General features: G+C 31.4%; 8 protein-coding genes across 9 annotated transcripts; 2 read left to right on the plus strand and 6 right to left on the minus strand.

The window, feature by feature from the left end:
• The first annotated feature begins 4,310 nt into the window (after positions 1-4,310).
• Positions 4,311-6,182, plus strand: LOC114163057 (uncharacterized acetyltransferase At3g50280-like). Its single transcript, XM_028047119.1, has 2 exons — positions 4,311-5,055; positions 5,182-6,182. Exons 1-2 carry the CDS (start codon positions 4,428-4,430, stop codon positions 5,973-5,975), a joined length of 1,422 nt encoding a protein of 473 aa, XP_027902920.1. The 5' UTR covers positions 4,311-4,427; the 3' UTR covers positions 5,976-6,182.
• Positions 6,183-14,249: 8,067 nt separating this feature from the next.
• LOC114163421 (uncharacterized acetyltransferase At3g50280-like) lies at positions 14,250-16,186 on the plus strand. The gene is made up of 2 exons (XM_028047739.1): positions 14,250-14,907; positions 15,283-16,186. The coding sequence occupies exons 1-2, from the start codon at positions 14,268-14,270 to the stop codon at positions 16,047-16,049; spliced, it is 1,407 nt and encodes a 468-aa protein (XP_027903540.1). The 5' UTR covers positions 14,250-14,267; the 3' UTR covers positions 16,050-16,186.
• A 2,368-nt stretch (positions 16,187-18,554) lies between these two features.
• On the minus strand, positions 18,555-22,700 carry LOC114179401 (26S proteasome non-ATPase regulatory subunit 7 homolog A). The gene is made up of 10 exons (XM_028065772.1): positions 22,385-22,700; positions 21,324-21,416; positions 21,155-21,236; positions 20,853-20,949; positions 20,609-20,684; positions 20,417-20,475; positions 20,136-20,258; positions 19,808-19,865; positions 19,642-19,727; positions 18,555-18,880 (listed from the first exon to the last, which is right to left on the minus strand). The coding sequence occupies exons 1-10, from the start codon at positions 22,569-22,571 to the stop codon at positions 18,812-18,814; spliced, it is 930 nt and encodes a 309-aa protein (XP_027921573.1). The 5' UTR covers positions 22,572-22,700; the 3' UTR covers positions 18,555-18,811.
• Positions 22,701-23,486: 786 nt separating this feature from the next.
• Positions 23,487-24,541, minus strand: LOC114163079 (WUSCHEL-related homeobox 5-like). 2 transcript variants are annotated; one of them, XM_028047162.1, is made up of 2 exons: positions 23,938-24,541; positions 23,487-23,845 (listed from the first exon to the last, which is right to left on the minus strand). In XM_028047162.1, exons 1-2 carry the CDS (start codon positions 24,266-24,268, stop codon positions 23,643-23,645), a joined length of 534 nt encoding a protein of 177 aa, XP_027902963.1. In that variant the 5' UTR covers positions 24,269-24,541; the 3' UTR covers positions 23,487-23,642. The 2 variants fall into 2 exon arrangements, with proteins under 2 accessions (XP_027902963.1, XP_027902955.1); XM_028047154.1 differs by having other exon boundaries at positions 23,487-23,848.
• A 5,778-nt stretch (positions 24,542-30,319) lies between these two features.
• Positions 30,320-34,107, minus strand: LOC114177233 (eukaryotic translation initiation factor 3 subunit F). Its single transcript, XM_028062540.1, has 6 exons — positions 33,742-34,107; positions 32,504-32,583; positions 31,974-32,203; positions 31,055-31,176; positions 30,871-30,984; positions 30,320-30,715 (listed from the first exon to the last, which is right to left on the minus strand). Exons 1-6 carry the CDS (start codon positions 33,970-33,972, stop codon positions 30,626-30,628), a joined length of 867 nt encoding a protein of 288 aa, XP_027918341.1. The 5' UTR covers positions 33,973-34,107; the 3' UTR covers positions 30,320-30,625.
• A 1,960-nt stretch (positions 34,108-36,067) lies between these two features.
• Positions 36,068-37,559, minus strand: LOC114163635 (probable aquaporin PIP-type 7a). The gene is made up of 4 exons (XM_028047939.1): positions 37,153-37,559; positions 36,771-37,069; positions 36,516-36,656; positions 36,068-36,426 (listed from the first exon to the last, which is right to left on the minus strand). The coding sequence occupies exons 1-4, from the start codon at positions 37,487-37,489 to the stop codon at positions 36,334-36,336; spliced, it is 870 nt and encodes a 289-aa protein (XP_027903740.1). The 5' UTR covers positions 37,490-37,559; the 3' UTR covers positions 36,068-36,333.
• A 7,006-nt stretch (positions 37,560-44,565) lies between these two features.
• Positions 44,566-46,435, minus strand: LOC114184699 (nematode resistance protein-like HSPRO2). The gene has a single exon (XM_028072013.1). The coding sequence runs from the start codon at positions 46,125-46,127 to the stop codon at positions 44,763-44,765; it is 1,365 nt and encodes a 454-aa protein (XP_027927814.1). The 5' UTR covers positions 46,128-46,435; the 3' UTR covers positions 44,566-44,762.
• Positions 46,436-56,978: 10,543 nt separating this feature from the next.
• LOC114163178 (60S acidic ribosomal protein P0) lies at positions 56,979-58,448 on the minus strand. Its single transcript, XM_028047727.1, has 5 exons — positions 58,090-58,448; positions 57,910-57,978; positions 57,703-57,801; positions 57,207-57,599; positions 56,979-57,116 (listed from the first exon to the last, which is right to left on the minus strand). Exons 1-5 carry the CDS (start codon positions 58,345-58,347, stop codon positions 56,979-56,981), a joined length of 957 nt encoding a protein of 318 aa, XP_027903528.1. The 5' UTR covers positions 58,348-58,448.
• Positions 58,449-64,989: the final 6,541 nt, after the last annotated feature.

Here is a 64,989-nt window from a genome sequence, read left to right on the forward strand (position 1 = left end):
ACAATCAGTTTGATCGGCCAGTCTGACCACTACCACAAGCTCGCTCGTTTTAACCTTCAGCCGAGAACAATCTATTCTGAGCTTCTATCTAAATTGACTGTGTTGATCTTCCAACAATTTTAGACGCATGCCCACAACGAGCCATTTCATTATATATATATATATATATATATATATATATATATATATATATATATATATATATATATATATATTATGTATGAATAAATTATTGGATAGAATAATATGAGTGTCACTTTATTACGTAATTAAAAAATGATAAATTTTTTTATAGAAAACGATATTTAAACAAATAAAAAATATAACACAAGTTTTAAAGAAAACGATGAGGCACTTGTATCTTCTATTTGTGTTATTGGTAATTGAATATCATCACTCATTGTCTAAAAAGACAACAGCTTAGTATTCAAATAAAATTGAATCAAAATTTACTAAATTTGAGTTTTATAAATTACAAAATGATTTCTAATAGTAAAATGTGCACAGATAACAAAAGTAATTTTTATTTAATTAAAAATTATTATACATAATATTTTTTAATTTATAATAATTTTGATAATAATATTATAAATAATTAATATTATAAATTACTATACGTCTGTTTATTTTTTTCATTTTATTGCAATTCTTATAATTTTTGTTGTTGCGTCGGAATATATTAGGATTCTCCTTAGCTAGAGAGGTCAAAATGGGTCTCAACCCGTGAGTCAACCCGGCTCACCACGGGTTCGAGCTAGGTTGGGTTGAGAAAAATTCAGTTTTTTTAAAAGTGGGTTGAACTCAATCTGGCTCACTTAACCCATGGGTTAAATGGGTTCAAGCCGCCGGGTTGAGGGTGGATTGACTCACTTAACCCATCAACATTTTTTTACAATATTTTTTTATTTTTTTTACAATGTTTTTTTTAATTTTTTTAATAATTATTTACTATTTCTAATTATATAGGTTCACAATTTCATATTTTTAAATGTTAGAATGTTGCTTAATAATATTTGAATAATTTGAATATTTTATTGAATAACATAACAACAAAAGTAATATTAGTCATGTTTTCTTGGATTATATGGACACTTAATAATTAATCATATATTGGTCGTGAGCATGATGAAAACATTGATTATTGATTTTATCGTGATTATCATCTCATAATTTAAATATTTGAATACTTAAAAATAAATATATAAATATTTTTTTTTTATGTGAGTTGATGAATTAACCCACTTAACTCATTAACCCATAATAAATTAAATCGGATTACAAAATTTATAATTCATCATAAAATAAACTGAGTTAAATTTATTCATTTTCAATCCGACTAAATGACCATCCTCAGCGAAAAAATGTTGCCTTAAACTTAGCGTGGACATGCAGTGGTGCAGACTCTGCGTTATCATTGCAGAAATATAACTGTCTGTGGTTGCCGCAGAAATGTAATAGTGGCTGGCTGCCACCTAGCAAACGCTGGTCACAGTCACAGAAGAGAAAAAAGAGGGTCAATCTGACAAATGCTCACACATCTATGCATTGGTACCTTAAGTTAGTTACTACAAAATTACAACTTTAAATAACAGAATGCTTAAGAACTTGGAAAATATGTAAGAAAACAAAATTAATATAACAGGTCTAGTGAGGTAGAAAATAATTACAAAAGAAATTATAACTATTGTATTGTTTTCAACCCTCATTAATTTTTGCTTTATTTTTTATTAACTTCTATTTACATTTTCATTTTATGTACTTTGTTAACTTATTTTTATATATTTATTTACACATGTTCGTCCTTGGTTTAAAGTTGTATTAAGAGAAAAGACTTTTAATATATTAAATCTTTATAATGTTAATCGGTATTCTTAGAATACTCTTTAAAAAATATTAATACGTATGTATTCTAATATTTTTATATAAAAAAACTGAAATAATTAAATTTATTAAAAGAATATAAATACATATAACATTTTTATAATATGTTTTGAAATTTTAAGTAATAATTTTATGATATAAATAAGCACTTCAATTATTTTATTATTTTTACTTTTTAGATATTTTAACATTATTTTTTATTAGTATTTTTGTTAATTTTAATTATTTATGTTTAATTATATTTTAATTTTTAACAATATTAAAATATAATTATTTAATTATTTTTTAACTTTTATTTTTTTAAATAAAATATTAAACACAACATTCATTAACATTTTTTACTTTAAATTAAATAAAATTATATTAATAATCATTAGGTCAGATATCCTTTAATATCAAAATTAATAATAAATTTTTGTCAAATTTAATGCATATTAATTATTCTTAATTAGTGTTCTAGTTAAAGTAATTAATAAATATTTAATTTTACCAAAATATATTGGTAATCGTGTCACTAAAAGAACTCTGACATCAAGAATCATTAATGTTGTCTAGAAAATTTTTTTTATAAATGTTATATAATTATAATTGATAATTTATTTGATGTGAAAAAATAATTAAAAATAATTAAATAACAAAATAATTTTAATGTTATACCGTTTCTCTTTATTTGTAACAGTTTTCCTTTCATTTTGATGTTGCTACAAATTAAAATATAATTAAACTTTAATAAAAAAAAACTAAATTAACATAGAAAGTTACAAACAAACAAAAAAGTAAACAACCCATTATATCAACTATCAAATAATAAAATGTTAAACATCTAAATTTATTTGAGGTTAAATATGTTTTAGATTTCTTAATTTTCAATGAAAATTGGAATTAGATTCTCTTTGAAATTTTGGATTACTTTTGTCTTAATCTTTAATAATGCGTGAATTTACTTCTTTTAACCAAATTGTGTTAAATTTATTTGTCATTTTAAACTCGTTTCTCAGTTAACACTGAAGCGAAAATGTGTGAAACGGTGTAAACAACTCAAATGCTATCATGAAATGCATATAAAATGTCAAATAAATTTAATACAATTTGGTTAAAAGGACTAAATCCGCACATTTATAAAGTTGAATGACTAAATTGGACAAAAAATTTCAAAGAAGGATTAATTATAATTTTTACTTATAAATTAAGGGATGAAAAACATTTTTAATCCTTTATTGTATTATTTAAATATTTTTTAACATTTTCTTTTGATATACATAAAATAAATTATCAATTATATATGTGCATTTTTGTCTTCCAAACAAAATAAAATTACGTTAATGATTATTAAAGTTAAAATTTATTTATGAGAATCAACTACAACAAAATACTTATAAATTTATATTATTATAAGTAGTAAAGTTAATTATTTCATATTTCAATGTAATGAAATATCATTTATATTATTATAAGTAGTAAAGTTAAATATCATTAATTATACAGTTATACTTAAACTGGTTAGCATTTTACTTAAATATTTGCAAAGATTTTTTTTCATTAAATATTCGATATTGAATGTTGATGATATAAATAATTGCTTGTTGACATTACTGAAACTATTGATGGTATAACAAATTATTTAAAAGGAAATAGACAACTTTTTCTTACCATATCAAAATTGAAATATTAAAAGATAAAAAAAATAAAAATTCACTTGTTGTGAAACTTGTTAAAAAATCATTTTTATTATTTAAATGGCTCTATCCCTATTTATTGTTATTGGTTTGAGGACCTGGACATAAATTTTGCTTTTAGTGGTCATTTATATTAGCTGACGTCTGTTTATGATGTAAAAATAGAATAATTTTATATCTTCTTATTACGGATATTTATTTTAACCCTAAATCCTAAACATTTGAAAATATTAAATAAATGTTTATTTATATTAAACGCTTAATGAAGTTAGTTAATAACTTTAAAGGATCATTTTCAAATTTGTCTTTAATATTAATTGGACATCTTTTTATTTTCGGATTAGTTTAGTAAATTGTAATATTTCAAATACTACACGTACATCTTTTCGAATAAATCAACACACTATAGAAACATATACATGTAAATTTATAAGCACCATGAACAACTGATTATATTAATTATTTTCATTATGCCACATATATGAATAAATTCTAAATAACGTAGCGTATATCAAATAGACACTAATTGTTTCAAACTTAAAATAATGATTGTAGAAAAAAAAAAAAACTGCTGCTACTTCTGGATTATCATATTACTGTATTTTCTTCGCTCTTGATGTATTTATCTTGTTATTTATTACTTTTTTTTTCTTCTTTATCTCTCTCCTCCATAACTTTTTTCCAGATTTTCGAACAAGAGTTAAAAGTGTTTGTTTTATAAGGCGTGGTAACACAAGTTGAACGTATTCTCAAGGTTATGAGCACCGAGACATGTTGGTAGATAATATAAATACGGAGCACCCATCGTTCTCTTTTCCATAGAAACAGAGTTTGGAGGAGAGTTTCGTTTTTGTGTTTGTTACGTAGAAAATGTCTTCTCCTTGTGATTCAGTCACTGTCATCTCAAAATGCAAAGTTGTCCCTCACAAAAACTCTACTCTGGGAGATCTGAAACTCTCTATCTCAGACCTTAACATGCTCTTATGTCACTACATCCAAAAGGGGTGTCTCTTCACCACCCCATCTCTACCGTCACAACCTCTCATCCCTCATCTCACCAAAGCACTATCTCACACCCTCTCCCTTTTTCCTCCCTTTGCAGGTCGCCTCAAAACTGATGTTGACGGCTATGTCTACATCACATGCAACGACGCTGGCGTCGATTTCATCCACGCCACCGCCACTGATGTCTCCGTCGCCGACCTCCTGTCATCCTCCGATGTCCATCCAATCGTCAAACACCTCTTCCCATTCCACCACAAAATTAGTTACACGGCACATTCCTCCCCCATCATGGCCTTTCAGGTCACCGAGCTTGCTGACGGTGTTTTTATAGGTTGTGCTGTCTGTCACGCCGTCACCGACGGTGCTTCCTTCTGGAACTTCTTTAACACTTTCGCAGCAAATTCTCGAGGAGAAACCGCTTGTCTCTCCAGGCTCCCGGATTTTCGTCGGGATTCCATCCTCACCTCTAAGGTCGTGCTTCAACTTCCGAAAGGTGACCATAAAAAAATTCCTCTATTTTAATTAAAAGAATATTCAGTTTTAGAGTCAACCAGGAAAGAGAAAAAAAATCAATAACAACATTAAAAATTATGACTAACTAATTTTCTTGTTTAAGTAGAAATAAAGGCCACCTTCAATGTTGAGGCGCCATTTCGCGAGAAAATCTTCAGTTTCAGCCGTGAATCAGTTCAGAAGCTGAAAGCCTTAGTGAACAAACCTCCGATAATGTTTACGCCGGAGAGCGTTGATGTCGCGGATGAGATGATGGCGAAGCTGAACACGGACACACAACTGAAAACAGCTAAAGAAGGTGCAAGGGTTGAAACGACGGAGATTTCTTCATTCCAATCGTTGTGCGCATTGATGTGGAAATGCGTGACGAGGGCGAGGAATATGAAGAAGTCTAAAGTGACGTCGTTTCGAACTGCCGCTAATATTCGGCAGCGCATGAAGCCCAAGTTGGCTGATTTCTACTTCGGGAATGCGCTTCAGAGCATTACCACGTGTGCAACAGTGGGTGATGTGGTGTTGAAGGACCTTCAATGGTGTGCAGAGCAACTGAGTAGGAGCGTGAAGGCGTTTGATAGCGCTACGGTGCAGCGTAATGTGGAGAATTGGGAGCGTGAGCCGAAGTGCTACGAGTTAGGAAACCATGACGGCGCCACTGTGCAGATGGGAAGCTCGCCAAGATTTCCGATGTATGACAACGATTTTGGATGGGGGAGGCCCATAACAGTGCGGAGCGGCGGAGCAAACAAGTTTGACGGTAAAATGTCGGCGTTTCCTGGACGAAATGGCGGTGGCAGCGTCGACGTGGAGGTGGTTTTGGCCCCTGAAACAATGGCGCAACTCGAGTCCGATCCTGAATTCTTGCTTTACGTGTCTTCTCAGTGCGTAGGGACACGTGTCTGAATGTGATGGAAATAATAACTTTCATCTTCATATTGATGCTGTTCAGATTATGTTTGTGTTCAAGTTTAGTTAATCTCTGCCTTGTTGTTTGGGCTCACATCTTTGCATGGATGTATTGTTTACTGGTCTTTATGATTATTAGTTTGACTTCTTGAAAATCTTTCAATTGTTATGCTCGTTCTATTTTATAAAAAAATATTTAACTAATATGTTAACCATTAATAAATTAATATATTCTAATTAGTAACGTACTCCGTTTCATATAAAAGAAGTAACATAACCAGTTTAAGTTTTATTCTACAAATACCTATAAAATTAAAAAGTTTAACTTTTATTCTACAAATACCTATAAAATTAAATGAATTAATTGCATGATTCTTCGTTATTATAATTTTTTATATTTCATTAAATTTTTCTTACAAATTTATTATAAAAATAAAAAAAATAAAATTCTTTTTATTATTTTTTCTAAAATTTTTAATTAACATGTAATTTTTTTAGATAATTTTTTCATACAAAACTATAAAATTTCTAAATATTTTTTTATACATTTTTATGAAATTTCTTAAAAAATTAGTACTAATTTCTTGCAAATGATTTTTCATAAATATCTCTTACAAAAAATAATTAAAACGAAATTAAGCAATAGGTGTTTTTTTAGTAGTGCTATAAACCCCACATATATATTGAGAAAATATCAGCTTTTAGTTTCTCAATATATCTTTAGTTCTAGTAATTACTTTTTAAGAGAGATTAAAATTGTTAGAAAATAGAAAAAATATTTAATCTCGTAAAAACTAAATAAGAGTAATAGAAATAAATAAAAGACTGAAAGTATAGAGTTAAAATCTGAAACTCATTTTGTACTACAAAATCATTTTAAGTCAAAAATCACAGATCTGGTTGCGATAGAGCTTAAAAACAGTCTTCCGGTATTCTTTTTGCAATTCACGACAATGAAAAGAACTCGTGTCATCACACAATGTGACGGATATCCATTCACTTACTCAATTTTTTATGCTACACATGCACTTTTGTAAAAGATGAAGATTAAATATTAAATGTAGGAACATTGACAAAAGTAACATTTTTTCGGAAATACTAAAATTTAATTTTGTTATGTCTAATTATTCGAGCTTTTCGTATATGTCTTGAACAGAGGACACCTGAAGTGTCTTTGTATACATTTGATAAGACGTTCTAGAGTTGAAGCATTTTATTTAGACAATTTTTTTCAAAAATAAATTAGGATGAAATTTAAATGAATTTTTAACACGCTAAATTTGTTAAGAACGCAGTTTTTACACAACAGTTAATTTTTTAAATAAATATGAAATTAAATTTTTACTCATGAATATTTTTTTTGGTTAAATATGTTTTTGTCTCTTAAGTTTAAGTGAATTTTAGAATTAGTTCCTCGTCGAAACTTTATACCAATTTAGTTATTCATCTTTAGAAATGCGTGAATTTAGTCATTCTTATCAAATTTATTTGACATTTTAAACGCATTTTGTAATAATATTTGAATTAACATTGAAGAAAAAATGTGTCAAACGGTATAAACAATTTAAATACTATGATGAAATGTACTTGAAGCGTCAAATAAACTTAACAAAATTTGATTAAAAAGACTAAATTCACATATTTTTGAAAATAAATAACTAAATTGGTCAAAATTTTTAAAAGTGAACTAATTCTAAATTTTACTGAAAATTGAGAATGAAAAGAAATTTAATCATTTTTGTTTTTTTCTTAATGCTCTCAACTCAATGATGCCTTCAATATTAATGGCGTGAATTGGTATGGCTAAGCATTCCCTGGAATTAAAATGGTATAACGAATAAGATCTTGGTCCATGCTCTGCACCTACATGTATTCCCATTGGGCAATAATGCGGTGCCATTCCTATAACCAATGACCAATGACCAAATAAAAGTTGCACTAATGATTCACGATATCAGTCCCATACGTTAAGTACCATTCATTACCTTAAAAAAAAGCACATGCAGTTTGTTGGAACTGTCTAACACTACAGGTCACGCACACACACAATATGCAGAGAAAAACAGGATAAAAATTTTCTCATTAACTGCAACAGCAATACACAAATTATATAAACTGTCAGGATGACAGTTATTACAATCACACACGAAATATTATAGTTATTGCAACTATAAAAGAAACAAACAACTCTTTGATTAATTTCAACACTCCCTCTTAATCAAAGAGTCCAAACACCTTACACCCAAGAACTCTCTCAATCTTTCAAACCTCGTCTGTTTGAAAGATTTTGTGAAAATATCAGCAACCTGTTCTTCAGTACCACAATGCACCAGTTCAATTCTACCTTTGCTGACTTGATCTCTCAAAAAATGAAATTTGGTCTCAATATGTTTACTTCTGCCATGGAAAACTGGATTCTTGGAAAGACATATTGCAGATTTGTTATCTACAAACAACTGCACAGGTCTTGCACACTTCACCTTAAGTTCATCCAGTAAATTTTCCAACCACAAGCACTGACTAGCAGCCTCTGCAGCTGCTATATATTCAGCCTCACAGGATGACAAAGCCACCACGTTTTGCTTCCTAGAGCACCAAGAGATTGGTGCATTTGCATATCTGAACAAATAACCATAGGTGCTCTTTCTCTCAACCTTATCTCCACACCAATCAGAGTCAGAAAAAGCTTCCAGATTAACTAAAGTGCTTTTATCCCCTTTAGGAAACAGTAGACCATATCCCATTGTACCCTTTAAATACCTTAGTATATGTTTAGCTACAGCCATATGTGGCACTCTCGGATTGTGCATGAATCTGCTAACAAGACCAACTCCATAATTGATATCCGGTCTACTGTTGCATAGGAATCGAAGAGATCCCACAATTTGCTTGAATAGAGTTACATCTACTGGTTTTGCATCTCGTTCCTCAGTCAGCTTCAAGCCTGCCATGACTGGTGTGCATGTAGGGTTACAATCCTCCATGCCAAACCTTTTTAGAATCTCACAAGTGTATCTCTTCTGGTGCAAAAATATCCCTTCACGACAGTGTACAAATTCAAGACCGAGAAAATAATTCAGAGTGCCTAGATCTGTCATTTCAAACTGTGATTTCATGTCTCTCTTGAAATTTTCAATGTCTTCACATAGACTCCAAATTCCACTGTGCACTTGGGCCATTTCTCCATTATCTGCTATCTCAGAATCATTGTAGACTTCATAATCAGAAAGTCTGGATGAAGGAAATCGTGTTCGATGGGATCTTCTAGTGTCATCAGCTACAATATCACCACTAATAAAATCACCAGCAGTATTAGGTTCTAAAGTCACCACTTTGTCTTCCAGAACACAAGGAATGTGTAGGACTGCATCAGTTTCCCAACTCCAAGCTGCTGCCTCGTCCACAACTACGTCCCTGCTTATCACTACCTGTTGTTTCCTTGGGTCATATAACTTGTAGGCTCCTGTTGGGTGATAGCCAATCAAGATAAGAGACTCACTCTTGTCATCTAATTTCTTCCTCCTTTCATCCGGAATGTGCCTGTAACAGATTGACCCAAAGACCTTCAAGTGTTGGACAGATGGCTTGATTCCAGACCATGCTCCCTCTGGTGTCATAGTTTTCATTTTCTTCGTGGGACACCTGTTCAAAAGATAGGCAGCGGTGCTTACTGCCTCACCCCAGTAGCAGTGTGGGAGTTTTTTTGCTTTTAGCATGCATCTAGTCATGTCTAGTAGGGTCCTATTTCTTCTCTCTGCCAGACCATTATGTTGTGGTGTGTAGGGTGCAGTTGTCTCATGTACTATTCCCTTTTCTGTACAAAAGTCACAAAAATCCTTGGAGTTGTATTCACCTCCACCGTCTGTCCTAAGGATCTTTAATTTCTTTTCTGCCTGTCTTTCAACCAGTGAACAAAATTTTACAAAAATTTGGAACACTTCACGTTTTTCTCTTATCACATATAACCAGATCTTCCTTGTGAATTCATCAACAAAGGTGACAAAATATCTGCTACCACTGAACGAAGGTGTATCCAAGGGCCCACATACATCAGAATAAACCACTTCAAGTGGTTGTCGTGATCGGTGTTGAGCAACAGTTTTAAAATTCTTCCTTGGTTGTTTACCTACTAAACATCCCTCACACGGTTTCGTGGGAGAACGTAATGATGGCATACCACACACCATCTGACTGTTGCTTAACTTGTTCAGACTTTTGAAATTAAGGTGGCCAAACCTATAATGCCACAACCAACTCTCCTCCTCAACATTAGTGGCAGCCAAACATTGAATTGCTGTAGCATTGAGGTGCACTTTAAACGTTCTATTTCGGGACAATGGTGCCTTGATCACCAGTCTCTGCTTAGAATCATAAATATCTATATGATTTTGCTGCATGTTCATCACATACCCCTTTTCCAGCAATTGTCCTAAACTAATAAGATTATTCTTCATGTTTGGGACATATAACACGTCACTCATATACGCTGTTTTCCCATCATTCCGAGTAATCACAACCTTGCCAATCCCTTCAGCAATTATAGTGCTGTTGTCTGCAAACCGAACACTATTTTTCACATGTGGATTAAGATCAATTAACCAGTCACGATTCCCAGTCATATGATTGGAGCATCCTGTATCAAGATACCAGGATGTGCAATCTTCATCATTGTCTGTGGTTGCCATTAGCAAGACTGGATCTGAATCAGACCCTTCTTCCTCTTGCACCAAATTTGCCTCTTCAGTCTTCTTCCCTTTCTTGTTATCATTATCTTGCCAACACTCAGAAGAATAGTGACCCCATTTCTCACAATTGTAGCACTGGATTCTCCTCTTGTCTACAATCTTCTTGTTATCTCTTCCTCTTCCTCTATATTGAGTGCCTCCTCTCCTGTCACTGCTAATGTGAGAGGAACGGGAAGTAGAATCATGATTTCTGTCTCCACTTCTGCCTCCTCTCGATCTCCATCGACCTCTTCGAGTCCAACCACCACGACCTCTGGTATTTTGGCCAATTTTGGCCTGTAACGCCTGTTCGACTACTTTCTCATTATTCTTCCTGTCAACAACTCTGTGTTCGTGTGCTTCCAATGAGTTTTGTAATTCTTCAATCGACATTGCCTCTAGATCCTTGGATTCTTCGATGGCCACAATAATGTGATCAAACCTTGGGGTTAGAGTTCGGAGAACCTTCTCTATGATTTGAATGTCCGTTACATTATCATCGCAAACACGCATAGAATTCACAATGGTTTGGATCTTGTTGAAATATTCCGCAATTGAGTCTTGATCAGTCATAGAAAGGAGTTCAAACTGTCTTCGCAACGATTGCAAACGCACCTTCTTAGTTTTCCCTGCGTTGCCATATGCTTGTTTCAACACATCCCAAATCTGCTTTGCTGTGGTGGCCTTGGAGATTTTCTGGAAAATGTTCATGGAAACGCATTGATGTAAGAGAACTCTCGCTTTGCAGTCCAACTTCTTGTTCATTTTGTATGCGTATGTTTGATCGTCCGTTGCATTTTTAGGGAGTTCTTGAAAGCCCTCTTTTACAATCTCCTCAACTTCTTGAAAGCCAAAAATCGCTTCCATTTTCACACACCAATCTTCATATCCCTGCCCATCAAACACAGGCAAGTTCCCTGGTATGATACCTGCAGTGGTCATGGCTGCACACTCTAACAATTATGCGCCCTTCTCTTCTTTCACAACAAGGTTCGTAATAACCGTGCTCTGATACCACTATGTTGGAACTGTCTAACACTACAGGTCACGCACACACACAATATGCAGAGAAAAACAGGATAAAAATTTTCTCATTAACTGCAACAGCAATACACAAATTATATAAACTGTCAGGATGACAGTTATTACAATCACACACGAAATATTATAGTTATTGCAACTATAAAAGAAACAAACAACTCTTTGATTAATTTCAACACAGTTCATCAAATAGAAATGGAAATGGTGCATGCATGCATGACAATTTGGCAATTCGTAATACAATTTGATTGTTGCCATTCTTGAGAATGCAGTTTTGAACTCTGATCAACAAGTTATTCGAACGTATCTGCTTAGATGAATTTGAGCAATAATATGTTGGTCAAGAGAAGTTTATCTACCTGCAAACACGGGCACGGCTCTTCATAATTAAGGGAACTAAGGCTTCCAAATCAATTTTAACACTCACAGACTACTTTTCAGTACGTTGCATTTTAATTTATGCAGAATATTCATGAAAAAAAAACTAAAAATATTGGAATTAATTAAAATAAATTTTCAGATAAAAAGGATTTTATTTCACATATATATATACACTAATCAATTAATTAATTCACTAATAAATTGAATATTAAATTTCAATGTTAAAAAACTTAAAATTAATAATAGAAAATTCAAATTGTTTCTTTTTTTTTTCTTTTTAGTTCTTTTAAAATGGAACCGAAAAAGGAAAATTGATTTTTAGTAGGAGTAGAAAAAGTCAATTCGACTTTCATCGCCAACACTCTCAACAAACAAACGTTTTTTTTTCTTTGAATTTTTTTTTTCATTAAGTCATATTTTAAATTTATTTTGAGGTTCTAGACAAAAACGAAATAATATTTTTATCTAAATCTTATATGTTAGCATTTTTGTATAAACTCTTTAACCTCAGTTAGCCAGATGTAAGGTGAATGAGTAGATTAAGGGACCTAATTTTCAGTCCTACGATCAGAGTAATGTTTTGATTTCATGACATCGTTACTTCATTATTGGTTCTACGATGGAGTTAATGTTTCGATCTCAGGACATCATTAGGATTAATCTATCCTTCATCTTTGGTATCCGTTTTGGAATGTGAATTTTATGATACTTTTGTGCTTCAAAGATATTTCTAAGAGTGGGAGGAATAAAAGATATTTAAATCTTTTTAGACTTCGACTTTTAATTAAGATGCACTAGTGTAGAATTCTCATTTTACCTCGCCTTATATGCCTCGGTTGGCCAGGAACCGAAGCATATAATGGTGCGGTGACATTTTTGTAATTAGAGCCAAGTTTTAGGTCTCGGTTCTCCAAATACCCGAAGCCAAAAAGGGGTATAGGCCCCGGTTCGTCCAAAATCGGTGCCAAATAGTGGTATAGGCCTCGGTCCAGTAAGACCCGAAGCCAAAAAGTGGTTGGACGTTAGCTGTTTGGCCTCGGTCCAAGGAGACCCGGTGCCAAAAGGGAGTCTATGGCTTCGGTTCCCCTAACAACTGAAGTCATAGGGTTTATTTAGGATTCAAATTTCGCGAACCATTCTTCTTCCCCGCCGCTCTCAATTTCTCTCTGAAACTTCATTTCTCTCTTCTCTCTCCCTGTAACTCTAACTCTTCCTCGCTGCACCTCCACTGAAACATAGCATACACAGGATTTGTTCTGGTGGTTGCGTTAACGGTTTTCGGAAGCACAAGGTTGGAGGGAGCGTGGCTTCTATGTAGGTGACTTCGTCGTTGAAGCTTGTGTGAGGGAAGGGCTGTGACAGAGGGAAGATGAAGGTTTCGCGAGTGTAGCGGCAGGAGGAGAGCGTGAGGCCGAGGTGGGTGTGGGCTTAGAAGATCAATGGTGTCATGGATTTGAGAAGTTGTGTGGTCCTACACGTTTTGATTATGGTCTTTGTTGGGTACACAAAGAGGCTCGATTTTGATAAAACATAAGTGTCGAAGTAGGAGTTTCCGACGGTTGAAACCACCATGCATTGAACCTCTTGCACCGTTAAGGGTTTTGTTGGACTAGGATAAGTTGGGTGCCATGAATCTGCTGCAATCCTATTTCAGAAGAAAGGTTTCAGGGTCTCCAAGAACGCGTTGCAGCACTGCGTAGAACAGGCCTCGGTTCAAGCGTGACCCGAGACAGAAAAATGCTTTACGACTTCGATCCACATCTAAGGCCAAAAGTCATCCCTTTTGGCCTCGCCCCAATATGCTTCGTTTCTGGAACCGGAGCAGAATATAAAAAACAACCGGGACCAAAGATCCTTATTGTACTGGTGATGATACATCAAAATAGTATAAACAAATCAAACATAATCATGAAATATATATGAGATGTGAAGAAATTTTAACAAAATTTGTAACTCCCATCGAAATGACTAAGAATAAAATGGGTGTGAATAATTATGATACGTTACCGATAAAACGGTGTAGATATATAAATATATATTAGTTTGGTGGACATGAACCAAGATACCTTTGTGAGCTATATAAAGAGGACATCCAATGTACTATTCCACAGAAACAAGTGGGAGTTTGGAGTTGGGTACAGAAATGTGTTCTTCTGATTCTGCTCTGTGTGAAGAAGTCACTGTCCTCTCAAAATGCTCCATAGTCCCTCACCAAAACTCCACTCTCGGAGACCTCAAACTCTCCATCTCAGACCTTAACATGTTTTTGGCTCACTACATCCAAAAGGGTTGTCTCTTCACCACCCCATCTCTCCCCTCTCACACTCTTATCCCTCACCTCACCAACGCGCTTTCTCGCACGCTCTCAATTTTCCCTCCATTAGCTGGCCGATTCAAAACTCATGCCGACGGCCACGTCTACATCGCATGCAACGACGCCGGCGTCGATTTCATCCACGCCACCGCCAACAATCTCTCTGTCACCGACCTCCTGTCGCCGTCGGATGTCCACCCGGCCTTTAAGAAATTCTTCCCTTTCCACCACAAAATCAGTTACACCGCCCATTCCTCCCCCATCATGGCCATTCAGGTCACTGAACTCACTGACGGTATTTTCATCGGTTGCGCCGTCTGCCATGCTGTTACCGATGGTTCCTCCTTTTGGAACTTCTTCAACATCTTTTCTGCAGTTTCTCGAGAAGGACTCATATCTCCCTCTAGGCTCCCGGAGTTTCACCGGGAATCAATCCTCATGTCGAAAGTCGTTCTCCGAATGCCCCAAGGTAATAATCCACTTCTTCATTTTTTTCCATAATAACAAAAGCTAATTTATTTTAACAAAAAAAAAAAGATTTAAAATCATTTAATTCAAATAATTTAATACGTATATCTTACTATGCAATGTAAGGTGTGAAGCACGCATTGAGTTAATTTTCACCTTATAATTTTTTTTGCTAGAATAAGTTAAATTTAAAGTCAGTTATTAGATTATAAAATATTTGAAAAAATATCGAATACAAAATTTTAGCTATTGAGATTGAAAGAAAATCTTACACTCACTGAAAACCTTGAGTAATTAAACAAAAAATTAACGGAAATGAATTTCAGCATGAATTTGCATCTTAAAATTTACAAATAGAGTTTTTTTGTTTAAGTAGAACTCAAGGTCACCTTCGATGTTGACGCGCCCTTTCGCGAGAGAATCTTCAGTTTCAGCCGTGAATCGATTCAGAAGTTGAAAGGCTCAGTGAACAAGAGTAGGAAAATGTTTGGAGCAGGAAAAGAGGTGGTGGATGTTGAGTTAATGGCGAAGCTGAGCAATGACACAGAATTGAAAAAGGTGACAGAGGGCGAAACGACAGAGATTTCTTCGTTTCAGGCCTTGTGCGCGCTGATGTGGCGTTGCGTGACTAGAGCAAGGAATTTAGAGAAGGGTAAAACGACGACGCTCCGAATGGCAGTTAATGTTCGGCAACGTTCGGAGCCTAAATTGGGGGATTGTTACTTCGGGAATGCGATTCAAAGCATCGTGACGGTTGCAGCAGTTGGTGACGTCGTGTCCATGGACCTTGGCTGGTGTGCGGAACAGGTGCACAAGAGCGTGAAGGCGTTCAGTAGTGATACGGTGCGTCGTAACGTGGAGAATTGGGAGCGTGAGCCAAAGTGCTTCGAGTTAGGGAACCATGACGGTGCCACCGTGCAGATGGGAAGCTCGCCAAGATTTCCGATGTACGACAACGATTTCGGGTGGGGACGACCATTGGCCATGCGAAGTGGTGGAGCTAACAAGTTCGATGGAAAATTGTCGGCGTTTCCCGGGAGATATGGCGGTGGCAGCACCGATTTGGAAGTGGTTTTGGCGCCGGACACGATGGCGCGTCTGGAGTCTGATCCTGAGTTCATGATTTACTTGTGTGGAGAATAGGAACACATGTTTGAATCTTAAATAGCTCTTGACTTTTTTAAATTTAGGTTTTGAATTCTGATTTTGTTGTATGAACCCTTATCTCTACATCATTGTGACCTTCTTTCTTATTCGTCCTGTTATTAATTATTGTTTTCTGTTCCAAAAATTATAGTTTCTCTTTAATTTCTGAGTGGCCCTTTCTTCTTCATTTTTTCTTTTCTGGTAATATATAAAGTGTTGGTTTCATAGTATTTTCCTTCATTTTTTTATTTACTTCCATTGTTTTCAAAAATTTAATTTAATCTTAAATTTATTTTAAATAACTGAATTTTTTTTTTTTGCGATATAAGATCCCTCTGTAAGGATCTGTTTTGTGACGAAGACGATATGGAGCACCAGAAAATCTTGAAGGTGTTTAGAATCCTCATGCCAAAAATTAGACATTTTGAAACAATGTCCACTGTAGAGGCCCTTTAGCCAAACAATCTTTAGCAACCTAAAAATACAATAGGTTTAATTGTAACTTTGGTTATATAATTTACAAAATTCAATATTTTAGTGCCTAAATTTTTTTCAGTGCTATGATTATATCATGTATAAAAAAATTACAGATATAATTAAAAAATAAGGATGAAAGTTGCCTATGTTTTTTAAAAAATAAAATAAATAATATAAACTAAATTTATAAATTTTAAAAATTTAGAAACCAAAATTATAATCTATTTAATATTGCGGTCAACTCTACATGTAATAACGCTTTTATTTAAACTTTAACCTGACCATAAAATTATATTTTATTTTGAAAATAATAAATATTTAGTGGCGTTTTGCTATGTATTGTTATTGCATTTAATGCGTGAATCAATGTCGCTTTTAATGATATTTTCTGGCTGGCGTTCCTTTATGTTTATTCAACTGTTACTTCACATTATTTTATGTGTTGTTTAGTTTTTTTTACATATATAAAGAAATAATAAATTTTAGGAATTTTGTTAATAAATAAATTTACCTTCGTCTTTAAGAATACAATTTTGAATCCATAATTACATAACACTGTAACATCGCATTAAAAGATATGAAATTATTAAACAAGATAATTATTAAACATTGACATGTAACTATTATATTATAATCATATATATATATATATATATATATATTTTTTGTTTGATAAATTTTGACAGGTCTTTTTACTTTTTTTTGTAACTTAAAATTTAATTATTTTTTAATAATTATATAAAAAAATTCGTATATATTTTTTATTTTATTTTTAAAAATATTTTAAGAAATATTAAAAATTTTAAAATACATAATCTTTAAAAAAATTAACATTAAAAAATGAAAAATAATAAACTAAAAAAATGATTAAAATTCAAAAAAATTAAACTTTAAATAAAATTGAAAAAGTTAAAACAGAATATCCGGAAGCCCACAACCTTCATTGGATTTCGATATTCAGAAGAAACATTTATCGAAAGTAGTTTTGGACGTGAAATCTGCGCAACAAAGGGCTAAAGGGCTTTTTTGAATTTAAAAAGTGTTTAAAGGTGTAGAAGAAAATTTTGAGGTGCAGGGAAGAAACCCTTGTAAAGTGTTCAAAGAACTCTTGAATTTTTTCAATTCCTCCTCTTCAAAGTTTTTTTTTTTTAAAGGGAAAGCAACCAAAGTAAGGGAAATTTGTTTGCACGTTAATTTTCTTCATTTATTTATAGATTTGAATGGAATTGTAAGTTGAGCTTGTTATACCATGGATTCCCATTAGTAAATGAAAGGTGTTGGGTAAATTTTGTCTGAGTCAATGATGTATTACTAACATGGATTTCCACCTGTAGATGTTCGGTTGACAGATTTTTAAATTTTCAATGTTTTGTGTAGTAATTATTCAGCAACAATTAAGTTAAAAGCTCAATAACGTCTGCTATATCATATAGGATCATATTATATATATAAAAAAAAAAAGGTAAAATAGTGCATGTAAAAGCATTTTCTTTTAAGAAAAATCGGTGAAACATAACTTGTATGCCGTCATGGTGAACTAGTTCTCTGACAGTAAGAAAATGACTCCCAAATGTTTTACCCAAGGGAAATTACCTTCGAAGACTCCAAGCATTTGTCGAATTTACTATATTTATCCATTTTTCTATATTGTTGATGTAGATCGTCTTATTAGTTAACTTTTCCAACGCCAGAAATTTTTATTCTCGTTATACAAAATGATTATTATTTAAATTCAAGATGGTATGTTTCGAAAAATAGAAACTCTGGGGCAACATGTCAGAAATATAAAACTAGCAAGTAATTTACAATCTAATCTAAATCAAAACAATTTACAATTGCAATGATCACATAGTTACATACTTGCAGGTGATACATGCAATCTTAGCTAACATGGTTCAATCTATTGCCTGGTCGATAAACCATAGCATGGCATGTTATATGATTTCTTCCTAGTCGCAACTCGGAACAATGTACGGGATTCAGCGGATTCCGGTCAATTAAAAATCAGAAAAAATTTACCAGGGCAAAACATTAATTTCTGAAATCTTAATTTGTTTTAATAACGAATTCTTTAACAGTCGTTTCCAAAACTACCAAACAAAGAAAATGAGCAACGTAATGAAGAGTATACTACATGGAACACCGGAACAAGCATAAAAGGATCATTATGCCATGTTAGGTGTAAGTTCTCTAATCCGACAAAAGTAATAAAAAAAAGTGTTAACAATCTCAATCCAAGTATTCAATAACATTGAGTTCCGAATATCACAATCCATCAAAACTTATGCAGCTGCACTCGGCACTGTAACTGACTTTGAGTCTTCTGCCCGTTCGTGTTCTTTGTTAAGCATCTGAAATAACATTTCAATAAATAAAGACATGAAACACAGTAAATCAGTAATGATTTGGGAACCTCTTTCACTTGACAAGATTAACTCATCATTTGTTAACGCAGAGAATCAATGAGTTTCAGTAGTTTGAATCCAAGAATCCAAACTGATTGTTTTTTATTTTTAACCTAATCAAACTCGATGTGATTAGCTTGAGAATTAGATTTATGCACTACAAAAACTCAACAAAATCAATATTGTAAGTCTATTATCATTATGGACGGAATTTTATTGTACAATCGTGTTTTTTTTTTTTTTAACTGTTACGTTATTCAGTCCGTGTAAGCCGATTACAATAAGACGTAATTTACCCCTTTTAATGACAACATTACGCGAGTTTTTTTTTGGACAAATTGTATTCGTTCTATTCCTAAAATAAAATTCTGCACATTTGTATAACGATGGACTCATTGATCCGAACCAACCAGTTCTTGATTGGTTCCGGATCGTCCAATTTAAAAAAGAAAAATTCAAACCGATAAAAATTGATTGGTTCAGATTTCATTTTCCTCAAATCCAATTCAAAGTAACCCATGTACAGCCCTAGGCTCATCAAGTGTCTAGCCTATTAAATACTAAACTTTAATATACAAATGGAGAACTAATTATTTCCAAAACCTGGCAACAATTTATATTCTCATAATATGGTAACAAATTAAGTAATTAATTAATCAGCATGCATAAATGATTCTTGCGGCAAAGTTTAAGGAATTGTATCTAACCTTGTTGTTAATCAAGTTGTGGAGTGCAATTACACTTCTAATGAGAGACGAGAGGTATATTACCAGCATCATATCATTGGTTTTCACTACACAAGACAGATCAACGATTTAAAAGAGATATTCTAGAAAAACATGACATTGAAAAATACAAGGCACAAATCATAACCTGCAAACGCCTTGATAAGATCAGCCACGTTAAGATTTGGTAGCAGGTTAAACACGTCCTGCAAATTGTAATTAGAAATGGGATGGTTAGAAAGAATAGTGTAGCATAAGAAGAAAAAAAAGGGAAAAAGAATGCTTCTATTATTCCAAACAATTATGCCTTCCAGCCATTAATGTCACAATACATGCTTTGTTAGTTTTGTTACAAAAGTTTCCAAATTAAACTAGGAAATTCGGATCAGCAGAAAATACTTGATTAAGATTCTTGAACTAATTGATAACAATGTTAATAATCCAGCATTTACTGAGCCTGAATATGAGAAACAAACCTGCAGATGGTACAGGATCTCATGGTTTAATGGAAGCTTTCCATCAATAACAAGGTCAAGGTAACTCCTTATCTCTTTAAGTCTAGCATCCAAACCCTTCAAGGCTGTAAGTTTTGCACTTACCTAAGTAAAAATTACTTTGTCAATACTCAACATCAATTATTTTTCTTTTAAAAGGACAACAAAAGTATTAGCAGTGAAAAAACAAATAGAATAATCAGGAAAAGAGAACACAAAGTGAAAGGAATTAATAAGGACGTGTCATTAGGAAAAAATAAAACCTCAGTTGCAAGGGTGCTAATGGTTGTATCCTTTACATCTCTAAGTAAATGTTCCACTCCTGCACATGGGTAAGAAGAATAAAAAGAAGAGAGGAATTGGTTACCCAACTGTATGGATAATAAAATTGAAAATTTTCAACAGAATAAAAAAATAAAAATTACAGCAGTTTTATGTTTAATGGCATGGAATACCTATTTCTTCAACTTCATGAGCTGCAATCTCCGATGGCACATGTACAAAGACCTTTTGGCTTTTTTGGGTGGCATTCTGTATTCAGAATAAACTATATGTAACTTTCTTTGACTACTAATTAATTTAGTGATGAGCAAAAACTAGCTCCCTTCCAACCATCATATACAGCAAGAACACTTTTGCAATAATATAAGTAAAAAGTATAAAAATTTCTATCACAGAGATAAAAGACATAACTTCTACCTCTTTAACCTCTTCAACAGCGTAATATGCTTTTGTTGGGATTCCCAATTCCTTGGGTTCAACATCAATGATAACCAAGACAGGATTTGGAACATAACTGCAATCATTATAAGTTTGGTCAATTTGGATAAAGATTAGGATAAGGACAGAATGAATCAAAGAGCTTAAGAGTAACACGTCCCAGTTATATATATATATATATATATATTGTAAAACTAGGAAATATTAACTACTAAAGGAAGTGACGAAAAGACATGGCATTGAAATATTATTATACACAGGTTTTCGGATCAAAAACATACTCATTAAATAAGCCATGAATGTCAAGGTCATTTTCACGCAGCTTTGGACCTGTGCTATACCACCCCACAACATGCTCCTTTGCTGTAAACAAAAATAATCCATGCTCAATTATATTCGAGTATTCAATTGTAATAAAATAAAGGAAATACAAATTCTCCCAACTCATACCATTTATTCTTTTAAACATGGAAAACATTGATTCATGGTAATTGTGGTCCAGAAACCAGATGCTAGGATCTTTGTCATCTTCTTCAAACGGCACTGTCAATAAGAGAACTAAGAAGTGAGCAATGTTGGCAATATTAAGATCACACTTGGGATCCTGAGGAGGATCGCAAGATCGTAAAACATATGATCCTATCAGGGTTAGGACGATTTTACCAAAATGTAAAATCGTACCACTATATAACACAGAAAAACACACGTAAAGAAAATAGGTAAGAAATAGATAATAGCATCAATAAAGAAAACATAAAACTGAAATTTAATAACCATGACATCCAAAGAGACTCATAATATAATTAGTCGCGTAAATATCCACCATTTCCAGACCCATTGCCCAAAAAAAGCCAATGTTCAGTTATTACAAAGCAAACCAAAATACTAAACCGGTAACAGCGTCCAGAAATGAGAAAGTTGTGAAGGGAATCGAAAAGAAAGGGTCAAGGGAGATGGTACAGGACGGCTTATGAAAGCAAGGCAGGCGAGTGAAAGAGAATGTGCTATGAGCGGCTGTTATGGTGCAGAAGAAAGCATAGATGAACATGAACCTGTAAAGGGCTTGGACACATATAAACAAGGGTGGAATAGCAGCTGCGACGCATGAACAACGGAGTCGAAACAAATAGCCTCAAAACTTAAAGAAATTGATCAGCGACATGCTACTGCTCTCAGCTTCGTTTTACTAAGAAAACATGTTTTTTAAGGTCTCTTAAGGTAATTACAATCTTGGGCGCCACGCTAAATAAACCTAGTCAGACATTAAATTTACATTATGTAACTCAAGATAAAGCTCCTAACAGGTTGCGTATAAGTTCAAGAGATTTAAGTCCAGCGAGAGAGGTTTTAGTGTCGAAATTTCTTTAACCAAATTTCAGGATCAAAAAACTCGCGCGATCTCACTAATATATATTACCGCGACAAAATTAGGGCACAAATCCTCGCAACAACTCCAACAACTATTGAGTAAAGGAATGCGGTAATGGAAAAAGAAAAGGACAGATCCGAACCGGCGTAGCTGTTGGTAACGTCAACGGTGCCTTTGAAAGAAGAGCCGAGCAAAACGCCGACGACGCGCTTGCGCGTGTCCTTGGCGACTCTATTGTAGTTGTCGACGATGCTAAGAAGCACGAGCGGGTGAACCACGACCTTCTCGATTGGTCGAGATGAGATTTGCTGCGTCTTTATCACGTCCATTGCAATTCCAGAAACTCGAAGTTCCCTTTATCTTTCTCCTCTACTTCTTCTTCGTCTTCCAACTTCAATTCTTTTCTTCCCCCTCTCCTCTCTTCTGTTCTGCGCCCCACTCACCTCCTTTGCCTTTTCTTCTACTTTTCTTTGCGTGTTGTGTTGGATTGGGCTCTCATCTTCCTATTTTATTCAATCTCCGATTTTTGTACAACGGCCCACTCTTTTCTCTTTAAGCTACATTGGGCCTCAGGCCCAATATTAAATCGAAACTTCCGGCATCCGTTTGTTACGTTGCTAGTATATATATTTTCCAGTAAAAATAATTACTTTTTATTAGTTAAAATTTATTAAAATTATTTTATTTTATTATATTTATTCAAAAATTATTTTTTATTTGAGTAAAGTTTGATACCGATATTAAAGAAAATTACTGAAGGTACCACTGGGATTAAATCTAAGGCTTGTCACTCGTAGCATTAAATATTACCCTTTTTAATAAAAATTGTACACTTTTAAATTTTTTAGATGATATATTGCATGCGAAACAGGGCAATATATATCACGGTCTTCTGAAATTATTGTAGGTCATCTTAAACACTACAGTGTTTTGAATTAGTTTTATATGATAAATCAATGTCATTCCCATCGTGACAACATTTTGTATCATTTATTACACACATTTGAGTGTATAAGATTCATGATATTCAAGATAGGAGCAGACCCGAGGCATGACTCATTTATAACCATATAGTAAAATTATTATTGGTATCCTTTAAGCATTCCAAGGTGACATCTCTCATGAGGATGCGAGTTATTAGAGAATCCCAAGCATTGAAGATATCAAAGGATAATCCAACAGAGTATACTCAAAAAAACAAAAAAAAAAACACCAACATGAACGAACATGCAGAGAAGAATGTCCAAGCATTTCCAATATTTAACTAGGTAAATATTAATATCAAGATACAACTTTTTTTTAACATTTCATAATGCATTTCCTTTATTGTAAACCTAATAACAATTTATCAAAGAAAACCCTCCTCTTTTCTAAGCACCACCCCGAAAAGATTCCCATGTTCACATAAAACTCAAGCGAAGATCTAATGGTGGATGGTTCATTTGTTCCTCCTCCGTGTACGAAAACATTGTATTATCCCTGCAGTCACTTGCATGAACCTTCGTACTCTTTGATTCTGATTCACCAAAAGAGTTCAGGGGGAATAGTTGAAGAGTCTCAGTCACTTTCTCAGCCTCAGAAACGTCATAAAGCTGAGTAAAATCTGCTAAAAGAAACAGATCAAATTACACATTAGATCAACAACCAAGCAAGTTGTGTTGTGTTTGGCGTTTGAAAAAAGATTGTGGCACTTACTTTGCGTGAAAAAATTCATGGAGATGGAGTTTTCAGTACGAATCACATCCTTATCAACCTTGCGACGCTTTTGTCTTTCCCTGGCCTTATGGTTCTGAAACCAATAGAAAACGTTTTTGCTCTCAATCTTACCATAAAAACTGAGCTGGTTAGAGATCTTTTGAATCTGATCAGTGCTTGGGGTGCGGAGTCCAGAACTGAACAGTTGAGTCAGAACCTTAGCCTGCTCAGTTGTGGGATTCCAACGCCCACACTTGGTGCCAGTGGCACTAACTCTATTACCACCAACATTTTCACCTCTAAAACAAAAATCTGACATGCCCTCTTCCATATAATTTCACTACCAGAAGCCTCTCAAAGATTCTGTGCCTCTGAACACAAAACTTTACCTCTGAGCTTCTGAACCATAAAGATCTCAGTCCGTGTGCATTTATAATACCATGACTCAATAATCTAGAGCCAAAATCTGACCTTTTCCTCTTGGTTTTTTGTATTGCTTCTGGGGCATTACAGATCAAACATTATGTTTTATAACTCATATTGTCTTATTGAATTTAGGAAATATGAGACTAATGAACAACACTGAGCAACATATGTACTTTGGTTTAGCCTAGTTTTTTGTGCTAATAAAGAAGTGGAAAAGATAAAGACATGCGCAAAAGCAGCCACTATTCAACGTTTTGGTCCGGGGCAGAAAACATGTATGTTTCATTTGTGGTGATTAAACTATTACGTAGTTTGTGCTATGGAAACATAATTAAATGTTTTCCATTTCTCGTGCTAATCTGCTTAGACACAATACTGAGTTTTTTCGTTAAAGAGAACAATTGTTGCTAAGTTTGTACTATTATAATATATGTATAAAGTGGTCGTTATGTGTCTTTGTGTAATTTTCAATGCTTTATGTTTCACCAATTATACTCATGAGATTAATCCAATTCCATGAAGACGTGTGAGTTAAGCCAAAATTTGATTTTAAAAGAAGTGGTTGTCTGCTAAAGTTCATAAAGAATGGTCTAAAGTAGTTTGATATCTAAGTGTGAAGGAGGGGCAAAGGGAAGTGAAAGTCAAAGTTGCATATTGTTTGATCTCTTTTGGACTATTGTGATCAGAGTAAAGACTGACACAGATACGAGTTAGGTTGACTAGTTTTCATGGAAAACTTCTTTTTAAGATGTGAAAACATTCACTAGAGACAACAGAGTCACCCAATTGATTGATTTTAGAGGAACAATTCAAGACCTACAAAAAGGAGAGTAACTTGGCTTTTCTTATGTCACTTTCTCTTGTCTTTTGTACTTGTCTTTCAAACAGGGACTCAAACTTCTTTTCCTTCTTCGTTTGGTCCAATTTAATCGGCTATTATGTATAATAGCTTTTAAGCCTAGGAAATAGGGATACATACATGTGTGATGAAAATTGAAATATTCTTGAGATTTATGCAGTAGTAATACGTGTCCTTCTATGACATTGCATTGCAAAAAAAAAAAAACACACTAAGCACCGGTAAAAATGATGTGAATTTATCCATACAAGTGTTATTCCACATCACAGATAGAGCAATAAAAATGCATTTTAATATCAAAGAAGGTATATACGGAAAAGACAAAACATTAAATAAGCTATTAACAAATTCTAATTATATAAAATATAAAGCAGAGTACGATGAAATAGCAGTAGTAACATGCATTACTACAGTTTGGTAGTGAAGAAGGAGTGAGGGCACTTCCTACAATTCCCGAGAATGTGTGTTCAATTCACGAGTAACATTTTGTCTGTTCATAGTTGGCAACAAGGGCTTTGGCTACTCTAACTTGTAGGATTTTTGGACTCAAGTTGTTAACCCGTCCTCGAATGTTAGGCACTAGTTATTTGTCATACACAAAAATACCTCATCGAGCAGCTAAGAAGTCTTTCCCAGAGTCAACCACACGGCATTTAAGAAGGTTAAGTGTTTCAAGTGCTTCGTTCCAATACAATCAAATCTCATTGAGTAAAATTCTATTATTTTTTGGATGAAATAAAGTGATAAAAAGGAAAATTACACAAAAAGTAATTAATCAGTTTTTCTGACAAATAAGTCATCATTGTAATTATTAAATACTTCATTATAATAAAATGGTTAGTAAACTTCTAAATGCCTCTGTTCACAATTTCTTGAAGAAAATGTTAAACAAAATTTATAGTTGATCCATGTATTTTTAAATAATTATGATAATGGTCTATAATAAAAGACAAGATTTAACATTTATCCACCTACGCATAATATACGTACTTTGTTTGTGGCCGATGAATAAAATATAGTTTCGTAAACCGAAGATTAATATATTGTGTAAATGAGAACTATTAACCCAATTATATAAAAGTTCACGTAGATAATTTAGATAGCATGAGGAATAAAATTAATTTTCAGTTAAACTTGATGAACGAAAAATATGGTTAACCGTTCAAATAAAAATCGTATTTATTTAGAAAATCAAGGACCAAATAGACCACCAATACTCATTTCAATTATTAAATTGGTTGTTTATATGAATATTTGATCCTATTACTCCCACGTTGAGACTAAAATACTGTCTCTTATGGAAGTCTAAAGGCGAAGGGTTTAGAATAAAAATTAGTAGCGTGAAATGTGAATGCTGGACGTCTTTTGTATCAGCCGTGTCTTTTATACTTTCTTGTCTCCACTTTTCTCAATGCTTTTCTACAATCACTATCCTACCAATTAACACAAAACACTGCCTCTTTCACATTTCTTTATTCAATTTAAATAAAAATGTAATTTCATTATATATATATATATATATATATATATATATATATATATATGAAAAATCAATGTCTTTAGAGTCATACGGCATCAAACGGTGTTAGGAAAAGCGCACATTCTATCAAAACGTGCGTGTGAACAGTGACCCCGATTAATGTTCATATTCTTAGCAACACTGCAAATCAATAAAGTTAGGTTAAATTTGAAAAAAAAAAGAATATGAAAGTAGACAAACTAATAGGGATAGGACAAAATGATGTCACAACTTGTTTTAAACGAAAGAGATGTTTGGAAGAAAATGGAGTCGGTTCCAATGAGTAACAACAATTTGCAATTATGTATGTGAACAGTGTAGAGGCTCTTAATTTATTGATGGGAAGAAATCCAATGAGTGTTGAGTATGTAGTCGTACAAATCCCGGAAGAGAAACTATATGCCCTCAATACCGTAGTCGTTTGCTTGCATTTTCCCGACCAAATAGGCCCTCAAATTCTAACCTAGGATTCTCCGATCTATGTATCTGTAAATGACAGTGACGCCGAGAAAATTTTTATTTGGTGCAGAGATAGGGACTTATCTAGTTTTTTTGGGAATAAAAATAGGAGTGAGGGAAAACTAGTTAATACTGATTGAAAATCAGCATTTCCCAAGCAAATTGATTTACACCGAAGCGATACCAATCCAGGTAGAATGATTGACTTTGTAATCCTTAACAGATCATTAATTTACTAAGGATGAAAGGAAAGGAAATGCTAAATTAACAATGCACACACTTAATTACTGTAATGGCGATATATTGCCTTCGTCCAAACTTTAAACATCACATTTTTGGGTCGAAAATAAACTCGTGCCCGTGGGTATCACCCGAACCCGTCCCCGTTTTGACGGGGAATCCCCGCTTTGACTGAGTATGGGTATGGGTATGGATAATACCCGAAATTTTCAACTGGGGATGGGATATATATATACCCGCCCAAATACCCGTCCCCGCTTAAATTACTAAACTATTTATAATTTATTAAATAATCTAAAAAATATATATAAATAAATAATATATTTACACATAAAATAAAATATAATATAATATAATATAATATAATATAATATAATATAGTATATATACATATAAATAAAATATACTTTTATATATATATATATATATTTACACATATACATGTAATATAATATAATATAATATAATATAATATACATATAATATATATACATAATAATATAATATAATATATATAATATATACGTATAAAACAAATTAATCATTTAACTAGTAAGATCTTTTATAAACAAATTTATAACATTACAAATTTATAAAAATTTAAAAAAAAAAAAAATATATATATATATATATATATATATATATAAAAGCATAAAATATCTACGCATATACATATAATATATATACATAATAATATAATATATATTATTATATTTATATTATTATATAATATAATATATACTTAAAATAAATACATATCTATAAATATATATATATATATATATATATATATATATATATAAACATAAGATATCCACACATATAATATATAATATAATATAATATAATATATATAAATAATTATATATATATATATATATATATATATATATATATATATATATATATATATATATATATAAACATAAACATAAGATATCCACACATATAATATATATATACATAGTAATATAATATATAATATAATATAATATATAATATAATATAATATAATATAATATATATATATATATATATATATATATATATATAACATATTTCTCATTCTCTTTGTTTTTTGTTATATAACATATTGGCAATTGCTTCAGTTTTAGATCCAAGGTACAAGATGGACATGTTAGAATATTATTTTTATAAATTGTATGGTAATGATTTTGATCTGAAACTTAGTAGGATTCGTCAAATGTGCTATAATTTGGTTTTGGAATATCAATCAAAAAAGAATGAAACTTCTTCTTATAGAGCTACATCATTGGAGTTGGGAAAGGATGTTGATAATTATGCGAATGAATTTTTAGAGTTTATGGCAAAAAAGAAAAAATCTAGAACTACAGTTATGAAAACAGAGTTGGATTATTACTTGGAAGAAGATAATTTTCCGGTTACACAAGAATTTGATATCCTATCATGGTGGAAAACAAATGGGTTAAAGTTTCCAACCCTTTAAGCAATTGCAATGGATGTTTTAGCTATTCCAATAACAACTGTAGCTTCTGAATCTGCTTTTAGTACTGGTGGTCAGATATTAACTTCTCACCGTAGTCGACTTCATCATATTACTATAGAGGCTTTGATGTGTACAAGAAGTTGGATATGGAACTCAAACCATCTAGGTAAGTTACTCAAATTTATTAATATTTTTTGTTAGTATTTTTTGTGAATTCTCATCTAATATTCTACATTTGGTGTTTGTAGGTGTTAAAAAATTAAAAGGAAAAGATGTTCTCATGAGTGAAAATGAATCTGATGAAGAAGGTACATTATATTCTAGTAATTAAAATTTTCAATTTCAATTATTATATCATATCTAATTTTTCATTTTTTTTCTATGTGTAGGTGGATCGAATGCAAATGAAACCACTGATCATTTGTAAAATTAATAAATATTTTGGTTATTATAAAATTTTAGTAATGTGTAATTTTTTAGCTTTTATATAATTATTTGAATTTTATTTAGTTGTTATTTGATACTTTAATTTGAGATTTATACTATTATAATATTTTTCTTAATATTTGACATCATGAAAATCAAAAAGAGTATGTTATTTTAATATTGAATATTTTGATAGTATCATGATTCCGTTGGTGTGATTTTTAAATTTTTTTTATAAAAAATATTTAATTGATATATGGAACAATAAAAAAATGGGTATGGGTATGAGTATAAGAAAATACCCGTTACCCGGTGGGGATGGGTCAAAAGTTGTATACCCGTTGGGTTTGAGGATGGGGATGAATTTTTATTATGGGGATGGGATCATGATACCCGTACCCGCCCCGTTGCCATCCCTACACAGTAGCTATTAAAAAACAAATAATAAAAAAATAGAAATAAAAGAGAAAATCATTTAAACTGCATGCTGTCGGCAAAAAAGTATAAAATAATTACATTTCAAAGGAAAATGCATCTATGGCTTCTTCCCCCTAATTGAAATAGAGCAATCTGTCCTTTAAAATATAATAAGAATATAATATAGCAATGTAAAAGTTTTAACATTATAAATACCAGGATCATTATATGACTTATAGGAATAACAAATTTATAATATAAAAATAGTCTTTAATTAAATTACTAATAGTAGGCATAATATGATTATTGTAAAATTTGAGCAGTCAAATTCAAATTACTAGGTATAGATAAATTATTTTTAAAAATAAGACAACTTTTCAAAAACACAGCAGGCTATTTGCTTGACAATTAACGTCGATTTAAAATTACATCGAAATGTTCCAACTGCCGCCATTCAGGCAATAACTAGTTAATTGAGTATTACTTGTATCATTTGACACAAAAAAGCTCTATGAAATCTCCATTTTTCAATCTAATAAAAAACCAAAAATTAAAACAAAAACTGTTATTTAACTTGTAAACGAAAGATATCATTTTGTCGAGCTTTATCCAATCGCACGAAGAAATAAATTGGCAATAGAGGGAAGCCATTCACTCATATTACATTAAATTAACAAGAGAAAGCTACACAGCATACCTGCTATTCCAAGACAACTTAACTATGCTAGAGGAGCACAAAATATTAAAAAATCATAAAAAGCAAAGTAAAGGTGAAGTATAAAACGCTGCTGACATTCTAAGTTTCTGGAAATATGACATAATGATAAGAAAACTATCGGGAAAATTTATCTTCCATGTCAAAGAGGCGAAAGAATCACAGAATCTGGGCAGCTGTGTTCAACTTCTCGGCCAAGCTAAGCTGCGTTCTGGTGATGCTAGATAAATATAGCAAAAGCAAGTGATCCTGAAACGGATGAAACACTCGTGTCAGCACAACAAAGCTATGAAGGGCAAGTTCATTATCCAAACAAAATAACAAATGTTCAATTGCGTAACACAGTTTTCATAAGAACTAAAATATGAAATCCTAAGTAAACCACTAAAACATCAAAATCTTACCTGCAAGCTATCATTCACAAGCTTATCAAAAACTCGAGGAGAAACTTTAGGAAGAGAACCTACAGCATCTGATATAAATCTCCCGATTTTGTTGTCTGGTGCAACTCGCCCTTCCTGTGATGAAAAATTATTTAATACGATCTAATTAGGACAAGAGGAGAGATTAAAGATGTCAATACCATACCACAACATCGTCAACATATTTGTAGATATCATCAATCAAGACTAGGAGATGTTGCATTGATGCTTCCATCCCTTCTAAATCTGAAGGAATTTTGTCAACTGCAGTTGCCTTGAGCATATCAACTGGAATTACCAGAACAAACACAAAATCAGCTATAATCATTCAAAATAAAGAAATTGCCAATATTAGAGAATAGACATCAGAAAAACCAATCATAACAATAAAATCTTAACGACCTTTCTTCTATACGATGAATATAAACATTTGAACAGCCTAATCCATCATAACAATGAACTTTCATCCAAGTGAACGACCAAAAACACATGACATTTAAAAGGGGGCATTAAAGGACCCACAATCCATACCCTAAAAGGCTAAACCAGAGAAAACAGTTCGTAAATTTTTCATTCTTAAAGACATCCCAGGTGGAAAGAGATCTCAGTTTCAAGACTCGATGAAGTACAACGAAATTTCCTCCAGTGAAACTAGAGGTGTTCAAATTAAAGGAGGATACCTAGACTAAACAATGACTCTAGACTTAAAGTATGCCAAAAAAAATTACTTCATCAAAAGCTAAACAATGAAGATGAAGCAAGTCAGAGAGTATGTGCATATTAGATTACATCCTTTTTGCAGAATGCAATGCGTGACTTTATTACATAATTACAAGCTAAAACAGTTTCAAAATACTACATATCAAGCAATATTTTTCTAATAGAACTCGCAGAAAACATGTTACTGATTAAGAGAAAAAAATTTAAATTTTTTGTTTCAAATGCATCCATGGAAGTAAGCACGTAAACTTCATTAAATATATTAATACATAAATAAGAAAGAAGAGCAAACTGTGAGAGGGGGAGAAGAATGGAAAAAGGAAAGAGAGAGGGTGATTGAAAAGACAGGTCCAAGAATTACTTACATCCAATTCGCTCAGCTTCAACCATACGAAGATCTAATGGGATTTCTTGAAACTGAGCAGCAATTTGACGTTCTCCAAGGGATAAATTATTAGACACATATGCTTTAATGGTACCACCTCCATTTGTAAATCCAGTATCAACAGTCAAATGGATGGGATTTTGTACTTCTCGAGAATAAAACTCGTGGATTAATGCACTACCACCAGTTACTCCAAGACCAGTAGAATACCTGAATAAATAGCCAAAGTTTAGCATATCTTTCTCTCTTCAAGAAGAAAGATAAATGGACACAGGAACCCATCACTAAATCTCCCCAGAGGAAACATTTATTTTTTCCACTAGAATGCAACAAAACCAACTTTATTTACAAGGTAAATACAAAGGAAAAAAATTGCAGATGCCCTCTACCCAAAGTAAACATCATTTAACCTAGGCAATATGGATTTCAAAGTACTCTTGGCCACCACTTCATTCAGAATACTAATATGATAACCAAAAACAATTAAGTTTTACACATAATAGGAATTACCATCCAACTATGATTTCTTTTGGATTCACTTTTTGGTGGGATATTAACATATTGTGATGGTACTCTATATCCAGAGCAACCTGTTGATAAAAGAAGTAAAATAATCAGAACATATTTGAGTAAGAATAAAAAGACCCCCTGCATCCAGAAGAGAGACAACTAAAAAGACAACAGCAAAAGCTCAATAACAGAAACAATGGTAAATTTTAACTATGCAACTCTTTTATAGGCTTTAAATATTAGTGTCAGCTATACAGGAACCAAATACCATAATTTTAACGTAATATTAAAAAGGCCAACCTTTCACTTTCTTGAAGAAATCCATGCAGTACACTCAATATTCTTGACTCAGAACTAATAACCTCAACATCCTTGTCATGGATAAAAAATAAACCGATACGCAATAAATCAAACAAATACATCTTCTACTGTAAGAGGCTCTCAGCCAAATTTCACCTAGCCATAGGATAAGCATGCTATTATTTTAATAGGCTGAAACCAACTTTCTTTCAATAAAAAAATGGACATCCTCTCACTTCCTTCCCGTTAGAGTTTCAGAATGCGAACAAGACTACTAAATAATGTAAGACAAGAAAACTCAATTACTGGTTCAATTTATAACTTACTGCATGAGCCTTAAACTATGTTTGAATATCTATCAATAATGAATAAATTGGAAGGGAACAGAGAGCAGTTAAAAGTTGCAAGTAGTATGCAACGATAACAATAACAGAAATCACCAATAAAAGCTTGGGTCCTTCTCGGAATGCATAAACTTTCTACCATAACTCCGTGGGTCAATATTTTCTTGGCATTGGCCAATTCATAGAAGTTCTTATCTGACTTCGCCAAAAGTTTATTTTAATTTGGGAATAAGGTGACTTTCTCTTACAGCTTTCTTTTCCCAAACCTATAAATACTTATTGAGAAGTTTATACACATAATGCCTAAATATTAAAGAAACAGCAATGAGAAAACATATAACCCATGGTCTATCCAATGCGAGAAACATATTGGAGCATACATGAACCTAAATGCAAATCCAAATCAAAACATAAACTACACTAAATATATAAATAAAACTAAAAAAATACAAATGTAACACCGAGTTTCTTAGATCCAGATGCGGAACTAAATTCCTCATGTATAGAAGGCAACATAGCATGAGCAGGTACCAAATTTATATCCTAATTATTGATGATAATATAAATAATGATAAAAAAAAATAAGCAAAGGACCTGCTCAATAGACTCGTTGTGAGGAACAGCATAGGAATTGCGAATATCTACGGTTCCATCGGGAAGGACGGATCCGAGTAGGGTTCCGATGACGCGGTCGGCTTGGTCAGGACGCCGAACATAGCAATCGCAGATGTTGAAGATAACGAGAGGGTGAACCTTCGCGGTGAAACTTTGAGAAGATGAAGATGATGAAGAAAATTGTAACACTGTGCGATCGCTCGACGCCATGTTCGGGGATTCGACTCTGCACCTTCACTACTCACTGCACCGAACAAGGCGTGCGAACACAACACAACACAAGCACCCTAATCTGGAGCTAGGGTTTTACAAATGGGCTCGTCAATATTCAGGTTTTGGTCAATAGGCTGGTCAATAATCACAATTCCCTCTTTTTTTTTTCCTTATATTTTAGTTCAGAAAAGTAAGCCCAAAAGGCCCAATAAAGACAAGCCACTTACTTACACTATGTTCTTTTTGAATAAAAATAAAAAATTCTGTAAATCACAAATATAATATTCAACCCAATGATAATTTTCTTTTAGCTAGCTTTAAATTTTATTAAATTTAAAATATTATTCAAATTATAAAAATCATCTATCAGACATTTTAAAGTGACATTGATAAACTTAAATATTTATTTAAAAAAATTTAAATAAAAAATTATTAAATTTTAAAAGATTTTAATATTTTTATTTTAATTCTTACTAAAAAAAATTCTTAAATATTTAAATTTTTATGTTTTTTGATTGAGTATTTATGATTATATTTTATCATTAAGTACGGTAATTTGATTGTTAATTTGCATAATAATTATTTAGGTGTCTTAGTGTAAACAAAACTAAATAAATAGTTAATAAATTTTAAAATGTTCATAAATTTAAATATTTTGAATTGATTGAGTTTGTTAAATAAAATTTATTCTAGTATCCGAATAATTTTTATTAATATTAAGTCTTAAATAGGTTATGAAAAATTAAAAGATTTATGTTTACAATTTTCCAGCTTGTATTAGCTGTTGTTATTCTTTATTATAAGAAAAATACTTTTTTACATAGGTGACAATTCCTTTTTAAAAATATTTTGTCTATTAAATAATTAATTTTTATATTTTTAAAAGAAAAAGATACCAAAAGATAAAAGTTTAAATACTATTTTGGTCACATGATGTGATACTATTCACATTATGACTGGTTGTGTTTTGTTCAAATAAATTCATATTTTAGTTAAATTGGTTCAATTTAATCTCATCCTCCATTTCACAATCGTTCACCATTGTTACCACCATTGTCGCTGCCTGGATCAATATAAGAAGGGTATATATTTTTGTGTTGATTTTTGTTTGTGGGTTGTCAGGTTTACTCTCATATCTTTTTCATAGATGTTATGAACCTCTCATTCACGATTTCTTTTATTTCGAGATGTTTTAAGGTGGTTTGGATTTGTGATTCCCATGGCTGTGGATTTCAAGTGACTTCAAATTTAAAGCTTAAAGGTTTTTGTGTCAACTTTTTATGTTTAATTTTCTTAAGGAATGGAGTGACTCTTAAATAAGAAGAATTTAAGGCCGAATAGTTGTGATGATAGTGGTGATGACACTGGTGAAGGGTCATGAAGTGGAGGATGTGACTAAATTGAACTAATTTAACTAAAATATGGACTAAATTGAACAAATTTAACTAAAATAGGAACTTATATTTGAACAAAACACAATCAATCATAATGTGAACAATGTCCTGTCATGTGAACAATAACGCTATGTACACTTTGTCATTATCAATTTAAATGACAATAACGAAAAGACGAAATTGAACATAATTTAACAAATCAAAAACCAAATTAAACGAAAAAAAGAGAGACCAGATTGAATATATTGACCAAACAAATGGATCAAAATAATATTTAAACCAAAGATAAAATGGTGATATAAAATAATGATGTAAAAGTGTGATTAAAAATGTGTTAAAGTTGAAAATAATAGTTCACTTATTATAAGATCATGAAAAACCGTGAGAGAAATGCTAAGAGTAAGACGATCGATTGATTTGAGAAAAGTATAACTTTTTGCTCCTAAAGCATTTTTACTTTTAAATGTACTAACAACTCAAGTATAGCAACATGATGAGAATGATGAGGTGATACTTTTGCTAATCAATTTTTAATTACGTGTGGTGTGGTTTATGAATTAAGGCTGCTGGTGTAAGTTATATATAGGCATCGTCACCCAGCCACTTTAAGAATGCAATAATACTAGTCTGCATAATTCACTATCAAATTTGGGCATATACTCATTTAAAGATTCCAAACCAAGAGGGACAAAAAAACATTCTCAAGATAAAAGAAGTTGTTTTTTATTTGATAAGCAATTACAGCACACATCCCTCATGCTCATCTTCCAACTTAAAAGTAGAGGAAAACTGGCCAATCACCCAACACATCCACTCCCTACTCATTACAACATCACATTCTTTACATACAAATTACAAGGTTTAAGAAGAGTAAAAAGGAAAATAACAGATAACAAAATAAAACTAGACCACAAACTTTGCTTGGTTTGGGTCTTTTACCCAGCGATCACAAACTTTTATCCCATCAGTTGGATTTGAAGGGAATGGCTCTGATTACGACTTGGTGGTACAGAGCCGCAAGAGCGGCTCCAACGAAGGGTCCAACCCAGAAAATCCACTGTGCAACAAAAAATGCAAAAAGATTAGAAGAATGCATTACCTCACTAACTTGGTTCCTGAAATTTAAAGAGAAAGATATTAACATACGTGATCATCCCAGCCAAGGTCTTTGTTGAAGATGATGGCAGCACCGAGACTTCGTGCAGGGTTGATACCGGTGCCAGTGATAGGGATGGTGGCCAAGTGCACCAAGAACACAGCGAACCCAATGGGCAAGGGTGCCAAAATCTGTTCATTCCATGAATATCATTAACACGTGTAGTATTTCGTTTTTTGGTAAAATGTTTATTATGTATTTATCTAATTTTTCTTTTTCATGAATAATAAAAGGAGGGCACATACAGGAACGTGTGAGTCTCTAGCGTTACGCTTGGCATCAGTGGCTGAGAAAACGGTGTAGACAAGAATGAAGGTGCCAACAATCTCAGCACCGAGTCCATCACCTTTGGTGTAACCAGGGGCAACGAAGTTGGCACCACCGTTGTGTTGGCCGAAGAAGGTTTTTCCCTCGAAACCTTTGACCACACCAGCACCAACAATAGCACCCAGAACCTGCATCACCATGTAGAACAGTGCCCTGGTCAACGACAATTTCCTCGCCAAGAAGAGTCCGAATGTCACAGCCGGGTTTATGTGTCCCCCTGCATCATCACACACCAACACATTTATTAATTTAATATATATAATTATAAGAGTTATGTATAAGAGGTGGTGTAGTTTTGACCTGAGATTCCAGCGGTGCAGTAAACGAGAGCGAAGATCATACCACCGAAGGCCCAAGCAATGCCTTGAATGCCAACGGTTGCGCACTTGGAAGCGGACCTATTGACACCCATGACGGTTAAGATGGTTATGTAGAGAAAAAGAAAAGTAGCTACAAACTCGGCTATTCCGGCACGGTAGAAGGACCAAGAAGTGAGTTCAGAGGGTTCGAATAGTGGAGCCGCCGGAGGCTCCTGGTAGTCCTTTCCGTCGTCTTGGCTCTGAGCCGCAGTCCCAATGGGTTGCCTCTCTGAGAATTTGTTCGCTCCCAGTGAAACATCTTGCTCCTTTCCCTCCATTTTTTGGCTCACTCTATCTCTCTCTCACACTCTTTTACTCCAACTTGTGTGGTGATGATGATGATGTGTTCTGTGGGGATTATTTATATGCACTGAGTGTAAAGATGGATGATAAAAGAAAATCAGAAATTGAGGGTGAGTGGGGTGGCTCGTGGGGCCTAGTGATGTTGTGATTTCTTATCTTTTTGGCCGTCCAATCCTTTCAATTCATGAATTGGTTTGAAGGAGACTTTGTTGGAAGACTATGATCGGAGCAACAGACAATGGTAGCGTCCTTGCTGGCACGCCTCTAACCACGCACTTCATGGCCCACCGTGCCATTTTTCCGGTGAGTTGCACATGCTCATATAATATATACAAGAGATGAAATTCGATTTGGAAAGGTACAGAGAATTCCCCAAGTTTTAAGTGTCAAATTCCAATATGTTTGTTATGCAATGACGGTGATTGTACTAAAATAGTAGTTTTGAATTTTCATAGCTTATTGTCACTACACTTTACAGTTTCAACAATCATAACAGTAGTTTATTATATGGTTTGAATTTTAGAATTAATTTATTTTAAAATTTTGAATTAATCTTTTATCTCTCGAAACACGTAAATTCAATTTTTTTAATTAAATTTTGTTAAATTTATTTGATATTTTAAATGCATTTCATAATAGTATTTAACTTAATATTAAAGCAAAAATGTATCAAAAATATAAATAACTCAAATAAAATACTGAAATACTTATGAAACATCAAATAAACCTAACAAAATTTGATTAAAATAAATAAATCCACGTATTTCAAAAATTAAGGGACTAAATTAGTCTAAAATTTTAAAATGGACTAATTTCAAAATTTACTGAAAGTTAATGAAAAAAAATATATTTAACCATTTCTTATATATAATCAAACAAACACACTTTACAAAAATATATCCATTATTAATAGATTAAAAAATGGTTTATTTTCTTTTTCCAGGTGAGAGAAAAAAAAAATGTGTTTTAGTGATTTCCAACTAAAAGGAATATTATATTTTTGTTTCGGTGGCTATAAAAACAAAGAAATTTAAACCATGCATTAAACATATTATAATGGTTAATAACTACTTTCATTAGTTATATAGACATGCAAAGTTGTTATCACATAAAACAAATTAAATATTCTTATAGCTTTTGTTTTTTAATAATGGTACCTAACATGCGTTAATTTAATTGGGTTCCTTGTCCGGTTCCAATGACTTGTTAGGGATAGCATTAAAAATAACAAATAATTTGCGATCACTTTGCCTTGTAAAACCATTTTATAGTAAGCTTAGAGTTGTTCTTCATCATTGTGATCTGGCAATGGCAAGAGCCACCGGTTAGATGGATCACTAATTCAGATCATAGTCCTCGATCCTTCGTGCTTCTTTTATTAATGTCTGTTTTTAAATTATTTTAGATTACACCTAACTTTTTTTTTATATTTACAGTATGGTTTTCTTCGCAATATTATTCTATGCAATTTGTTAAACTATTGATGGAGATTGATATAATGTATAAAGATTATCATCATAACATTTTTATATAATAAAAATCAGTGAAAAATATAAAAGAATTATGGTGTGCAATATTATACTTCATAGAAGAAGAATAAAACTGATCGAGAATAACTCGTGGTTATTCACTTCTTGCTTTCCTTCAGTGAGGGGGACAACAATTCCAGTATTTCACTCTCATTTTTTTTTATCAGCAAGTATATATATGTTTATATTTTGGAACATTAGGGAAGGGTGCTCCGACCCGTATACAAATATAAAAAGTTTTCATAATATAGTGTATCTATAATACAAAATGATAGGTGCATTTATAAGTTAAAAAAACCTAGCTTGTATTCATTCATCAGGAGTGTCCAAATGTAAATTACACACTATATATAGCAATTGTAGTATGGTCGATGTAATGTATCATGTCCCGACAGCGATCCCCCATAAAATAATCTACCTAATTATGCTTTGCATCGTGTTCTGTCGACAGGTGTCTGCAAATATGTTTTAGTTCTCGCAGATGTTTATGTATGCATTGGTCTATCAACATTCCTCTTTAGATAATGTCCACAAAAACCAATTACCAATGTCTTTAATCTGTATTTCCTTATATGCTCATCGCGCTGCTCAGCCATCAGTTTTACCTCGAAAGAAAACACAAAATTAAAGCAAAATATTTTTAGTGAGCAAAAGTTTTATACCTAAGAATCATACATATATTAATACTTTTTATGCTTACAGTCATGATAATCCCATGCTACCTTATAGATTTTAGGCATGATAAAGGATTAAGACACCAATAGAATAAGAAAATTGTGTTTTTGGAAATTTAGTACTTATCCATCCCCATGTTTTCAATTGTACAACAATGAACATTTCTATATTATCGATCGTCCCACCACTAAAAATAATGTTATTTCTCTCTCATAATTTGTTTGCAAATTGGTTACCCAATATATATATCACCATACACTTTAAGTTGATTTGCATATATAATTATTAATTTTAAAGTTATATATAAGTTTTGAATTGTAATTAGTATAGAGTGTGGGTTTAGACTGAGAATGTATTAAAAGTATACTTTTGCATAGGGTTCTTGTATTTTAGTCAATAGAATGATATCTTATTTTAAGAATAATATTTTGTCCCTTTCAATTCATAACAACGTTGCCCCAATAATTGAATAAATGAATACATATACACAGAACTTTTGGAAGCCTATGAGCAATTTTACGTTCTCAGTGTTGACGGACTAATGACGGAAAATTATAAACAATGCAATAATAACTCTTCACCATATACCGTCAACTAAATTAGGGCCACAAGTTTCAAATTATAGCTTTCTTTTAATTAGAGGTTATATTATTGTTGACGGTTTGTTTTGCAATATGAAAAATTCTCTCAGCCGCACATTTATGTCACATGCTGAATAATAACTTCATTTTTCCCATTTTCGACTACATCTATTTTTATTTATTTTTCCTTCATTCTTTTTGTTACGTGATGAACTCGTTGTTGACCTTTTAAGTTTTACATGTATACATTACTACTGGTTGAGTTGAATTTTGCAAATTTCAAACATCTTAAAATTTAGATTTTGATCTTGGCTTACAAGCTTCTCTAACTTTTTTGGATATTGTGTTATGTTACACTATGAGAAGTTCTGATGTGGATGATTATTATTTAAAAAATGATTTTTTAACTACTAAATTTTGATAATTTTTTTTATAATCTTAAGTGTCATTTTTTAAGTGATTTTTCATTTTTTTTTCATTTTTAAACTTCTAAAACAATTTAGAAAATGACACATCATGTTATAAGAAAAAGTTATCAAAATTTAGTAGTCAAAATATCATTATCCTTATTATTTAGAACATTGAGAAACATTTCTTTATGTTCTCTACTCTTAATTCCTTGATTTTGTGGGTTTGGGGAAATACAATTTAAAAATGGGAATTGACTTCTTATGGGATAAAAGGGGACCCGATGCAATCAATCTCAAATTAGATATGTTTCAATCTTAAATTATATGTTTCCTTTGATAATACTAAAGCTTAATTAAAATTCCTAGAGAATTGTCATAATTATCGAAGAAATTTTATTAATGGAAATAAATTTATTATATAAAAAAAATTATTGACAAATTTTTTCAACAAAATTTTGTGTTTTGATTATCGATAAAAATATTCATCGATAAAATACATCCGTAAATCTTGAATTTTTGGTAATGTAACTAACAGTTAAATTTGATAAATTTATAATTCTTATTACTGATATATTAGTTTTTTGGTAAATTCGTTTATAAAAAGAGTGACAAAATTTTTGTTCAGATAAAATTAGTATTATACAACTATTTTTTTAAGATAATAACTGATTATACTTTTAATTATCTAATACATTATTTCCTTTTATATATATATATATATATATATATATATATATATATATATATATATATATATATATATATTCTTACATTATTTATCACTTAATCAACGATGTTTCTATAACTTTCAAAATATTGAAAAAATATAACGTTAAATATGTTTTTGATATTTTATGAAAATTAAAAATAATATCTTTTTCAAAATTTTGGATTAAATTAATCTCTCATTTTTTAAAATATATGAATTTTGTTCTTCTAACCAAATTTTATTAAATTTATTTGATATTTCAAACACGTTTCTCAGTTAACATTAAAGAAAAAATGTCAAACGGTATAAACAACTCAAATGTCATACAAAAAACTTTATATAATTTGGTTAAAATAACTAAATTTACACGTCCCTAAAAATGAAGTTAAAAAATAATAATTAATCCAAAAATATCTTGAGATCAAATTTGATTGAACAGGCAATTGAACACTTTCAATATCAAAATAAACATTATCTATATAATTTTAAAATTTCCCGTAGCTAGAAAAATATGAAAATTAACTTTGAGGAATGAAAAATGTTACAAAAATAAAGAATTACTCGTTTAAAAAAAGTAAAATAATTTTCACAATTTTATAAAGTTATAAAAAGCCTAACCTTTTGACTTCTAGTTTTTTAGTACTCATTGCTGTATTATTGTGAATATTTAAAAGAAAAAAAAAACAAACTATAGGCTAACGAAGAAAGTGTAAGCGATGAACAATATTTTGAAAATCTTTTCAAAGTATCTTTTTCTTCCATGACCGTGTTTGTGGGTACAATTGAATGAGCTGGGCCTAGCTGGGCTAGCTTCTCATGAAACCCATTCATTATGACGACCCACCACGCAATGAGTGCATCTAAGCCCGTCAAATTTTAGATATCCAAATCTTCAATATTACTTGTGCTAAGTACATAAGTATCTGTCAGAAAAGTTTCAAAATTATAAAGTGATTAGTGGAAGGAAGTAGATGCCTGACAGAGTAGAATATTACAGATTAAAGGAATTAATAGAAACACAAGTTACTCCATTCACATATTCATAGATACATATTCCATCATTACCAAAACGATAACCATGTTCTTTGTCTCACCTTTGGATCGATAAGTAAAACACTTTTACCCACTTTAACACGACACACACATTATCATATAATAAATGAATAAAGCTATATAGTGTTGTCTAAAAGATCAAGTTGCGATATACAATCCACAATAATCTAAATATATACTATTTAAATTTGTTTAAATAAATGTTACCTAAATTCTAATTTACGTTTTTTAATTTTAAGTTTAATCTTCTTAATTGGATATGAAAACACCTTACTCATAATAAAAAATAAAGTAGACTATTTAGTTAAAAAGAATGTAATCTCTTATTTCTACATTAAAATAGTATAAAGAAGTAAATGGGTTGGGATAAGTATGAATAATGTCTATCGGCTACTTGATCTATCTGTAAAAACATATCCGTCAATTACCTGTTTAAAACGTATTCGTATACACACAAATATTTAAAAAATATATATTATATAAAACTTTTAAATAAAATTTAAATTAAATATAAATTAATTTTTAATTTTAATTAAATTTAACATAATAAATATAAATTAAATTTTAATTTTAATTAAATTTATATTAATAAAATATAAATTAAATTTTAATTTTAATTTTTGTAAAAAAAAATTTACGATTAAAAATAATATGATATTCACATTCAACTTATTTTAAAATTAATTCTATCCATTACTCAGAATAATAAATACATAAAAATATTAATTATCTATTACAAATTTTATTTACAAATATTCACGAACAGATATATTTTTGTCGTATAGTGTTATTTATATCATTATCTTGTTTATTAGATTCGTTTTAATTGCGTTCAGATCGTTTAATATCATACTTCCTTGTTTTCGAGAGCTTTCTAAAAAATATGATATTTGTGATTATTTTATTTTAAATGTTCTCAAAAATCACCTTTGTTTTCGGTTTTTATGTATCTTCGTAATCGGGCCATTGTTACCCAATTGCTTCATCCCCTGAATATGGGTAATAAGACTTTTTCTTCTTCTTTTTTTCGTCAATTCCCTCTTCTGTTTAGTCCATAATCCAATTCCATGTATATGAAAATTTGGATTTGGATATTTTTGAATTTTAAAATTTAAAAATAAAGATATCTTCAAGCCAAACCAAGATGGTTGAGCCAAGATCGAATCAAATCATACATATCCAGGGAGTAAAGATGGTATCACATGCAACCTTATTAATTTTTTAGGCATTATAAATATTGATTTAGTGTAATTTCAGTTTTTTGTTTTTAAAATAAATATATTGTAAGAAGAGTATAAGTTTGACTATTATATGTTGCTCTCCTTATAATACAATGTATTTTACTTGTGTTGTGAGCTACTTTTCCAATAGATAATATGAATGAAGAGCTTTGATAGAAGACGTAAAATGTGTGGAGTTTAAGAATCTGATTTTGGCACTTAAAAGATTAAGATAGTCATGGTCCCATGTAGCCATATCTGATTAATTCGAACTTGGAAACATTCTTCGAACCTTCAACGGAAACCATGACTTGGTTTCGTTTTTTTCTTTTTTCTTCTCTAGGTGGCTGATATTTTTTATTTTTATTTTCTTAATTTTCCACGGTTGGTGGGAGAGGGAAGAAGTCTAGTTGGCTTTGCTAATCTTATAATCAACGTCTACTCAATCCATTATAATAAAAGGATATAAAAATGTTATCATAGTAAGAATGGAACAACAATATATAATGACGTACTAGAACACACGTTCTGATTTAACACCCAGACATGTTCTGTAAACAGTGCATCATTAAAAAAATGTTTAGTTTGCTACTAACCATCCAATTTTAATAGGCTTGACAGAGTTATCATTAATTAAGGGACATTTATCCACTTTTAAATAAAAATTTAAACTAAGAATTAATAACTTTGAATTTTCAGACTATATGTCGATAATTCCAATATTTCTTAAAATAAATAAAATTACATTCCGAGAAGTTTGAGGATCTGTTTGGCGAAATGATTCCAATTTACGTTTTGAAAGTGGCCAATGTAATTTGTTTCATTCCAAAAAATTTAATCGACTGGAACTTAAAAATACGGAGTGCAGAAGCAGTTGTGGAAAAATAATTTACTATATATTTTACAGCCACGAAGCCATTACAAAATTTAATTATCTTTAGAAAGAAAAAAAGAATTGGTAGATCACATATTTAGTTTTTTCTTGGCTGGACGTGTAAATCTAGCAAACTAAAGTGAATTACATTAAGATGAAATGAAATTTGACGTTGTCGATAAGATCTAAGCTCGTGTTCATGGCCACTTGTGATCGTTATTATCCCAGAGGTACCCAAGGAAAGTTTTGGCGGCATCCAAGCTTGGAAAATACGTCGGTTCAAGGAATATCTGAGTCAACGAGTCACACGAGTCGCAACTCAGCCCAACTCGGTTGCCGTTAGCCTCCGAGCTTCCCATCACCACCGTCAGAACTTGTTTATACGCGTAGAAGAACCTCTTCATCGCCGCCTCAATCGCCTGCATCGCCTGCAACAGGTGAACCTTCTCGAACGAGCTCTTCGAGACGTACAGTTTCATCGCCGCTTCTTGAATCCTCGGTCCTCCCTTCGGATCCACCTCCACCTCCAATATCTCCGGCACCCTGTGCCTCAGATCTCTGCACATTTTCGTCAGTTCCACCAATTCCTTTGATCTGAAGCAGAAAGACGCCGTTTCGCCGCTCGACGAGCGCACCGAGAGCTGGTTCTTCAAACGCAGGAATTCGTCCGGATCCATCATGAGGTGGAGATCTTCCACCTCCGCGAGAAGCTTCCAGATGCGCTCCACCGCGTGGCAGTCCTCCGCCGCCTGCTCCAACCTCTTGGAGAGGATAGCGTCGGTGATCCTCTCCAGAAGCATCCGCGATGTGTGGATCCACGACTCCGCGATCTGGTGCGTGGCGTGCACAGCGTGGTTCTCGTAGTTCTCCACACGTTCGTCGTAAGGCGTAGTCTTGAGCGCGTGGATTTCACTCGGTCTGCAGACGCGGTCGTAAAGCAGGCTCGGTTTCCCCGCCAGGTTCGGCTCTCCCAAACCTAGCGTATAGCTACACCTCCTCATTTGGCACTCCACGGTGAGAAGAATCCTCTGCGCCACGTCCTTGGATTTGTACCACGTGGCAAGCCGCGGAAGAAGGCTGGCCTCGCTGTAGCTCCGGCTCTCGTTGTTGGTGGTATCTACAGTGAGATCAGCGGTTGGGACGCCGCCACGTGTCTGAGGATTGAGCTCCTCGTCCTCACACAGCATGGCTATGATCTCAATCTGATGAATGGCGAGGGATTCTATGCTACGGTACCATTCTCTGCGGTTGGAATGAGGCCTGGGATCGGAGAAAACAATGGAAAGAAAACGGAAGGTGACTTCTAAAGCTTGCAAGGCCGGTTTTAAAATTGGTTCGTTGTTCCAATCGGGAAAGTCTCTTGAATTCCAAAGGGTTCTGAGTTGTGGGAGAGAGAGATAGTAATCGTATGCAGCACAGAGTGCGGGTGCAGCGTGAGAGATGTCTGTGGTGCGGAAGGGTAGTTGCAGAGAGGGTAAGGACTTGGCGGGGATGGAGAGTTTTGGAGATTTGGAAGACATGTCGGAAGCAGGCATCTTTGATTTCCAATGTAAATCAACCATTTTGAGAGAGGGAAGGGGAGTGGTGTTGTGATGTGAAAGTGAATAGGGTATTTATATGGATGGAAGGGGAAGAGTGATGATGGTGGTGTGAAATTCGAAAGACGTGTGGACTGAGAATGTTGGGGGCATGAAGAAGAAGAAGAAGAAGGAGGTATTTGAAAGTTGAAAGTCGTGGTGGTTTGAAAATGATTTAAAATTACGGAAAGTGGCTTAGGATAAAGAATACTAATTTGTAGATGAATTAAGGAAAGGGAGCAATATTTATCTTGTGGGAAAGAGGGAGGAAGGGTGGAGCGGCAATGCAAAATTCAAGCTTATCCAAAAATGTGAAGGAGCAGGAACAAGGTGTCCGTTTACTTTCAACTCTCAAGGACCATATTTATTAATTCTTTTTAAATAATTAAATGCCAAACTGGTGCTCTTATTCGGATACTCCAACTTAAGGCACGCGTTTGAAGACAGTGTTTGGTTCGGCCAGTGTCCACCGCTTTTTCGCAATCCAGACGGGTCTAATATCCATCTCATGGCCCATTTCATATAAGTAATCCATCAATATAATACTGAATTATTTTAAAATTATAATAAGAAAATCCTTTTTTACTTTATAGTATAAGGAATCAACATTTATTAGTTTTTCAAACTCAAATGAAACCTATTTATAATTTTAGAAGTTGCTTAACTTATATAATCAAAGATTAACTTGGTGATTTACTCAGAAACTCATTTAAAGAATAATATCGGTATAAACTTGTATTATCCTTATTTTTTATACTTAAATATTTAAAACTAAGAGAGGTTGTTGATCTCTTAATGTTAATAGTAAATGTCATGATTTATACTCTTTTCGTGTATGGAATGATTTGTTAATATAGGACATGGTTTCTTGCCTCTTCAGAGATTGTCGCTTGAGGCCAAGGGGTTTTCCAGCTTGTATCATGTCACTATATGCGCACCAATCATCTAAATTCTTGTATTTACATGCTACACAGCACGCACATTTCCCAAGATCATGCTAGTCTACTGTTTTTTTTTGTCATGTTACATGTTTGGTTGGAGGTTGAAATGCATTATTCTACTATGTTAAGTAAATTGTTTTATTAATGACGAACAGTCAAAATAAGACTTCTCGAAAACCTAAAGAGATAATCACGTTTATCTTTTTGTTTTTCCAGTAACTATGAAATGTTTATTAACTATTAATAATTATCTTTGTCATCAATTTTTATTAATCACTTTTAACATTTTCAACCTATCTTCTGTTTATAAAACTTGAAATAATTTAACAAATGAACTGTATTTTACGTGACTACAGACTGACATAAATGACCTTATTGTTAAACAATATGCAATTTCACTGTAGTCTACAGAGTGGCCTAATTCATGAACTTACTTTAACTAATTTTGAAGCAATATGCATGAAGACTTTCATACTGATACATATATCTAAAAAGAAGATAGAACATAGATATGGATAATGTGCTTTCCTTAAAGAGTAGGGAAAAGTATGAGTAGACTAGATACGTAGAATGGGAGTGGTTTATTTAGTAGAGATGCGTAGATTTTCTTTTCCCTTCCACAGTCTTACAGTGGCATGGTACGTTAATAAAGCCGTAATTTGGAACATTGAAATCGTTAGTCGACAAATTTTGATAAACTGCCCAATTTGCCCGTACTTTATGGGAAAACGACTGCGCCCACACTTCACCGCAGATTGTCTCCTACACCGTTTTAACTACTAATGAAACTTTACTGGGAAAACGATAGTGCCCCACACTTCACACCGCTTATCTCTTACGCCGTTTTAACTACCAATAAACTCTACTGCTCTGCTTATTTTCTCCAACACCGTTTTAACTACCAATAAATTTCAGCTTCGTTGCTTATTTCCTCTTACACTTACACACCCTTTTAATTGCCAATAAATTTTAACTTCAATGCTATTAAATTGGTCTCATAAATAATATTTTTATTTCAATATATTGTGGAAAAAAAAATTTATGAATTGTAATACCGAAAGATTTCATCATAGTGTACGTACTTAATTTCTTCGGCAAAAAACTATCGGTGGAATTTGCCAACTTTGTGATGCGTCAGAAGAAGATGATATTTCAGCAGAAACAGCTTTTCAATCTTTTATTGTGCAGAACAAATCATTTACGATAAAAACAACAGAAATTCGAATTACATTACACCGTTTAAACTGAGCATGCATGCAGAACAACTGGCAATTAAGTATATATGTATCATGACCAAAAGGGTTAGTAGTCATTTTACAACTAAAGATTAGTTCAAAATTAATCTCAAAAACAGGTAATTAGTTTTACAATCACTCTATTCTAAACTCAACAACTTTTTAACAATAATAGTGTTAATAAAACATTAAATACTTGTATACCCTAAATATATTTATTTTTTAATGTTCTATTATTAAAAAATATCTATATATACATATATAAATAATTTATTCATTAAATATATATTAGAATAATGTGTTTATTCTCAATTTATTGACTTCTCATCTTATAAATTAATAATATTGTTTTCTGAACACTTCACTCAATTTTCATAAAATACACCAAATTATCTAATTCCAATCTATAAAACAAACAACTATTTTAGAAATTTAGTAATAATTGAAGAAAAAATGTTTTATAAAAATAATAAATTTTATTAAATAATTTTTGAATAATTATCTTTTCTATTTACATAATTCTTATTTTAATAAAATGTTTATATTTCATATAATTTAAACTACTTCTACAAATAAGTTCATTCTACTAGTTCAAGTTTTGTCTAATTTTTTTTTTCATTTTAGCTGTTACCAAATATTTAGTTCACTTGTTCTAAAATATTCAATTAGTTTCAAAACATTTTCTATTCTAAAATTAAGTGAAATAACAAAATAAAAGTAATATAAAATATAAAAGTGCATGTGAAATATGAACAATAATATAATAACTCTGTTATAGATTTATTAAACTATAATGTTATATTTGATATATTTCATAAAAAAATAAAAATTTTAGATATTACTTTTTATATAATCACGAAGATGTTTGAGTTATTTTTTCTAAATCATTCAATCAAGTAAAGAGTGATCAATTACACTATTCATGTAACATGAAAAGGAAAAATAGAAATTATAATGGACAACTGATGATGACATATAATGTAATGTTGATGGGTAATTCCTAAATAAATAATCTCCAAGTAATATTGAAACAGAATATTTGTGCATCTTATCAGAAACTACTCAACTATTGTGAACAAAATATTTTCCTTTTCTCAAACAACATTGGAGTCCACAGTCACCTCATGTCTTACATACATTATGTATACTTTCTAAAAAATGTTTTAAAGTGTTTTAGTTCTAAAAAATTTGGTTTAAATTTAAAAAATGACGATTCTGTTTTGTTTTTTTTTTTTAATTTTGAAGTTGCTCTTGATGTTGATAACTGACTTGAAAAAAATATAAATTTTACTTTTTTTTTCTTGGTTTCTTTGATTCGACCTCTTTTTATTTTTATACTTCTTTATTCTTTTATCTCTGTTTTATAGGCTTCTTCCATTTTATTTTCTTGGTTATGATCGTTTTTATCTGTTTAGTCCTAAAGTTTTACATCTTTCTCTTAAGTCTTTTTGGATCTAATTTGACTTTTGGTCTTCTTTCTTTCCTGAGGAGGAATGATATTAGGTAGGAAATGTTGAACCTAACCAAACAAAATCATGATTGATCATAAATACATTATTGTTGATGTTCCAGACTTGTTATAAATTATTATTTTCTTTTTATAATAAGTGATTTAAACTATTTAAAGTACTCAAAATACATTTTAAAGTTAATCAAACCCAAAACCATCAAAGTTTGTAAAAGAGAAAGAAAAGTAAAATTTACATATATGGGAAAAAGTGAAATTATATTTTACCCAAAATCTATAAATACGTGACTGAGTATATATACTATTTTCATGTCACAAACTTTTGTGATATATACATTCTTTAAAATTTTAGATTGCTGCAAAATATAAATACGAAATAGATAACAATCAATTCTTATACCAATTAAATAATTCATTTAATTGTTATAATTAAATTGAATTTTAATTTTTATATTTTAAATAAATACTTTTAAATTTTTATACACATTCCTTTTAATTTTTTCGGTCTTTGAAAATTTAGACCATACAAAATTAAAATAAACTAAAAATAGATGTAAAATGACTTAACAAAATAAGAAAATAAATACAAACTAAATATTCTTTTTTATTATATGATAAATACCGTATTATATTATTTTTTTCAAATTGACTCAATATTATATTAATTTTACGTACCAAAATTTAATTGTTAAAAAAATTGTTTGTAACTTAACTTCACTTTCGACTCTCATTTTGTAGCCATTAAGATTTACATCAGCCCTCTTTATTTCCCGAAGAGTGAAATTGGATAGAAAATGCTGGATCTAACTCAATAAAATCTTATCATAAACATATTATTGCTATTATTGTTTGAACTTCCACTTTTTTAATAAGTGGTTTAAATTATTTTAAGTACTAAAAATACATTTTAAAGTTAATGAAACTCAAAACCATCAAATTTGTAAAAGAAAAAAAAAGGTAAATTTTATCTAGTTGAGAAAGAGTGAAATCATATTTTACCCAAAATGAAAATTAACTAAAACACTATAAATACACTGCCAGTGTATATACTAATATTCTTGTCACAATGTGATATATACATTCTTTGGAATTTTAGGTCAATTATCACAGAATATAAATGAAATAGAGCACACTCAATTATTATACTAATGTAACAAGTTAAATTATTCATTTAATTGTTATAATTGACAGAATCTAATTTTAACTTTTATATTTAAAAAATTATTTTTGAATTTTTATACATATTAATTAATCTTTTTAGTTTCTGTAAATTTAGATCATACAAAGTTAAAAGAAATTAATTGTAGATAAATAAATTCAGTTAAGAAAATTAGTTCCATTATTTTCTATGGATTATGAGGTTATGTTATCAGATCTAAACATATTTCTGCTCTTCTATCTATTTGAATTAAAACAAAAAAGAATTATATACAATTAACAAAATTTAAAACTAACATAGAAATGAAATTATATTGGTCACACAAACTAATGTAACCAGGTTGCAAGGCAAGATAACTTAAATTGTCTTGCTGAACGAATTAGATTAGACAGAAGAAAATTATGACCTAAACTATTTTCAGTTTAATTCATTCAACTCACAATTTAAATGAACTTTGATCACAATAAATATATTTAAACTAATAAAATTGAAAACATAAATATGATTATACATTTTAGTTATGTATATATCAAATTTTACAGTTAAAAATAAAACAAATTTAATTTATCTGACATAAATTTAAAAAATATATTTTATTTTTAATATTTTTAAGTAAATTGAAATTATCGATAGACCCAAAATAAAGTTTATGAGAAATAAAAAGTTAGAATCTAGTCACAAAATTAATGGAATCTGACCTATCCCTAATTTTGAAGTACCTTATTGTGCATCCACGGGTTTGACCGTTTAAGAACAACGTTTCAACAATTGTGAGACGTAGCATTGCACTCACGCTGTCGGCCAAAGTAGGACACATCAGGTTGCTCGGGCGATTGAGAACTGCGCTACATGATGCTTCCACGTGTCACGGATTATTATTTGGCCGTCACTAAAATATAGCAGATATATTTTGCCACTGTTAAAGCAAAAGTGATAAACACCAACAGTTTCAAAAAATTGCTACCAACTAGTTCATACAAAAAGAATTTGATTCCATCGTGATGATATGGAAGACCATATAAAATCTATTTTCGTTAAAAGTAATGAGTGGTTTCAAGGGTTTTTCTGTTAAAAAAACATGTGTGTATAATATAATAATTTAAATATTATTATTTTAATTATTTTGATTTTGATAAGGATAAAGCAAAGGAGATGTATGGTAGTTTGAGTTGGTTGACATTGAAGGCGTGTAAATGATGGTAGGAATTTGGCAACTTGGTGACAAACAAGCATGTTTTGTGGCAGACTACATGGGAGAATTAGAATCAATCAATGAATCAATACTATATAGGGTAGCCGCCATGTACTGCGTCAAAAAATGTCATCTTTTATCATTTTAACCGTGTTTATTAACAAATATTAATATCCTATTATTTCTTTTCGAAAAAACCTCACTTTAACGTAAGAACAGAACAAGAACATGAACCTCAGAAGATAGATGAAACATTAGTGAGAGAATCTAAAAGCAAACATAGGATCTAAGAAATGGCGTGATTGAAGGGATGAAGTGGATGATAGAATTTATCCTATGAAGTTGATTTTGTGTGATTGGTGTTAAATTATCCATGTGTAAGTTGTTCATGTGATTTGGCTTAAAAATTCAAATGAAGGGAAGCACGAGAATCATTTGATTCAATGACTTTTAGAACCATTGCCATCTCATTTTCAGTCCCTTTCTTTCCCAGTTGGCTGTTGGGTGACAACCACATATGTTCCCATTCTAACTCCACGTGTCTTTTGCATTTCACGTCTCATATTACGACTTATCCTTTACTTTTACTAACAGATATACATCCACGACTTTCTTTATAAATGTTTTTGCAAAAAATATAAAAAAAAAGTCTTTTTTTAGAACAGAATTCAAATTTTATAAATTTGTGTTATGTGTACTTCACCTGTTCTTTCTTTTTATAGTGATATACACTTGTTTTTATATGAATCCACGAATAATTGTGGACTAAGTTTTCTACACCTAGGACGAGTAGTAGGTACAGATAAGCATGAAATTAGAATCCATAGTTCCACGCATCATCCAATAATAATAATTCAGAAATTATTTCAAAATAAATATAATAAAAAAGCATAAATGATAGCTTATTTAATTTAATTTAAATAAATTTAAAAATATAAACACAAAATTCAGAATTTTTAAGTGTTTATTAAAAAAATCATTAAACGGTAATCTTTCACAGAAAGTGTATTAAAGTAATTATTTACATTAAATGCATTTAAATTAAATTTAAAATCTACAAGAAAGTATAATGAATTTTTTGACCTTTTTTTTCTTCATATGTCTGCTGCTGATGCATTTGTACCCAACCATTTAGGCCCATTTACTCATCACTGCCTTACCTGTTTTAGGAAAGGGGGGTTCTCCCTGCACCCCAAAAGATTCTCCTGTACCCCCAAAAATGACCATTTTCTCCTCACACTCAGAGTAGTGGGACCCACACTCCATCCTCTTATCTCACTTCACTCACTATTTTCACTCCGTATTCATTCATCTTCCTAAATCACTCATCACTCACTTCACTCACCTAATTCAAGCACAAAACACTCACGATTTTTCATATTTCTTACTCATTCACGCTCATGGTGCACACAACATTTCACTCACCAACTTTTCTGCACCTCCAACTTCGTATTCCGTTTCAGAAAATATAAAAAGCTTCCACAATTCGTTTCAAACATTTACGAAACGGATTACGTAAGTTGTTTCGCGAAAAAAGTTAAAATTTATGGAAAACGGAATACGAATTCCGTTTCGTAAAAAAAGTGAAACGGATTACGTAATCCGTTTCAAAAAATTTTTTTGAAACGGATTACGTAATCCGTTTCACTTTTTTACGAAACGGATTTCGTATTCCGTTTCCCAAAAATGACTAATTTTTCACCGAACCGATTACATAAGGAATGAGTCTTGTTAATTAATCAAATGTGGTTTGATTTGATGTGAGTTGTGGTGGGTTGTAGTTGCACCGAAATGGCTTTCCAAAACACTTTGAAACATGCTTGAAATGGAACATACATTCCGTTTTGATTTTTTTTTTGTTCTTTACTAAAACGGATTGTGAAATCCGTTTCACGGTAAGCTGAAACGAAATACACAAGCCGTTTGGTTAATTTTTATTTTTCTTTTTGACTGAAACGGAATACAAAAGCTATTTCGTTTTTTTTTTTTTCTAAAACGGAATACAAAAGCTGTTTCCTTTTTTTTTTTGATTTTCACTTAAACGGATTCTGAAATCCGTGTGAGAGGGTGGTGGATTGGCATGTGGTGAGAGAAAGGAGAGAGAGAGGCGTCAATCATAAACCAATGGATTGCAAAATGATTTTGCCACGTTCCTTGTGCTCTCATTTATGTTTCCTTCCATTTCAAAGCAACACTGTTTTATTACTCACATTCTTATTATTTACTCTTTATTCCATTCCATAATTCCATTCTCTCTCACCTCTTTTTCACTCTTTGACATGTCACTTCTGTGGTCACGTGGGAACCATTTCATTTCATTTCAATCCTCAAACGCAACATTTCTTCCCATTTCACTTCCCACATCCATTTCTTCTCTTTCACTCACCTCACTTCACTTTTGCATAACATTACACATAACACATTATCACATCAAATCAAACCACATTTGATTAATTAACAAGACTCATTCCTTGTGTAATCGGTTCGGTGAAAAATTAGTCATTTTTGAGAAACGGAATACGAAATCCGTTTCGTAAAAAAGTGAAACGGATTACGTAATCCATTTCAAAAAACATTAAAATTTTTTTGAAACGGATTACAGAATCCGTTTCACTTTTTTTACGAAACGGAATTCATATTCCGTTTTCCATAAATTTTAATTTTTTTCGCGAAACAGCTTACGTAATCCGTTTCGTAAATGTTTGAAACGAATTGTGGAAGCTTTTTATATTTTCTGAAACGGAATACGAAGTTGGAGGTGCAAAAAAGTTGGTGAGTGAAATGTTGTGTGCACCATGAACGTGAGTGAGTGAGAAATATGTAAAATCGTGAGTGTTTTGTGCTTGAATTAGGTGAGTGAAGTGAGTGATGAGTGATTTAGGAAGGTGAATGAATACGGAGTGAAAATGGTGAGTGAAGTGAGGTAAGAGGATGGAGTGTGGGTCTCACTACTCTGAGTGTGAGGAGAAAATGGTCATTTTTGGGGGTACAGGAGAATCTTTTGGGGTGCAGGGAGAACCCCCCTTTAGGAAAACATGTCGGCCGGAAGGAAGAAAATATGACACTCCTAGGCTAACATCAATAATATAGATTTGTTTTGAATTCAATTAGTACTATCAAATTTATTTTTTAAATTAAATATTCTAATACCAGTTGCATAATTTATGGGAATTTACTCTATTCAAGGAAGATTATACGTGTGAAGGATATTGTCTTTTTGAAAAATAAATTACAATAGTTGCGACATTTCCTTATAATATTTTTAATCAAAAATAAATAGAAAATATTTTCTTAATAAAATAAAATTATAATGACTTGTAAGAGTTATTTTATATAACTTCTCTATGTTTTTTATTTTATGTACGAATTAATTCTAATCTATAAAAAAGTTATGTTCATTTTTATTTTTCATATCTTTTTTATCAGTATTCATGTAAAAATTGATCTAAGCTGATCTTATAACATGAAAAAAAAAAACAGTATTTTTCACGAGAGATCAGTGGTACTTTTCTAAGTCAAATATTGAATATTGTCTTTAAAATTAGCAATATCAAAAGGTAAAAAGTAACATGACCATATGGTAATAATTGAAAAATTAAACTATCATTCTCGATAGTGAAGGTGGTAAAAATTTAGAACTTACTTTTGAACTGTAATATTCAAGAACGTGTCAACAATCAAGTCTCTTAAAAATGTTCATAAGTTGTTAAATTTTTCATGTAATTCACACAAACAATATTCATATAAAGTGAGTTTGTCTAATTACGCTTCCTTTTAACTAGTTCGAAACTCGAGTAGTTATATGTCTTTATAATCGTGATATCAAATTCAAATACTTTCATGTGTCTTTATAATCGTGATATAATGACAAATAAAACTATAAAAACGTAGTTTTTATTTCGACGATATTCAGTGGTAATTTATGTTGTTTACGATAATTTAGATTTAACTTGACAAGTAATACGTAGAAAACAACTAAACTTACGTACGGATATAGTTTGAGCCATGTCACGCTATACGATCATCTAATTACCTAATTTTTTAGGTCTGATAGGTACATTTTGTTTCCTGCCAAACCTTCGCAAAATGACCATTATCCTCACCATTTCATAGAACATTACTTTCTATAAATAATTGTTTTTGTTGGACTTTTAACTTTTTAACATTATACAGAAAATTGAGGTGGTGGACAAACAAGGTGATAAGTAGTAGTAAAAAGCCTAAGAAGAAAATGTTTTCTTACACTAGATGCACCACTTGAAAATTAATTTTGAGAGAATTATTTTTGTCATTAAAAAAAAAGGTAACTTTTATATTTATGAAGAAAGAAAGAGATTAATGATAAAATAATAGATGTAAATTTGTGTGTATAAAAATTATTGGGTATCAAAATAGTACTATCCAAAAATATTAATACCTGAGTTAAATGCAAAATAGCACAATATGAAAATGGACATATTTTTTGGGTCTCAATGTAGGTGAGTTACCATTTCTTCGTTCAAACATGGCCATGAGCCTTTATCATGTAGCGGAAACGAAGGTTTGCAACTCCAATGAATTACCCTTTAACCATGAATAGTAACAGCCCAATGGAAGATAATCCAAGTTTCAACACACTAGTAAGTTAGGTGAGCCTGAATTAATGAGTTCTGATAATTTTAAGTGTCAAAAGGTATTAGTGTGTGTGCTAGCACTATAATTTATTATAGAGTAACTAAAATAGGAATAATAAGACACCAGAGTAATGATGAAAACAGAAAATAACGCCTAAATAAGAAAAAATCTATTTTACCAAACCAGACAGCAATACTTAAACTAGACTCAATATAACCACTGGCAACTTAATCAAACAAACTGAAGCCCATGTCGTCATCAGATTCTTCTGGTTCTTCCTTCTTTTCCTCCTCCTTGGACGCAGCAGCAGGAGCAGAATCAGTAGCAGGTGCGGCAACAGCAGCTACTGCAAATTTACTAGGATCCTGCAATCATCATGTCAATGATTACCGACAAAGTTTAAGAATGAAAGCAATGTCTCAAGAACACAGAAATAAAGAGCAATATATATATACCTTCAGGTACTCCTTAACCTCATCAGCCTGAGGGAACGAATATTCTGTGGCCACTGCAACAGCGAGGACGTTCTTATAGGAATTGACGAACATGTGTGGTGCAGCTGCAATTGTTGGGTAGGAGATAGCCAACGACAGTGAAGAGAGCATGGAGATTCCATCAGCAAACATATTAAGGAGGTCATCATCAGTGAGATCAAGAACCGCAGGGCTAAACACCGAACCGTTGTCATAAACAGAAACCACCACAAGCCCATAAGAGAAGGGCCTTATCGCAAGCTTCGAAAGCAATGCAGCTTCAGAAGACCCAACCTTCTCACCCTTCCTAATCAGTTCCACAGGAGTGATAATTTCCACAGTACCCTTGTTAATTTTCGTAGGAATGTTCAGCACCTGAAATTTTTACATTCGTATCAAATTCATGTAAAACAACACCATACCATGTATATTACCAACAGGGTCATTCAGATTCTTCGGAGAAGAACATCGCAGAAACCTGGAAGAAAGATGTTTGAGAGGGATCCAACCCTGTGTTGCCTGGAGGAACTACAACATCAATAGGTGCAATCAACCCAACACGAGCAGGAGCTCCCACCTGTAAAAACACGTTTCCATACCACAAATTTCAAACGCCAATTAAAGTTAAACTTTTTCGAACAGTAAAATCAATCAAACCATGCATGCATTCGAAGGATGAATGTACCTTGTACTTGGCAACCACTTCGCTAACCTCCTTCACGTCACCTTTGGTGAAAATCAACCCAACATTACCCTAATTCAGCCAACAATATAGTTATTAACTTTGTCTTGAATGGTTAGAATTAATTGTGTTAAGCATTAATCAGTGTACGTATACTGTGAGAATATTAACACTTGCACTGACCACAAGAAGAGGAACAAGGTTGAGGAAGGCCTTGTTGCCGGTGCTCTCAGCGTGGAGTTTGATAGAGCGTTTCATCATGGTGTTCTTTCCCATGAGCACGATGGAGTCGCCACGTAGACCCTGTCGGATGTTCTGAAGCTGGTTGGATCCCACGTTGTCCGCAGCCACCACCAGGATTTGGTTGTAGTTATCCAGAAGCCGACACAGTTTGGCATCGTAGGCTATCTTCTTCTGCGCTTTTGTCAGTTTCACCGCCATTGATAACGCAGCTTAATTCTTCTACTTCCGGCGAGGACCAAGACAAAGTTAGCTTGCTATGGCTCAGTCAAGGTGGACAGCTAAACGCCGCCGTCTCTTTAACCTCCTCTACGGTGGAGATCTATCTAAGACGAACAAGAAAATTGTTAGAAATGAAGTGCAACTATCTGTGAATACACACTGTAACCGCACCCCTTTAGGTTACTAAAATAGCATTACTAAAATATCCCACGGTTATACCGCACCTACAATTATGTTTGACTAAATCACAAACAGAAAAACAAATTAATCCATAACTACATTCTTCTTTTTGTTAATTATTAATTACGTCTATAAAATGTATGACATTCAATTAAATAAAACACCAAATCTAAAAGATATCTACACATTGTTAAGCATGACTTAGAATATTGATAATGGGCCTAGTCCAATTTACATTGCCAATATGACTTCGGCCCAAATAGAAAGTCAAACAAATGCACCTCACTTGACTTTTTCTAGTTAAATGGGCTTTATTCTTTTCTTTTCAGCGTGGATTATTCAGAGTGGAGTAAGAAAAAGAACGGGAGGGGAAGAAACATTTCTTATTTCATCGAAACAATAAAACAAATGCATCTTTTTATATTATTTCAATGGCTTATTTTTATACAAACTTTGAAAAACAAAATGAACATAAACAGCGTATTATCTTTATAATTAAATAAAAGTAAAGATAAATTCTAAAACCAATTAGTCACTTAATCCATCATATATTTAGTAACCAATAATTGATTTGAGTGAAATGTTTTTTCTTAAAGAGTTTATAATTTTATATTATAGTGTGACCAATAAAAAAATGGTGTGTGTTGTGATATGAGGTTTTGAGAGTGAGGGAGGAGCATGTAGGGTTTTGAGTAATAGTAGATAGGATCTATGGGAAGAGTGGTACCAAACAGAGGAATCAAAGGATAAATAAAGTACAGAAGTGGTTGGAAAGAAGAAAAGGAAATGTCGATCTTCAATTCTTCGTTTTGCATTGATACATGTTGCATCACTAAATTGTTGCAGCAGGACTGGACCGAGAATCTTCACTTTAAAACCAATTGTACAGGTTCAAGGAATAATTGTTTTCACAATTTCTTTCAACTCTAAAAACATGATCCTTTCACCATAAAAAAACAAAAAAGCATTTCCATTTTTCTGTCCACGTAACCATTCCCTTCAGTTCCAAAAATGCTTGGTAAAACTTTTCAAAGTATATCATGGTGATAGATAGTATTAACTGGAAATGAAAATGGAACAATTTTCTTTGTTGTTTGTGCTGTCTGAGGTAGCCACGTTGTGTAAGATAAATATATGCATAAAGAAGAACATGAATTTTATGCCCTTTTTATAGTAACTAAATCATGTTGGGGTTATTGTGTTTGGATTCGAATGTTATGCACCGCTAATGACTTAAAATAATTTTTTTACTCTACTAATTCATAATATAATAACGTGTCGCAATATCGTGATCGATGATTACTCTTTTATGACTCAATGATATACAATCAATTTCTTTCATTTGTCTTTTTTTACATCAATGAATAATTAATTTCTTTAAATAATGTTCTTAACAAGTAATTAATATTTTTTTTTAATTTTGTCTTTTTATTAAGAAAGAGATGGCTTTAATAGTCCATTGGATAAAAGTAATAAAGAAAATATAAACAAAATAATTTACTGAAATTAATTAGTTCATTCATTAACATACAATCATGAAGAAAGAATAATTAAGCTGAAGAAGTTAATAAAGTCATTTTATATTTAGGTAATATTAAATTTAAATCAATCCATTGTATTTATTTAGGCATAGGTTATGACTCAATTTCCAATGGAAATAAAATGCGATAATTGGGATTGGGTAGGGTCACCCCACATGCAATGAGAGCTACAACCTACAAGCCTAAAGCATTTTAGGGGTATCATAGAGTGCTTTAGATAACATTTTTCACATTATAGAAAAGATATTGTCCCAAAATTAAAGATTTTAATTACTGAAAACACATTTTTTTATTTCGATAGAAAAATTCTTTTAATTCTTTTTTCAGTATCCACTACCTGTTAACATCTATATATTATTTTCAAATCAAATATACGAGTAAAGTTTAAAATCTAGAAAAAAAAATGTCAATTACTTATTCAAATTAAATATAATTAAATTTTTTTACCGAAAAAAATTGCATATTTATAAATGATAAAAATGTCAAATACTTATTCAATACATTAAATTTTTTATTAATAATTAGATCATACAGTCATGATTATTAAATTTGCTTGATTTTTAAAAAAATAAATAAAAGATGAAATATTCAATTAAAATTTTGTGTGGAACAAAATTATACAATAGTAAAATATATGAATGAAAAGATAATTTAAGTCCACAAATTTTGAAAAAAAATTGTTAAACCAATGAAACATGTCCTTTTTCTTTAAAAAATGGAGAGGAAGATAAATTATTGTATGTAAGTATGCTTAAATTTAATAAATGAAAAGGAATTTTTGTGTAGTTCAATAATTGTAATTGAAGTTTTCCTAACAGTTTTTTACAGTGTTTCACTGAAATTCAAATTTATACCATCACATGTACTACTGCCAGTATTTTATTTCTAATATAGTTCTAATACTTGATAGCACTCGTATTTTTTTTTATTTTTATAAACTCTAAATTTTAGTCTTAGGTGGTTGAAATTTTTTATTGAATATAAAACACACAAAAATCAAACATTGCTTGATACAATATTATTTTAATTTTATTTGTACCCCCACCCTAATAATACCCATCAAATTTGATGTAACCTTTCATTAATTTTTATTCTTCAATTTAATTTCCTGACACCTAAAAAAAAACTTTGTTTTTAGGTGGTCACAAATGAATATATTCCTCTACAGAGAAGTATCTGAGTTATGAAGAGAAAATAGTAATCATTTTTTCCCACTACAAAGTCTAAGTGTCTCGTTATGATTATCACATATTCGTATTCTGTAATAACTTGTAAATCTTCTAAAGTCACGCACTTTTTCTTCAGCAAAAACTTCACATTCATTTATTTGTTATAGAAAAATTATAACAAGTGCCCTAAAGCACGTGATAAAAAAAAATTAAAAGAACTTTTTTTTTTTATCTCCTCACCTTACTTTAATATCTTTATTAAAAATCTGTATGATAACAATATATTGTCATGGTCACTCGTATTAAATTAATGGTAGTAATAACTATAGTCCCTTGATGATTATAAATGGTAATATAAATATTATTAGAAAATTTGACGATTTTATTATTTTTTATTAAAATAATAAAATTAATCGTATTTTTACGGTAATGATAAAACCTTAAATACAATAAGAAAATTAAAAGGAAAATACACAATTTTAAAAGATAATTAAAACTTAATTAAATCTTAACATATATACACTACTAAAAATTTACGTATTATATGAAAATTTTCTTACAAATTTGTTAAAAACATTTGTAAGCAAAGATTTTCTCCTTCTATTTTCTATAAGAATTTTAATAGGTATGTAATTCTTTCGTGATAATTATTTCTTAAAATTCGCAAGTATTTTTTACAAAATTTGTTGTGAAATATATATATATATATATATATATATAAATTAAAATTAATATAAATATTAAACTTTAACCTGTTAAAATAAAAATACGTACTAATTTTAAGTTGCAAGAATAAGTTCAAATACTGATGTTGAGCAACCATATAATTGATAGTAAAGTTTTGGTGTATATAGTTCTTTGACTACTTTGAAAAAGGTATGAGAAGTAGTATACAATGTAGTTGTTTGATATATTATAATTAATCCAATTATGGAAATGATAAATAGATCCAAATCTGAAAAATGTTGTGAATGGAGTTGAAATAAGTAGCTTGAAAAGAAGGAAGGAATCGAAATGAGTAAAGCAGTGATTACATGGCAGTCATGCTACTGCAACAAAAATCATAGCCATTGCCAAACATGATGAAAGAGATAAAGTTCAGAGCCTCTAGTGCAATGGCCTACACATAAATCAGTTATAAAAGAAAAATGAGTTTTTAATAACTTAAATTTTGATACATAATGATTTTTTTTGGAGTGATTTCTTATATTTTATTTTTTATTTAAAATTTATTTAAAAACTATCATTTTAGATTATAGGAAAAAATTATCAAAATTTAATTGTCAAAATATTATTGTCCATCGTAAAATTGTAAAGATCATGTTAGAAGTGGGTGAAATTAGTGGATGATCCGTTAACGGTCCGATAACAGGTGGAATAAAATGTCCAATAAAGTTCGCTAAGATAGACTATAACTTAACTCTGATACCATGTTAGAAATGAATTTAAAGCCTAACTTAACTCCCACAAAACCGACTTGTAAGATGAGGATTGCACCCACTTATATATCATGAATTGACCTTATCTCTAGTCGATGTGAGACTTCCACCGTAGCAAGTCATTTTATGATTTTGAAGTTTGTGCTCAAAACCATTCATACAGTTCCACTCATCTTTGCTCTAATCATAACTCACAAATGGGAATGGAGTACTTTTATAGAAGCCTAAGGGACTTAGGAATTCAGGATGGTCATCCACACTACAATCTATTCTGCCCAACATTCATCATTCTTGGTCCTACACCACATCATTATATCACATTTTAAGTTTCAAGTTTAGCCATGGTGCAATGTGAGCGAAACACTATAGATTTTCTTTTCAATCATACGTATGATTCACCATTTAAATAAATTTAATAGCAGGGTTCAAAGATTAGTCAAGAATAAATAAGTTTTTTCAATGATAATAAAATACAGAGATGTATGTATTTAATATTTTGTTAGAGTTGGTAATTAAAAATTAAAGGAGCAGCGAGTGAAATAGAATGTTAAAAGAAATTTTGTTATGATTGTTTTTTTTAATAAAGATTCTGATACCATTTAGAAGTAGAGTTTAAAATCTATTTTAATTTCATAAAATCAATTTATAAAATAAAATTTGCATATCACTTATATATTATAAAATTATCTTATTTTTAATCGATATAGATACATACTTACTGATATTATAGACTTACTGATATTATTTGTCATTTGTTAAGAAAAAAGATTAACGGTATCAAACATTCGCTACTGGATCTATATATTTTTTAGGTTGCGATTGGCAATATTTGTAAGAGAATTCTGTATCGGATTTTACCATAGTTTTCTACGGTACTATAAGAAAAGAAATTACGTAATCATTATTGACAAAAATAATTTACAGAAATGGAATGATTTTACCTAGGAACCAGTTACTTATATTTAAAAACCTGAAATGCAAAAAGGGATCACATCAAAATCAAATGGACCTAACCGGAAGGAAAAAAAAAAAAATTGATGATTGGTTTGAATAGACGCCATGCTACCTAACACGGGTAGCAGTGTGGAGTGTAGTTGCGAACTTTACGGAATCACTGTAGACAATAAGGTTCAAGTTTTTTTACCTCCCAAATGCACTGTACCTAACCCACTCTTCATTATTACCACCTAAACTACTGCATGTATCCATTTCCACCACACACTTCTTTCTTTGTATAGTAGTTGTGATAAGAGGTTTCAGAAATTGTTGAATTTGGCAGAGATAGTAGAAGAGAGGAAAAAAGAGATAAGAGCAAATTATGGAATGAGAAAGAGAGGTCCCCCAACCACTAACCATGCTAATTTAGTTTGTTGATAAATAAGAAAATCTTATGGAGATTTTGTTGATAGAGATCAACCCCAAAAGTTCCAATGCAACTTTCTTTTTGACTCTCAAAGAAGTAGTAGCTCACCAAATCCTTTTCCAACCAATGCTTTTCTCTCTCATTTCTAATACCATTTAAAACACAAAAAACCTCACCCAGTCATCAAGTTTTTTTCTTATGACATACTATTCATATAAAATATTTATTCACTTTCTTCATAGTTATTTTTTCAAACAAAATTAAATAATTTTCTTTAGTCATTTTTTATTTAAATATGTTTTTTTCATCCACAATGTTGGAGATATTTTTTGAATTTATTTTGCTATTATTCAATATTTTATTTATTTTTTGTATGTATTTCTTTAATTGTTTATTTTAATAAGAAAATATAATAACAAAGATTATTTGAAGTAATGTTAACACTTTTAATTTAATCACCAAATGATAAATTAATTCTAACCCACGTGGACTAAATAATAGATTTAAATAAGTAGAAAAAAGAGGGAATGAAGAGATAAAAGTAAAAAATAAACTTGTTTAGATTTAGAAAAAGAAAATCAAAGGTCAAAATAACATTTATAATAACAAATTTAATGAATATAATAGAATAAGTTTAGCTATATATTAATATATTTTAAAAATAATTTATAAAATATTTTTTAAAAGAATTTAATGTAAAAGGTAAATTTACAAAATTTTAAAATAAAGTTAAAATCACATTTTAAATTAAAATATAAGATTATTATCAAATTTTAATAAATAAAAAAATTACATTTCACAATATATATATATATATATTAAAATAAATTATAAAATCAAATAATACATTTTTATTTATTATTTGTGCAAACTATAATAATAAAATACACTTATAAATATTTAATATGGTATCTTACAGTTTAATTTAA

Source organism: Vigna unguiculata, chromosome 1 (genome assembly GCF_004118075.2).
Source record: "Vigna unguiculata cultivar IT97K-499-35 chromosome 1, ASM411807v1, whole genome shotgun sequence".
In the NCBI taxonomy this organism is placed as follows: domain Eukaryota; kingdom Viridiplantae; phylum Streptophyta; class Magnoliopsida; order Fabales; family Fabaceae; genus Vigna; species Vigna unguiculata.

Excerpts from the sequence above, each read along its gene's own strand:
- LOC114163057 (XM_028047119.1), top strand. The coding sequence starts at position 4,428 with ATGTCTTCTCCTTGTGATTCAGTCACTGTCATCTCAAAATGCAAAGTT. Across the intron at positions 5,056-5,181 it reads CGTGCTTCAACTTCCGAAAG|AAATAAAGGCCACCTTCAAT; the intron begins GTGACCATAAAA and ends TTGTTTAAGTAG.
- LOC114163421 (XM_028047739.1), top strand. The coding sequence starts at position 14,268 with ATGTGTTCTTCTGATTCTGCTCTGTGTGAAGAAGTCACTGTCCTCTCA. Across the intron at positions 14,908-15,282 it reads CGTTCTCCGAATGCCCCAAG|AACTCAAGGTCACCTTCGAT; the intron begins GTAATAATCCAC and ends TTGTTTAAGTAG.
- LOC114179401 (XM_028065772.1), bottom strand. The coding sequence starts at position 22,571 with ATGGACGTGATAAAGACGCAGCAAATCTCATCTCGACCAATCGAGAAG. Across the intron at positions 20,476-20,608 it reads TCATGAAGTTGAAGAAATAG|GAGTGGAACATTTACTTAGA; the intron begins GTATTCCATGCC and ends ACCCATGTGCAG. Across the intron at positions 18,881-19,641 it reads ACAACTTGATTAACAACAAG|ATGCTTAACAAAGAACACGA; the intron begins GTTAGATACAAT and ends ATGTTATTTCAG.
- LOC114163079 (XM_028047154.1), bottom strand. The coding sequence starts at position 24,268 with ATGGAAGAGGGCATGTCAGATTTTTGTTTTAGAGGTGAAAATGTTGGT. Across the intron at positions 23,849-23,937 it reads CATGAATTTTTTCACGCAAA|CAGATTTTACTCAGCTTTAT; the intron begins GTAAGTGCCACA and ends TGTTTCTTTTAG.
- LOC114177233 (XM_028062540.1), bottom strand. The coding sequence starts at position 33,972 with ATGGCGTCGAGCGATCGCACAGTGTTACAATTTTCTTCATCATCTTCA. Across the intron at positions 30,985-31,054 it reads AATATGTTGACGATGTTGTG|GAAGGGCGAGTTGCACCAGA; the intron begins GTATGGTATTGA and ends TTTTCATCACAG. Across the intron at positions 30,716-30,870 it reads TTGTGAATGATAGCTTGCAG|GATCACTTGCTTTTGCTATA; the intron begins GTAAGATTTTGA and ends CATCCGTTTCAG.
- LOC114163635 (XM_028047939.1), bottom strand. The coding sequence starts at position 37,489 with ATGGAGGGAAAGGAGCAAGATGTTTCACTGGGAGCGAACAAATTCTCA. Across the intron at positions 36,657-36,770 it reads CTAGAGACTCACACGTTCCT|ATTTTGGCACCCTTGCCCAT; the intron begins GTATGTGCCCTC and ends TGGAATGAACAG. Across the intron at positions 36,427-36,515 it reads ACCTTGGCTGGGATGATCAC|TGGATTTTCTGGGTTGGACC; the intron begins GTATGTTAATAT and ends TTTGTTGCACAG.
- LOC114184699 (XM_028072013.1), bottom strand. The coding sequence starts at position 46,127 with ATGGTTGATTTACATTGGAAATCAAAGATGCCTGCTTCCGACATGTCT.
- LOC114163178 (XM_028047727.1), bottom strand. The coding sequence starts at position 58,347 with ATGGCGGTGAAACTGACAAAAGCGCAGAAGAAGATAGCCTACGATGCC. Across the intron at positions 57,979-58,089 it reads ACCTTGTTCCTCTTCTTGTG|GGTAATGTTGGGTTGATTTT; the intron begins GTCAGTGCAAGT and ends TGGCTGAATTAG. Across the intron at positions 57,117-57,206 it reads AGGTTAAGGAGTACCTGAAG|GATCCTAGTAAATTTGCAGT; the intron begins GTATATATATAT and ends TGATGATTGCAG.